This window comes from Taudactylus pleione, unplaced genomic scaffold (assembly GCF_031769625.1).
Source record: "Taudactylus pleione unplaced genomic scaffold, aTauple2 ptg000018l, whole genome shotgun sequence".
NCBI classification, from domain to species: Eukaryota; Metazoa; Chordata; class Amphibia; order Anura; family Myobatrachidae; genus Taudactylus; species Taudactylus pleione.
This window is the reverse complement of record NW_028284420.1, coordinates 17,096,744-17,168,832: the sequence shown is the minus strand read 5'-3', so window position 1 is coordinate 17,168,832 and position 72,089 is coordinate 17,096,744.

Below are 72,089 nucleotides of genomic sequence, written 5' to 3'. Positions count from 1 at the left end.
CAGGGGGATTCTTGGGTCCTTGCGCCGGCTTCAACACAGCTGTGATACCATTACACAGCAGTAGCTTTGGGTGCCCTCAGATGCTCCCCCTTCCACAGATACACTTTATTGCATGCTACATGGCAGCTCCTACTGCCCAGCTACCTTCCATCAGGACATCTCCTCTCCCCTCAAGGGGATTGCCATTTTATAAACTCTCCCTTTCTCTCCTCCCTGTCGGTCCGGCATGAATCAGTGGCCCAGGGGACCCAGTGGCAACCCACCCACAGGTCCCTCTGCCCTACAACCTGTGGGGCCAATCAATGGGGGGCATTTATCCCGCACAAAAGGGGTTACTGGACAGAGGACAAATTCTTCCCTTAGGTTGCACATGCCCAGTAGGGGTTCAGGGACAGTGGGGTCACTCAGAGTTCAGTGTCCCTGTCTATGTGAATGAGGCTGTATATAACATTATGTCCCTAAGCTGTGGGGACAGTCCGATCTATTTAATAAAAAATAAAAAATTGGAGGACCCCTATTTGGGAACAAACTTGGGGGTACCACAGGTGTTTAGTCGCGAGAACTGGTATTCTCTGACTTAAGTGTCGGCCGCAAGGCTGTTAGTGCCTACCCTGACTGCACGTCCCTGTGTAGTACTGGGTGTTGGCACTGATTCATTTAGGCTCATAAACAACCACCATGCCTCCTTTTTTCTTGGTTTGGTCCTGTATATATGGCAGACAACTGGTCACTCCAAGGGGTAAATTTACTAAGAATCGTGTGTGGTCCGAGATTGCCCGAGTTTAAACACACACAGCATCATAGGAACACGGGTGACTTTTAACAACTGAAACACTAAAAATTTACCAATTGTGTTTTGCTGAATCGTGTATTTCGATGGTGTATGTGATCGTGTTTCCTATCCTTGTTCACTGTGTTCCCCATAGCCCAACACTCCCAAACATGCAGCCTGCACATACCAGTGAGATATGTGCAGGCTGCTTGTGTGTATATTTGAAAAAATGTGTAAAAATCAGAAAAAAAACCCAGTGTGGGTTCCCCCCCCCAAAAGCATAACCAGCCCTGAGCTCTGTGAACCAGTCCTGGTTCTAAAAATATGTGGTACAAAATGTGTAGGGGATACCCGAATTTTATAAACCAGCACTGGGCTCTGTGAAGTGGTCCTTGTTTGAAAAATATGGGGGAAAAATGGCGTTGGGTTCCCTGTGTTTTTAAAACCAGCACAGGGCTCAAACTAGTCGAAGTGTAACGCCACAGCCAGGGGACCCTTTCAATGGGTCCCCCAACCAAAGCATGAACACCTGAAACTAGCTAGCAAAGGCCGGAGACCCCAGGGGAAGTGGTGACCCCCCTCAATAAAGGGATCCCCTCTCCTGAGCAGGCCTGAGCTGAAGTCCAGGGTTCTTCAATGAACCCCTGGTCAGTGGGTGCATGGGTAATAATCATAATAAGAAATGTGTACTATTGTTTTTTACAATGGGACTACAGGTCCCAGTGTGCCTGTTCTTTGGCACTTGTAGAACTACAAGTGTCAGCAGGTGGCCGGTACCCCCATTGTAAAATAAATAGTAAAAGAACCACAGTACATACACACCGTACATAGTAAAAGTTTATTACATACAAACACACACACATTATACTCCCCTTGTCCCTGGTGTTCGGTCCCCTTGTCCAGTAGCATCCTGGTTTTTCCCTAAAAAAACTAAATAATAATACTCACTTACTTCTTTGTGCAGGTCGTCCTTTTCTACAGGAGAGATCCCAGCCATAAAAACAAGTGTTCCCAAAACATTTCGGAGAGAAGAACTATATGTGTTTCCACATACAGCTCTTCCTCGGCAACTGACGAAACCCACGAGGTAGTACAGAGCTCAGAAGGTAATCTATTTAAAACTACTATTTTGTATTGAGTTAACTTATATTACACCCGTGATTATAATCACGATTCTTGGTAAATTCACGTGTTGTATTCCTGTCTATGGAAAGTAGCTGCGAGTTTGGCCGATTGTGTATTTATTTCCATTCCTGTTTTAACACGTGTTTTGCAGAGAGTTTCAAGATTTCTCACCATAATTTGCCTTTAGTAAATTTGTGAGCTGTAAAAAATGCCAAAACACACCCGTGATTGTAATTTCGGACCAACACGGAGCTTAGTAAATTTAACCCTAAGTGTCAAGTGAGTGTTGATTGACACTAATCTAAAAATATAAACAAATATTTGTTATAAAAGGAGGCTGAGCTGTAATATTTTTTCCTTTAATGTTAAAACACCTGTTTACTAGAAGATCTAAATTCACTTTAGTTAATGAAAAAATGTGTCACCGAGTAGCTTCAAACATGCCTACATACCCTATCTATAGCAAATTCAATCATTTGCGCCAGAGAATGGCCTTTTTACCTGAATAAATATGCCCCTCAACATACCTACATTGTATGACCTCTTGGCCAGGTCATACATTATCATTACACCTAAATAGATTCTGGTCTATACATCCAGCATAAAGCACCAAAAAAGTAGACGATACATGGGCAACTGTGCATAACTGAATAATTAAGTAAATATTATAAGGACCCATGAATATATTATATCATCAAAATCCTTAATAAAATAAACTGAATTGCATAGATAGATTCAATCATTCCTTCCTGAATTCTGTTACATTTCACTGGAATAGGATTTCATTATATAAATGATAATTAACTCCTTAATGACCACAGGTAGTTTGCACCTTAATCGCTGGAGTGATTTTTGTGTTTAATTGGAATTCTTTTAATGATTTGGTAATATGAGGAGAGAAGTTGGTGGCCAGAAAGCTGGAGGGGAAAGTTAGTGATATTAGAGATGTCACAGTGGTGGGAGATGGTTAGGTCAAGGGAGTGACTGATGGAAGGGGAGAGGCTCCATAGAGCAGGGGTGGGCTTGGCCAGGGAGCAGGGTGGCATTTGCTTCCCGTGTCGGCACAATGTTGCTGTTTGAAGTTGCATACGCGATGTGAATATGCATAGATCGTGGCAGAGAGACATGCAAAGTGTGCTTTATATTAAATGGTTTTTAGATTCTTTGTTATAGATCATTGAGACTGACACTAGTGCTGAGCGTGGCCACAGGGGGCAAAGTTTCAGGGGCAGAGTTGTTTGGGTCACAGGAAGTCCCTAATCTACAAACTGCTGTCCACCAGGATTATTATGGATCAGGATTATTATGGTCAGCTCCTTTTAGCCATTACTGTACAGTGACTGAACCCTTCCCTGGGGCCAGCTGCCAGACTGGCCCCTTTTCTCCTGTCTACCATCCTTATCCCTTATCTATCCCATTCCTCTCCCAGTATTCATCCTACCTCCTGTCTTTTCTCCTCTACCCTTCCTCACTGTGCTCATGGCTGCCTTTATTAGCAGAAAAATATATGTTTATGTACTTTAAAAAAGTTAGTGTGTACTTATGTATGTGTGTATGTATATACATACTGTATATATTACATTATTTTTGCAGTGTTGCAGGACGCATTATCCTGCCGAAATGGCATGACTCAAAGTTTACTACTTGATACATGCTGGCAGTATTATCACATACTGCAGTGCAATTTTGGGTGCTAATACGGTGCCCAGATTGCATTGAGAATGTGATTATTGATAAATGGGCCCCTTGTGAGAGAAGCCAGTATGAATACTCTCATGGAGCGGGCAGCCTATCGTAACTCAGTAACCTGGAGATGCAATCTGCTTGGGAGAGATGGCATAAAGATGAATGTGATGCCAATACTGCTTCTCTTGGTGGCTGCTATGAAGCTGAAATATCAGTTGTAAGCTCCCGGTAAACTGGATCTAGCTGTATGCATTGTGCCCCGATGTAGGGAAAGCTGCAGTTGCTCATGGTACAGACAGAAGCCCGCAGGTGGTATTTCTAACGCCAGTGGTGATACCGAGGTCACCGGAAGTCTGTCGCCGGCAGGCGGGAAGTCTGATGGTAGCACTGTTAAACAGTGGACAGAGAGTCGCAGCTGGCTGTAACAATAGGACCCCAGAAGTTAGTGTGCCCCAGCGTGGTGTTAATACTCACTGGGACACACCTCTGACAAAATTGCCAGGTGCGAAGAAACGCATTAGGCGTCCCTTGGTCTCCCCAAGGACCCGTTACCTGGACTCCTGGTTGCCTTACAGAATTCCATCAGCTGCACTTATTACTGTTAATCTATATCCACACTTGTTTTCTACGATTATCAGTCAACTTTGGAATACGGTACCTAGATCATGTCCTAGCCCTGTGCTGCAATCAATGATGCAGAGTAATGCCCAGCTGAAACAGAATCCATATATTAAACTGCTAAGGTCTATCCAGATCAACACTGCTATGTAGGATACTGAATTATAACCATGCATCATTTTTTATCTTTGTTACCGTGATACAGGTGTCTAATTTGTTCATATAACTAATAGCTGTAGACATAGGAAAAAATTATCATTGTAATTAATTCCTTGATTCCGGTTTCTAATACTGTATCTTATTCTGTATGCAAATACTGGTCTTGTATGTACTGTACCTAGAGCATATGATCATCATCCATAGACTAATAGTGGAATATATTTCTATCCTATGTCTCTCACTTTATTCGTGTTTAATTTCACTGTTGACAACTTTTCAAATAGTTCAGCAGGACTGTGACCTAATGTAACCAGGGGCGTAGAGAGCCACGCCGGGGCCCGGTAAAGAGGGGGTGTGGCCTAATTGCGGAAGGCGTGACCACGCCCCCTTGAAGAAAAAAACAAGAACATTGTTTTGCAGTGCCGCGCGCCGAGGAGGGGGCACTGTGAGCCCCTCAGCCTGGCGCAAAGCCAGAGGGGGGCGTGATCAGTGTGATCGCTCCCCCTTTCAGGCATAGGCGATTGCTGTGGCTGCTGATTAGCATCCGCAAGCAATCTCCCACTGCAGCCCAGCACACGCTGTGTGCTGGGCTGCTGCAGAAGGAGGGAGGAGGGAGGAAGTGAGGGGGAGCAGCGCCGGACCCGGGCCCCCGCCGGGCCACTCTGGAAGCCCGGGTCCGGGCAAACTGTACCCGCTCCCCCCGTCTAGGCGCCCCGCCATGTAACCAGACAGCAGGGTAAGTAACTATTAGCTATCTTTTTCAGTTTCTGTTTTAAGTCAGAACTGTGATAATAGGGCATACCTCTCTTACTTCTCTACCTGACCTAGTAGAAACTGTATCATACCTTCTAAAAGTGGACCAGTGGACAAATGGAGAAGATGCCCATAGCAACCAGTCAGCTCCTAGCTAGCATTTATTAAGTACATTCTATAAAACTAGGGAATCCCAGCAGTAACCACTTATGCTGGGTACACATGGGACGATCTGTTCAGCAAACGATATCGCTGAACGATCTCCCTTGAAATTCCTGGTGTGCTGGATGAACGATATGGTACATCCACACACCAAAGATATCATGAACGACCGACAACCAACGGTCGTTCTCCCATATGGAAAATGAACAATATCATCCAGGTTGGCCTGCATGCATCGACGATGGTCGATATCGTTATCGTCCAGCGGGAGCACTCATCGTTGATCATTCATTACATACACACAGAACAATATGAACGATATATCGTTGAACGATATCGTTATCGTTCATATCGTTCAAAGGTATCGTCTTGCGTGTATGCATCCTATAGTTATGGAGGATATTCTAGATATTAGTTACTGAGGATATTATGGAGATAATGAGTCCGTAATTTGAGGGTGTCATAAAGATTTCTGCTAAATATGGTGGAACAACCCCATTGGGCAACAAAACCTTTCCATTGTGACGGCAGTCTGAAACCATACACACATCTCTGAATCAGGCCCTGTAGCAGTACAGCAGATGGAGCTCTGCATTTGGGTATAAATGATTTTGTCTGCAGACTTCTTGGAGATAAGTAAGAATGAAAGCTGAATATGGAGGGGACGTCCTGTAATAGAAATTTGATGTGACTTTCTGCAAGCTCAGTGTCATATCTTCCAATTTTGTGTTAATAAATAAACTGTCAGTCTTGAAGTGTCTGTTTGGGGGCAGAACAGAGGAAAATCACACCAGGCTCACAACCTCCCATCGTGTTTTTCTTTCATGTCAGTATGTTATGTTTATTCTATGTTTTTATTTGTCATTTTCATCTTAACCAGGTTCTTTATCAGTTTTGGGCCCCATCTTTTTTTCTATTGTATCTTTTGCCCCTAATTATGCACACACATGGAACGAGATTTCATTTTTTGAAAATAAATATTTAAATGACATTTAAGGCACATTTTGGGGGTCAGCACATCTTTAGCAGGTGCCACAGAGCAATTTTTTCAAAAGTATCTGATTTTTATTTATTCTCTGAGATAGAAACCAAACCTCAAATTGCCCTTTCAGCCAAATGCCTTTTGTACCTCCTGTAACGATTCCAGGAGGGTATCACAAAGGTTATGTAGAGTTACTGAAGACAACCTTGAGGGCTGGAATGTATAGTACTAGTCGTAGCCAAGGGTTAAGGATTTGGTTGCTGTTGATGCCGCTCGGGGCTGGTTTACTTTGATTAGTCATGGCCGAGGGCAGGAGGTGTGATGCAGCCTTTGGGCTGTTGGAGCAGCCTTGGGGCTGATTGCAGCCTTTATAGTCGAGGCCAAGGGACTGATGGTGTGACGCAGCCTTTGGGCTGTTGGAGCAGCCTTGGGGGCTGTTTGTGGTCTTTATAGTCATGGCCAAGGGACTGATGATGTGAAGCAGCCTTTGGGCTGTTGCAGTAGCCTTGAGGGCTGATAGTGACCTGGGCCCCAGGACCGGTGCAGCCTTTGGGCTGATGAGACTCAGGAGAGGTATGCAACAGAATGTGTGGCTGCTACCAGTGTCATAAGGGGCACTACTGGGGGCAATGTAGACGAGGCACTATAAATTTAGCACTACTGGGGGCACTGTATAAGTGGCACTACTGGGGGCTCTATATATTGGGCACTGCATAAGGAGCACTGCTTAAGGGGCATTAATGGGGGCACTGCATAATGGGCACTACAACAGGGGGCATTGCATAAGGGGCACTGCATAATGTGCACTACAACAGGGGACATTGCCTAAGGGGCACTGCTGCTGGGGATGTTGATTAAGAGGCACTACTACAGTGGGCATTGCATGAGGGGCAATACTACTGGGGCATTGCATAAGGGGCACTACTACTGGGGGCATTAAGGTGCATATGGAATGGAAAGGAATGTTCCCAGAGTGACGAGAAACAGTGGTGTGTCATGTTGACACGCCCCCATTTGTTTCAGTGGCCACACCCCTTGTGGCCACGTTCACTTTTCGGTGTTTGCTCCTTCAGCGCACGCACATGGGGTGGGGGCTCCATTTTTCATCTTGCCCTGGGCTCCAAATACCCTGGTTACACCACTGAGTACAATTTAGGTTTTCCTACAGTAGTAACTCACGTATGTTCACAACCTTATGCTTAAATTATTCTGCCTCTAATTGAATGAAAGGTGTCGTGCTAGAGTGCTAGGAAGTTGTACGCTTTTATTTTCTGCCATGTGCATTTCAGGCCTGCAAACCCAACAAAATTTGCACAGAGCACTTTATCGGAACTGTTACAACACCTGTAGAGGAAGGGAATGCTCCTTGTTATGTGTAAGGCATACGATTAGATTTGCACAAATAGAGATGTATTGCAGGTGCCAACATATTTATGCTGTTAGTAAATAACCTCTAGTCTCTACACCCCTGCTTCACTTCTTTTTATGTGTTGCTGTGTTTTAAAATGCAGATACCGAACATAATTAATTTAGTGCTGCGGTGAGACCCTGGAACAATGAATCAGATAAAGCCATCAGTGCATACAAGCAACAAATCTTCCTAGTGCTTTCCCTGCAGTTCCCCTGATGGATCCCTCTCCTCCTTCATTTACTTTCCATCATCTGGTCACTCAGCGAATGGCCGAATGCACATTCTATTCTGCCTTATTTTTGCACCAGCTGTGAAAAGGTTAAATCTGATGTAGTAACATTATCCGTTTCCTTAGAAGAATAAATGTCCATTACATTTCTATAGTTTGTCAAATCAGTTATCACAATTTCTCAGATCCCTGTGTTTGTCAATACAGAATGAACAGATCTGTATTCCTTATGTGCCCTAGTGCACATGTAAGAGGTATGAGATGGCCCATTGTTTTCCCCTTTCTGTACAGATTGTTGGCTCCCATGCAATTTACGGGTTTAACATCTATATTTGTAAAGTGCTTTCCATGTCTGGTACACATTGGCTCAGGGAGGCTAGATCCTGTTGTGGCTGCAGCCAGCCCAGAACCCCTTCTGCTCTCAAGCAGCCCTACAATTGAAAGGGTTTTTTTTATTTTATCTGTTTGCGACTTTACCCTTGGAGTGCCCTGATTATACAGAACATTGATTTTACAATGCATCCTTCCATTGATCATAGTACTTTGCTCCTCCCACAGGAAACTGCCATCAGCACTTTCTGATTGTGAACCAGTATTCCCTCAGGTGACGCAGCTCAATTTAACAACACACCACATCCTGACAATGGATGGTAAACTTTCAATCTCATCTTGATAATTTTTCCAATATGTATTCTTCACAAATACAAGTTATCCATACCTTTATTGAGCTTGCCCACTAGTATAATGTTTTCCCAACCTTTGTTCTCAAGAACCACTATAATGCACCCTCTGATATCTTGACTCTTACTGTTGCACATTCCAACATTTCTAATTCAAGTTATGTAAAAGTTGATGTTGCAGGTTTTATCATTTTTTGGGTATATGCATTCCTTCTGGCTATCCTAATTTATACGAGGCAGTACCAATTTTGCAGGTTTTGACAGACATTTACCTGCTGTATCGCCAACCCGGGGTATGGCCGGGATAGCACCATTCACACCGGAGCCAGGTCTGCAGTGGCCCGGCTCTTCCGGCGTTGCAGTGGACTCTTGGAGATTATGTAATCTCTTAGTGCCTCTGAAGCCACCCAATCGGGTGGCATGAAGCACAATCTGGGTCATCGTGACCCAGACCGCGCCGTTTACACGGCAGGGTGGCAAGGGAATGACCCGTGGTCAATCCTGTAAGCTACCCGAGTTGGATCCACATGCCCTGTTCACGTGCATCAACCCGGGATTTTCAAGTCGGTGCAAAAGGGGTATTACAGTCCAGGTTTTAAGGATAGCAATACTTGTTCACAGGTGACTTAATTAGTACCTTAGTTATTTTGATTTAACCATATGTACTCAAGCATGGATATCACTAAAACCAGGACTGTCAATGTGCCTTGAGGACCGAGGTTGGGAATCACTAGTGTACCACATGGGGCTTTGGGTGGCACTGTCTCATGAAAAGTCGGCATGACTTTTCATGAGGAAAGGGGGGCATGATTTGGCGCAGTATGTCTGAATCATACTTGTGAACCCTTCCGAAAATTTGCCGCTCCCGGCCCACCGAAAAGGCAGGGAAGCTTCTTGGTGGCCGTCAATCCATCCAGTCACCCCCCCCCGCAGTTACAATAAAACCCCCGCAGGGGGGGGGGCCCTGACACAATTAGTGCTGAATCACAATGTCATGGGCCCGTCCCCTGCTTCACAATGCCGAAAAGTTTGGCATTGTGTAGCAGGGGTGGGGCCAAAATTACGCAATTCTGTGTCCACACCCCCCGCTCTGCCCCCATTGCCAGGTAGTAGCCGCACACCCCTCTACTGCTCCACAGCCCCCTGCTTGTCCGATCTGGCTGCCCTCTCCCGGAGGGGACTACCAGAATGTCAGCAAGCCTAGTCTGATTGGATACAGGGTTTGCATGAGTTTGCATAAAACAAATGTGAAAATTATTGTCTCAATTTTGAGCACATTGACACAATAACTCACCTGATACATCTCTATATATATATAAAACTAAAGTTGAAGCTGAAGTACCTGGTGTTGCCGTGGGTTTAAATCTTCAAGTTATTAAGTTTTATTATGTGATGTTGTCCAAATCCATCCAGTGGAAGGCCCAGAACAGGCCCCCTTGGTCAAAGTTCTGCCCATCGGCACTGTGCCGTGAGTTCCAACTGGGACCCCAACCACTCCATTAGGCATCCCAGACCAATTGCCACCCCTCTGTGAAGTTTTCATCCCAATCCATCAAGTGGAAGGCTCAGAACAGGCTCCCGGGTCAAAGTTCTGCCCAGCGTACACCAACTGAAGGTCCGACCTGGACCACAACCCCCTAGTATGTCTTCTGGGGTCCAGTGTTACCACTTTTCGTCCAAATTATGTGATGTAATCGAAATCCATCCAATGGAAGGCCCAGATAGGCTGCCTGGGTCAATGTTATGCCCGGCGCACTCAGCTGTGAGGTCCAACCGAGACCCCAGCCACTCAAATAGGCATCCCAGACCGATTGTCACCCCTCTGTGAAGTTTTCATCCAAATCCATCCAATGGAAGTACCAGAACAAAGTTACCTGGAACAAAGTTTTGCCCAGCATCCCCGGGTCAAAGGTCTGCCTAGCGTACACCAATGGGAGGTCCGACCAAGACCTCAACCCTCTATTATTTCTTCTGGGATCCAATGTTACCACTCTGTGAAGTTTTCATCCAAATCCCTCCAGTGGAAGGATCAGAACAGGCTCCTTGGGTCAAAGTTCTGCCCAGTGTACACCAACGGGAGGTCCGACAGGAACCCTAACCCCCCTAAAACCTGGCCAGGATCCAACTGGACCACCTTGCATTGGTTTCATCCCAATCGATGCAGGGGTGTTTGAATGCATAACCGGACAGCCTAACAGACAAACAAACAAACAGACCAATGAATTTTATATATAAGTTGACAATACAAAATTCAGGGTTTAACCAGTACATAAATGTTGCTCCCAATGAGGGACTACTATATCCCAATGGAAGTGAAAAACAATATAATATACATATATGGCGGGATGTTGGACCTCATTCAGAGTCGGTCGAATCGGCCGCACGGTCGTACGCCACCGATGTTCGCTATATACTGTGCATGCGTAAAGTTCGCAATGCGCATGCGCAAACTAGCCACTACGATCAGAAATTTCTCTCTCCTTGAACACAGCCAGGTCGGTAGTTTGAGTGACAGATGGAGGCGTTTGTGGGTGGTAACAGGGGAAGGTGCTTGAAAACGGGGGAGTGGAGATCCGAACGCTGGCGTGCCTCATTATGTGAACAGCGTTTTATGGGAGTGCATACGGATTATGGGAGTGCATAATTAACAAAGTAGCGTCATGGCACATGTGACATGGGAGGTCTTTACATTGACATGATCGTAGAGCTTAAGAGAGGGTATGGTCAACCTTAAGCTCTACGACCAGTGCCGATGGTTCCCGATGGTCTCGATTAATCCTTATATGCCCGGAGATGACATGCAAAGCGTACGAGAAGGGGGCGTATTTTTTTGGCTTCCGACCGCTTCCTCCCCTTGGTCGGCCAACTACCGATCCGAACTTAGGGACGCAACTTGCGAGGGAATCATTTGAATATCCGGCCCCTTTTTCTGTACGACCGTGCGACCGCTTCGACCGACTCTGAATGAGGTCCGTTGTCCTCAAACCACTGGCACTGGCAGTCTTCTCTTCTGCCCACTCTGACCAATGACAGATTTTACATTTTAGGCTGTAGGCCTTTGGCTGCTGGTGCATAATATTTATAAGTGCATAATTTAAAAGTGCATTTTACATTTCTAACCAAATTTCAGCATTATACCGGCATCGACAGCCGCCCCGTTTTGCTGCGAGCCCTGAGCGAGTGAAGTTCTCACTTGCTCCAGGGCTCGCGCACGCACTGCTCGGCCATTGACCCGATTGCGAGTGCTACGCGCTCACGAGCGGGTCTGACTCAGGTCCTCTGTTTGCCCACTTTAAAACTTAACACTTTACTTGCTAATATTTGTGCTGGCTCTCTGGTTTCACAAACACCTCAAAGCATACTGTATTCTGTGCCAATTTCAGTTTATCTCTTAGTAAGAATGTCTTCCACTTTCCCCTTCACTCAGGTCTACTTAATCCTCTGCTCTTCCCCCTTTTTCCACCTTTATCATTCCCCCCTTGTCTCCTCCAGCTCCTCCTTCATTTATCTCCCTTCCTCCCTCTCCTCTCCCATTACTCCACTTTCATTCTCTTCTCCCCCTTCTGGGTCCTACTACCCCACCGCTAATCCCTCCTCCAAACCTCCTCTCCATATCACCCCACCCCACCTCCATCCACATCTCATTAAACTCCATCCCTGCTGACCACCTACAGGTTTCCTTCCCAGCGTTGGTGCCACTCAATCTCTCCACTACATTCATCTCGGTCACCCAAATTAATCTCACCTTCTCGTTACAGCAACCCTGATAATCACATTCCCATGTCTCCCACAAACACTGTCCCTCTATCCTGTGCCCTCTGGAATGCCAGAGCAGTCCGTAATAAACTCGTTCCCACCCATGACCTTTTTATCTCCATACAATTGCATCTCCTAGCCATTACTGAAACCTGGTTTTCACCCTCTGACACCACTTCCCTGCTGCTCACTCCTCTGGGGGCCTCACCTTCTCTCACAGCCCTCGGTTCGGGGGTCGCCATGGTGTTGGTGTGGGGATCCTTCTATCCCCAGGTTACTCCTATCAACGCCCTACCCTGCGAGTAGCTGTCATTTACCATCCCCCTGGCCCTCCCTCCAAATTTCTTGACAACTTTGCTTCCTGAGTGCCTCACTTTCTCTCCTCTGACCTTCCCTCCATTATCCTAGGTGACTTCAATATTCCAATTGATATCCCCACAGAATCCTCTGCCTCCAAACTCCTTATCCTCACATCTTCATTTGGTCTCTCCCAATGGACCTCCTCACCCTCCCATGTGAGTGGGCATTTGCTTCACCTGGACTTCACTCACCGTTGTAATATTTCTGATTACTCCAATTCCCCAATCCCCTTCTCTGACCATCACCTTCTTTCTTTTAACCTATCCCTCTCACCTTCCCTTCCTCTACCTCCTAAGGCCACCATCACTAAGCGTAACATTGAGGCTATTGCCTCTCTCCTGCCCAGAACAAGCAGCTTCCCTATACAATTCCTCCTTCACATCTACTCTGGACTCTGGCCCTCATTCAGAGCCACTCGCTATTTGCGGTCGTTCGTTCTAAAACAAGGGGTGGCTATTCAAATGAACCGTTCGCTGTTTGCGGTCTGTTCACGCCTCTAGGTCTGAACGAGCGAGCAAAACTTGCGTTCGTTTTTTGGAAAAATACGCCCCCTGGCCGCTCGCATCCTACGTCATGTCCGCTATTTATTAGATTAATCGAGTACATCGACAAGGGTATGAACTGCTCGCTATTCTTGTGGTTGGTGTTTGCTACCACAATTTTGCGAGCAGTTCTGACTCTAAAATAACCCAGTGACGTGGTCAATGACGCTGCTGTTTTAAATATGCACACCCATAAAACGCCCGTTTTGACCTTTAAGCACGCCTGCGTTCTGATTTCCACTCCCCATTTTCAAGCACCTTCCCCTGTTACCACCCACATACGCCTCTTTCTGTAACTCAAAATAGCAGGCATTCGCTATTTTGCGAGCACATGAATTTCGGCCGCACTGACTGGTTAGCGCATGCGTATAACGATCCGTACGCATGCGCAGTTGGGCTAACATCGCTCGGAACGAACAAGCGGCCGCTTATGAGCGGCTCTGAATCAGGCCCTCTGTTGCTCCAGTGATCACTACTCACCCTCGCAGATCCACACCTCAACCCTGGCATTCCAAATGCACCAGATAGGTGCAAAAGTGTTCACGAACTGCTGAGCGATAGTGGAGAAGATCACTCTATAAGCCAGATTTTCTCCATTTCAAATTTATGCTCTCATCCTACAGTGCTACCCTTCCCCTCTCTAAACAGTCTTATTTCAAGAACCTCATCTCCTCCCAGTCCTCAAATCCCCAGCGTCTCTTCACCACCTTCTAATCCCTACACCTCGCTCTCTGCCCTTGTCTTTGCTACCTACTTTACATCTAAAATTGATTCCATACATCAGGACATCATATCCCACCAGTCCCACAGCTCTCCAACTCCTCCTTTCCCAAATCACCCCTCCCCATCCATTTTACTGACTCTGACATCCTTCTCCCCTGTATCTGGAGTGGAAGTTATGGTCCTCATCCGGTCCACCCCCCCTTCCACCTCCCCCCTTGACTTTATCCCTTCACATCTCCTCCACAACCTCTCTCCTTGTGCTTGTTCCCATCTTGCCCACCTCCTCAATCTCTCCCTCTCACCTGGCACTGTTTCTTCTGCATTCAAACATGCCCTTGTCTCCCCATTCTTAAAAAACTTACCCTTGATCCTAACACTCTCTCCAACTACCGTCCCACTTCTCTCCTCCCTTTTGCCTCCAAGCTCCTTGAGCGTGTTGTTTACAACTGCCTTACCACCTTTCTTTCCTCCCACTCCCTCCTTGACCCTTTTCAGTCTGGCTTCCATTCTCTCTACTCTATTGAAACTGCCGTCACAAAAGTCAGCAATGACCTCCTTGCTGCTAAATCCAAGGGCCTCTACTTTCTGCTCATTCTCCTTGACCTCTATGCTGCTTTTGACACTGTGGACCACCCTCTCTTGCTGCAAATCCTTCTCTCCCTTGGTCTACATGACACTGCCCTCTCCTGGCTATCCTCCTACCTCTCTGACCAATCCTTCTCTGTCTCCTCTCATGACTCCTCTTCCACCCCACAGCCTCTTACAGTAGGTGTTCCCCAAGGTTCTGTTCTTGGACCTCTCCAATTCTCCCTCTACATGTCCTCTCTAGGTGAACTCATCAGCTCTTCTGACCTCCATTATCATCTCTATGCTGATGATACTCAGATCTACTTTTCCTCCCCTGACCTCTCTCCCTCTCTCCTCACTCGTATCTCCAACTGTCTTTCTGCTATCTTTTCCTGGATGTCCCAGCGATTTCTTAAACTTAATATGTCTAAGACTGAGCTGATAATTTTCCCACACTCCAACATAACCGCACTTCCCTCAATTTCTTTATTACTTGATTAAACAACTATCTCCTCTAGCCCAAAAGTACGCTGTCTTGGAGTTATCCTGGACTCCTCCCTCTCCTTCAAACCACATATTCAGAACCTCTCACAGTCCTGTTGTTTCCATCTTAAAAATATTTCTGTCAGGATGTGACCTGGGATCATCCGCTACTAACCTCTGTGCCGGCATACTTGGGCTTAGGTGTTCAGTTGCTGGGGGTAGAGGTGAGTGGTGGCTGAGTATTCTCCCCGGGGTCTGCTAGGACTTCCGTGCGTGCGTCCTGGTTCCCGTGGTGGCGGGCTTGGGCGCAGCCATGTTGGTCCATATCACCTGACTAGTTTCTCCCTATGGTAGTCCTGCGGTCACTCAGCTGATCCTCTGATCCAATGACCAGCTACCTAAGGGTATTTAATCTGACTCCAGGGAGAGGAAGCTGCTGTTCAACTTCGCTTCTCAAGTGACTGTGTTTACTAGCTGTTGCAGCTTTCCAAGTTCCACGCTCTTTCCTACCAGTGTTATTTCCCAGCGTCTGGAGTGGCTCCTAGCTTTATTCTGTTTTTTACCAGTAATTCTTCTAGCGTTTCTCAGGATCAGACTTCTCCAGTGATTTCTTCTATACTTGTCCCAGTGCTGAAACTCCAGCACTAATCAGTATCTAATTCTCCTGTGTACATGTCAGCACCTGTCTTTGTGTGGAAACACCAGTTTAACTATTTCAGCACAAATCAGCATCTACTGTCCTGTGTACTGTATATGTCAGCATCTGGCTCTGTGCTGAAACTCCAATTTTACCTCAAGGTTGCTTCAGTTAATCCTCTTGTGTTTACCCAGATCTGGCTCAATTACCAAGTTTCCTGTGTCTCCTCCTGTACCATTCTCAAGCACTAATTTCAGTTCTCTGCCTCTGGATTCACGAAGCACCTTCCGTTATTCCCATGATTCTTTCTACAGTGTATCATGTTCACTCACCAGCATCTGAGTTCCCTGCACTTATTGTCCTCCGTGCTTGTTTCTACAGTGTATCAAGTTCACTCACCTGCGTCTGAGTTAATTGTGTTCCGTGTTTGGATCTACAATACACCCGTGTCTACATTCCCTGTGTTACTCAGAGCAAGTCTGCGTCTGGATCTCCAGTATTTTTCAGTGCACCCCTGTATCTACTTTACTTGTGTTTCTCGGAGCAAGCCTACATCTGAATCATCTCCAGTAACCATCTAATTTTTAGTACTTCCCAGTGTCAATACATTTCTAGGGTTCCCAGTGCTAACTCATTCTAGTATAGTTTTCGGTCTTCCTGCCACTCCCAGGTACCTAGCCAGAGGGCTGCGACCTGCTCACTTTGTGCAGCGAAACCCAAATCCCAACTGGAGGGGTCACTGGTGAAGACCACCAAGTGGGTTAGACTCTGCGCCTCTGGGCAGGTCTAGCCAAACCTGGGTTTGGCCACAATAGGAAGAATTAGTCACTGTCATTCAGCTAATTGTTCCTTAGCCACCCTAACCCCCTGGCTTTTTGTCCTCATCCGAGAAACTGCCTGCGATGGATCATAACAATTTCCAAGATAAGACCCTTTCTCACCGAGGATGCCACTTAAACCCTCATACACTCACTGATCATCTCCAGATTGGACTACTGTAACCTCCTCCTTTCTGGCCTCCCCAACTCCCATCTCTCTCCTCTCCAGTCTATCCTCAATGCTGCTGCTCGGCTTATCTTCCTCTCCAAACACTATACATCTGCCTCCCCTCTCCTACAAGCCCTCCACTGGCTCCCTTTCCCTTTCAGAACCCAATTCAAGGTTCTCACACTCGCTTACAAAGCCCTCACCCATTCGTCTCCTATTTACATCTCTGACCTCATCTCATTTCACTCTCCTGTCTGCCCTCTTCGTTCAACAAATGCACGCCGCCTCTCATGCCAACTGATTACTTCCTCCCACTCCCGCCTCTAAGATTTTGCCCATGCTGCTCCTCACCTTTGGAACTCTCTCCCTCTTCCCATCAGACTCTCCACCTCTCTACAATCCTTCAAATGGATTCTCAAGACCCACTACTTCATCAAAGCCTTCCAGCTCTCATCCTAACCGCTGCTACTTGCTCCTTTCTCCCTGTCTACCCCATCTGTGTCGCACCTGTTTGTCTGCCGATCCCCTTTGGAATGTTAGCTCTTACGAGCAGGGCCCTCTACCCTCTTGTGCTTCCCCTTACTTTACTTTCATCTACTTCTTACTCCCCACTGGGGCACCTAACACTTGGTTGCTTATGTTCTGTTGCTTATCTGGGTGTTATGGTCGCTAATGTAGCAATATATATTATCCATATCCTTGTCCTGTATTGTATTGTACTGTAAGTCACTGGTCAACCTATTTGTTCATGTACTTTGTAAGGCGCTGCGGTACACTTATGGCACCATATAAATAAATTATAATAATAATAATGCACTAAGTATCGCATCCGCGATGCGGTACATCCCGCTTCTCTTCGAGTACATACCACGGTTGATTACAGCAGTATGTAGCTAGAATATCACAAAGGACAGCTCTCCCGATAAGAGCGCATACACAGAATGCCGCGGGCCGTGGTGGGTGCATCGCATTCTAGTGCTTTATACATATGGGGAATGTGGTAAATTTTCCCCTTTAGTACATCCCGCCCCTATATTGCTAGAGGGAGGTGTGTACTACAAATCAACTAAAATGCAACTGCATCAATGTGTTAAACTCGTAAACACAAAAAAATAGCACTGTGCTTATGGATACATTTAATACAAGTTAAATACGAATTTAGGAAGGCAACATCTACTTACTAATATATATTTATTAATTAGGAAAGCAATATATATCCATTTTAGTATAAATGTAGCCATATAGGAGGATGCAGCCTCAGAGAGCTGTGGGCGCTAAGCATTTTCTATGCAAAAACATTTATCATTTATTATTTGTGCTGCCCAGCACCTTTTTGGAGTTTTGTTTCAATATTGTTCCTACAGATCAGCAGAACTTAATACCCCTTTCACACCAAGCATTTGACCCGGGAACACGTTATGTGTGCCAGGTCCATGACCCCGGTCACTACCAGGCTTAATTCCGGGACCAATCCGGACATGCTGCGATGTAAATTGGGCGACCCGGGTTATTCTACCCGGGTTATGTTTACAAGCTGCTCATTGATTTATTGAAAGCACTAACTTTTCAAGACTCATTTTTGTGATCTCACTGTGCATAGTTGTAACCAGACTGATAAACATTAATTTTTCATTTCAGTGAGATTGAAGCTACAACAGGCCACCCATGGATCCATTAGTCCCAGACCATTCTTTTAGTAGCCTAAATTCAATTGGATATCTTCAAGTTTGTGAATTCCTATTTCACTTGTGCTCAGAACCAGACTCTTTGTACTTCTCTGATGGGTCTGCATCATCCCCTCTCTGTACATCCATGACCTTGGAATCCAACTCCATTTTAACGTTGAATTTCTCAGTTTTGAGGAAATACCACTATTGTTGTAGATTGTCTTTCTAAAATGGGTAATTTAATTGGCAAGGATTGTTTCATCTCCATGGGATCCCACATTTTGTTTTATTTCCTGATCAAGTTTAGTTGGTTTCAAAGTTCGGGAGAAGTTTTCTTGTTCTTTATTAAAGCTTTATTGCTTTATTTATGACTAAAATTGATCACATTAGTGAGAGGCTATCAGGACTATCTTTATTACATGTGTCACTTTGTGTGTGTGATCGGTTGGGAACTTTTAACACTTTATAACCAGTGAAAGTAAGATATAAGTGAGTACAGACACACAGAATCAGTTTTTAATGTAATATAAACAAACAGCAGTTTATCAGTTAACAAACTATAACAGATATACTATGTACATAGGCATCTGAACGGGAGGGGGGCAAGGGGCGGCCCGCACCCCCCCAAACATTTGAAAGGTGCCAGTGGAGCGGAGGCCGTGGATGATCAGGGATCAGCCTATTACTATAATGTACAGCCCCTGACCGTCCGCAGCCGCTGCTCCAGTCCCTGCCTCCTGCTGCTCTGCCTCCGGTGCCTACGCACCCAGCAACAGTGGAAAGGAGGGAGTGGGTGGGGGACAGAGGGGGTTCACCAAAATTAAATTATATATTGCCCCCCCCCCATAAAATCGTTCAGGCGCCCCTGACTATGTAAATATATATGTAATAGATATACCACTCTAGAGTGTGCAGCCGCACTCTGATATACACACACCTCCGTGTGTGTTTAACCACCCAAGGCATGCGTATATCAGAGCGCGATCCCACACACAAGAGTGGTATATCTATCTTATAAAATGGTCCCTTTTGTGACAAAATAGATCTACGTGGAGATGATGTAGGGTGAAAGAGATACAGAATAGGAGATAAAAATAGTTCGGAATAGGTTGTTTAATTTTAATTATTGTTTTATCAATAAACATTTACCTAGATAACAGTGTAAAGCTGTGTACCACTACACGATAGTCCGATGCATCGGAACGACAAATCGTTAATATCGTGCAGTGTTTATGCACTACATCGTGTAGTGCGCGCTCCTGTGGGGTCATCAGCTGCATCACCTGATCTTTTGTACATGCAGTGAAATCAGGCGATGCTGCTGACAATCCCATGCAGAGCTATGCAGCGGGGGCTGGCATATCGGGCGGTCAGGCACCTGATCGCCCTATATGTCTGCCCGTCGGGAGCCAGGTCGCGTGTCGCATCGCTGGGTACACGCGTCGTTTAGTTTACACGACAGTCTGTGAAGATTTACACACCCTCTCTGTTGTATCTGCAGAGCTCCAGGAGCAGAGAGCTCCAGGGCACCACAGCCCTGTGTCTCCAGACACCACACTGTCTCCTGCTCCAACTCTCCTGCTCATGCTCATGAGGAGGTCCCATCCAGGCTCCACAGCACTGCTCTGAGTAGGGGGTGGAGACGTGGAAGAAACAGGGGGAGAAAGGACACCAAAGAAAGGCTGAGGGGGGACGGGACACAGCAGCAGGGGGAGAAGAGATGACACAGGCGGGAAGGGGGGGTAGGACAGAGCAGACACCGTCGAAAGCATGCGGGAGAATGTGTCACAGCAGCAGGGAAAGGAGAGATAGCACAGAGGACACCTGGGGAGGGAGGAGGACAGAGTTGACACCAGGGAAATGATGCGTGGGGGACAGGATACAGCCGCAGGGGTAGGCAAGAGGACACTGAGGAGAGGATGGGGGAAGGGGGTGGGCACAGCAGCACTGAAGAGTTGATGTGGGGGGTTACACACAGCAGTGGGGTTAGCGGGAAGCACAGGTGGCTGCGGAGTGGGGGTTGCAATTGTGGGCAGGGGGACACTGACACCGGCGGCTGTGGGGAAACACATAGGGACACGGCAGGTGTACGGGTATCACTTTTCCGAAAAGCTGACTCGGCAAAAAGATCAGCTTTTAGGAAGTGATACTTACATTAATGAGGCATGATGAAGGCCTCCAAACTGTTTTTTAAACTCGCACCAAGTTTAAAACATAATTATCGCAGGTGATAATTATGTAATTATGAATAGACCCCTCAGACGTCATCTTTTGTTTTTACTAAATGATAAATGTCCTGAGGGGCGACTGACCTTTAAATTCACCTCTGCTTAAGGGGCTTATTTAATAAAGTATATTTGTGGCATATCCCTCTATATCACCAGTTTTTGGGGGATACCTACTAATAGTAAGTATTCCCAAGTTGGAACAGGGAGAGACTGCAGCAGATATCTCAGTTATCAGTTGCAGTCCCTCCGTTTCCAACAGCAGCCGCAGCCCCATAGGTTTCTATGGGGGCTGCTGTGCTTCGCATTCAGGAGCTTGGCCTCGGCTGCTGACATCCAGATGGCGTTAGCCTATAGTAGCCTAGGGTCTACCCTTTGCAGTTTCTATTGGGAGAGGGAGCTGAAGGATCCTGTCTCTGTGGCTCCGGCTGGAGGATGTGCCGATGTCCATAGGCCCAGGGAGAAAAGCAGGAGGTATATGTGATCACAATGTGTACATCCTTGCCAATAAAGATTCCTTATTGCCGCAAATTGCTGCGATAAGGAATCATTCTTTTCAAAGGCAGACGACAAATAATATTAAGTACGCCTCTAAGCCATTTAATTTATAGCTTCTTAATCATTGCTAACCACCCTTAATCCCAGCTAACTTCTGCTAACTACTATATCCCTACAACTAGCCTCCCCTTCCTGCTATCATGGGTTTTTTTGTGCAAAAACGTAGATTTTCTGCTTCGTGTTTTTTTAAATATGCATACTAAACAAGACAGATATTTCCTATTCTTTATTTATAGTGAAATAAGCCAGTTTCAAAGTCTGTCATAAAAAATGATTAATGGATAAAAGTCTATGTACACTATTAAAATGTTTTCTCTTATCCTATCACTTTATAATATGTGGGCGAGTTCAGTGTGGTTACAGTGATAAATGATTTGTTCAGAATGGCAGTGTTCAGCGGCATCATACAACACATGCCCTTGCTATTTGAATGGGCTAACTGTTCATTATAGATTGGAGGATGCATCTTGATGGACAGGGGTCTCCAGGCATCACCTCCTCCTTGCACTTATGGTGAGGAGATTTTCCAGCACTGCAGTGACATCAGCTGTTATCTGGGCATGCTTACAGGAAAGAGGGTGGTCGCAGTACCTGGAGAAAGATTCTCACAGCTTGTCTGTCATCACCAGGCCAGACTCTGGCTCCAGACTGCCTGCACCCTGATAAAACAGACAGGCACAAAACTTGGTGCATGGGAGAATGGAGAGCAGGGAGGGGAGTGTATGGAACACAAGGCATGACCGCCTTGAACTGCAGTCAGAGTGACTCTCATAGGCCCTTATCTGCTCTTCCAGTCCTTCACAGTGAGGTGGAAACTAGTGTGCCATGTCCTGTGATATATTACCATAACATTCCTTATTAAATGTCCTTGCAACTGATTACAGTGAAAAACACATTGATCAGTACTTTATAAATGTATGCATTAATACAAGAGACAATAATCATTACAGTGCCTTAAGTATGGACAGCTCACACCAATACAGAGGAGGATACACAAGTATGTGCAATGCTTTATAACACATACAGTACTTGTGTATCCTCCTCTGTATTGTTGTGTACTGTCCATACTTAAAGAACTGTAACAAGATCTTTATCTGCTACTTTTCTATTGTCTGAAAGCTTTGGTTTGAGCTCTCAATCTTTAGCATCTTGCAAACGTTCATAACAGTTTATGAGATCAGCAGGAGTTTGGTTATATACATACAAATTCATATCTTCCCTGTAAAAACAAACTATCTGATCCTTTTTATTTAATGGGCTTTAAAAGCCTAATCAAAGGCATGTCCAGTTTATACAAAGCTGGTGTCTGTAATGACATTATTCACCAGAAGACTGTCTGATAGACATCATTCCCACCTTATGTCTGTGTTGGCTTTGATCTAGGGAAAGATATGCAGTCCATTTCATTGGAAAAGATGCTTCTGGCTCCCAGGCTCCCTCTGTGACATAATTGGTAGCTTCTTTAAGACTCTGCAGCTTTAAAACAGCTGTAAATCTGATGTAACTGGTCTTTGAACAGCAACATCGGAAACCTCGGGATGTGTAAAAATCCTTTTGCCTAAGATTATGTTTGTATTCCAGATGCTTATGCTAAGAGCAGGATTCTACACAGCAGTCTTGCAGCATACAGCAACAAGGGGGTCTTAATAGGAATACAGGTTGTCAACTGAATTAAATGCATGCCTTCTTTTATAGGAATAAAAGGTATGTGTGACTTGATGCAGCCATTTGACATCAAATAGGCGCGGCATATGATAATGCCATGAATCTCTTTTGTCTTTTCCCTTTTTGTCTCAAATCAATTATAAATGGTGTATTAGGTAGAGGATTCTGAAACTATATCGGAATTCTTGTTTGCCCATTCAAAACTAAGTAACAGAAAGGAAATATTTGCTGAGGACAGCAGGGCTTATGCTGCCCATCCACTAGACGAGCTGAAAACGACTGCATGATTACGACAGTGTAATCGTGCAGTCGTTTGTCAGTCTGTGATGAGCCTGCACTGAACGAGCCATTGTTCAGTGCAGGCTCATCAATCACCTGCAAACATGCTCAACCTGACGTTATCATCAAGTTCACCAGCTTGTTTGCACAATCATAGATGTTGGAAACGACCAGCGTGTGTGGTCGTTTCCAACATAAATGTGCACGATGCATGCACGATTTGCAAACGATTGCACGATAACGACGTCGTTATCGTGCAATCGCTTGCAAATACCGCTATGTGGATGGGCACCTTTAGTGGCAGATTTTCATGCAGGTAAAATCCCTGGCGGGCGGCTTGTCTGCTTTCCCGGAGTTCAGGGGGTCTGTATCAGGATACAAGTGGTCTCAGTAGAATATATGACAAGGAAGTAAATATAGTTAACTACAGTACCAATAATTAAAACTAGTTTTTAGTTTGCTATAAATGTAGCTAATAAGAGAATCATTGATTAGATAAAAATCTTCCATTCAGACTTATTAAAACAACAGTGTTCTGCCTTATACTGGCTTCAGTTTGTGAGTATGGATCCAGTGTGCTGGTGATTTAAAGTATATCTGTCAAATACAGTCAGGTCCATAAATATTGGGACATTGACAGAATTTTCATATTTTGGCCTCTATTCACCACCACAATGGCTTTGAAATGAAACAAACAAGATGTGATTTAACTGCAGACTTTCAGATTTCATTTGAGGGTAATTACATCCAAATCAGGTGAATGGTGTAGGAATTACAGCGGTTTCTATATGTGCCTCCCACGTTTTAAGGGGCCAAAAGTAATGGGACAAACTAAACAATCCTAAATCTAACTTTCACTTTTTAATACTTTGTTGCAAATCCTTTGCAGGCAATTACAGCCTGAAGTCTGGAACGCATAGGCATCACCAGACGCTGGGTTTCATCCCTGGTGATGCTCTGCCAGGCCTCTACTGCAAATGTCTTCAGTTCCTGCTTGTTCCTAGGGCATTTTCCCTTCAGTTTTGTCTTCATCAAGTGAAATGCATGCTCAATCGGATTCAGGTCAGGGGATTGACTTGGCCATTGCATAACATTCCACTTTTTAGCCTTAAAAAACTCTTTGGTTGCTTATGCAGTATGCTTCGGGTCATTGTCCATCTGCACTGTGAAGCGCCGTCCAATGAGTTCTGAAGCATTTGACTGAATATGAGCATATAATATTGCCCGAAACACTTCAGAATTCATTCTGCTGCTTTTGTCAGCAGTCAAGTCATCAATAAATACAAGGGAACCAGTTCCATTGGCAGCCATACATGCCCACGCCATGACACTACCACCACCATGCTTCACTGATATGGTGGTATGTTTTGGATCATGAGCAGTTCCTTTCCTTCTCTTCCCATCACTCTGGTACAAGTTGATCTTTGTCTCATCTGTCCATAGGATGTTGTTCCAGAACTGTAATGGCTTTTTTAGATGTTGTTTGGCAAACTAATCTGGTCTTCCTGTTTTTGTGGCTCACCAATGGTTTGCATCTTGTGGTGAACCCTCTATATTCACTCTTGTGAAGTCTTCTCTTGATTGTTGACTTTGACACATATACATCTACCTCCTGGAGAGTGTTCTTGATTTGGCCAATGTTGTGAAGGGGTTTTTCTTCACCAGGGAAATAATTCTTTTGTCATCCACCACAGTTGTTTTCCGTGGTCTTCCGGGTCTTTTGGTGTTGCTGAGCTCTCTGGTGCATTCTTTCTTTTTAAGAATGTTCCAAACAGTTGATTTGGCCACATTTAATGTTTTTGCTATCTCTCTGATGGGTTTGTTTTGATTTTTCAGCCTAATGATGGCTTGCTTCACTGATAGTGACAGCTCTTTGGATCTCATATTGAGAGTTGACAGCAACTGATTCCAAATGCAAATGTCACACCCTGGAATCAACTCCAGACCTTTTACCTGCTTAATTGATAATGAAATAACGAGGGAATAGCCCACACCTGTCCATGAAATAGCTTTTGAGTTGATAGTCCCATTACTTTTGACCCCTTAAAAAGTGGGAGGCACATTTTGAAACTGTTGTAATTCCTACACCGTTCACCCGATTTGTATGTAATTACCCTCAAATTAAATCTGAAAGTCTGCAATTAAAGCACATCTTGTTTGTTTCATTTCAAAACCATTGTGGTGGTGAAAAGAGGCCAAAATCTGAAAATTCTGTCAATGTCCCAATATTTATGGACCTGACTGTACATACAGTAAAGGCAGCCTATCAATTCAATAGGAACTAATGATGTTACCTGTGGTGTGTATCTGATCCTGTCATTTAGTGCTCTAATTATCAATCTTTTATTCACTAAAATAATGTGTAAAAATGTGTTTTCCGCCCTTTCCTCATTATTTTAGTTTCACTGATACATATTAAAGAGCTTTTGGAGCAGTTTTCGTGAAAAACTACTCCAAGTCCTTTTATTCGCATTTCTTTAGCAAGCAGATCGCACTTCCCATACTTGTAATGAGGCGATCTGCTTGAAATTTACTACGGGGGAATTGTGAAAAAATACCAGGTGGGAGCCCTGCTATAACAACGCCACCTGGAGATGGCGCTAAGCAGGGTTCCCCCTAGTTCCCTGACTCCTGCTGTTCTGACAGGCAGAGCAGAGCAGAGCCAGCAGCCGGCCCCCTGTTATCAGCTTTGTCGGCTAAATAGACCACAAGCTGATTACTGTAAAAAAACAAAGCTCAAACACTTACCTGCAGCAGGGGTATGCTGATCGGTAATCTGTGAGCTCTCTCCCCTGGTCAGCTGGTCACCGGGGCTCATGCACTGTGACCCCGGTCTCCTGTGCTGTAAACCAGAATTTCAGTTTACAGCATGGCTGACTGGGGTCACAGACCAGGAGCCCGGAGACCTGCTGACTGGAGGAGAGAGCTCACAGTAACCGAGGTCAGCTGCGGGGGATGGGGGAGTCACGCAGTGGGGGGAGTGCTCTCCGGTGTTGGTGCATGTGCAGAAGCACAGCACTGAACTGTGCTGTGATGATTCGCATGTAAGAACTTTCTCGCAAACTCTGTCCCTGCTTGAAAATATTGATACATTCTCGTGATAATTCCTAAATTCGCAATGTGAAGTTAGGAGAAATTATTACACTACAATCCGCATTTGAAATACTGATTGTAGTAATTACGGACCTTAGTCTAGTTGAGTTTACCGTGCGGGAAAATGCTCCGGGTTCCACGTCTGGAGCGATTCAATTATTCTGCATTTTCCCTGTGTTGTTAAACCCTTGTGCAACACACGTAAAATGTAAAATATGGAATCTATTGGTTTCCCTGTGCTTTAAATCCAAGAGGGCACACTTTACCACTGAGTTTTCCTTGTAGCACTCAAGGCTTAACAAGTGGGGGATACAGGTTTGAGCCGACAAATAGTGGCTAATAGCATATGCCCCTAAGCACGTGAGTGGATTTTCACAGCTATAAATTTTTAGGGGGGTTACGTACATCATTTACATATTTACTGAAGGACATACTAATTTAAAAAAAAAATCATATAGAACAGTGGTTCTCAAGATCAGTCCTCAGGATCCCAAATACTTCATGTTTTCCAGGTCACCTAGCAGTTGCACAGATGTACTTATTACAGACAAATTTGAAAAGACCTACAGGTGGTGCTAATTATTTCACTTGTGATTCTGTGAGGAGGGATGGAAAACATGAACTGTCCTGAGGGCTGAGTTTGAGAACTTATGGTATACAACAATACGTTAAATACGTAACAATACGCACCAGAGCCGTAACTAGACTTTTTGGTGCCCTGTGACAGAGACAGCATTTTAAATAGGGACATATGATAGTGCACCTGAAAAAGGGCCATGGCCTCATTGGGAAGAGATAGGGGAGGCCGGGAGATGCTGGGGATAAAAGAAGAGGAAGCTACAAGTGAGAATGATAATAAACAGGAAAATTGACAGGCCCAAACATCGGCCAATGCCCTGCGATGCCCTGTGCCATGGCACAGGTCGCACTACCCTAGTTACGGCCCTGATATGCACTACTCACAGTGGGCCTGATTCAGAGCTGAACGCTCTGACCAGAGCGCTCGCTCTGAATCAGGGCCCTCCTACCTAAAAATGGAGCGGCCTCTTGGACGCTCGCATAGCTGTGGGTTACCACCCACAGCTTATGCGAGCGTCCATGATGATGGTCGTGATGGTCAAGACCATCGCGACCATCGGGCTTGCGACGAGACCCTGCGGTAGGGTCTCGCTGCCGCAAGCCCAGGAGTGATTTTGGCTCTATCAGAGCCAAAATCACTCCCACTGACATCACTAGTGCTGTCAGTGGGGCCGGACTCAGACAGTAGGCGTTCCCATGGGAACGCCTCCATCTGACAGCCACGCCCCTGGCACGCCCACCAAAGGGGGCGTGCTGTCAGTCACCATCGACAGCACACCCCCTTTGGTGCGAGACCCCGAGCGACATATTTCTCGACGCTCGCCGGGTCTTACGCATGCGCACGACGGAGCTCCCTCCGTCATGCGCATGCGCATTCGCCCAACATCGACCCGCTTGCGAGCGACCTTCGCTCGCGAGCGGGTCTGAATGACTCCCAGTGTCCTCTCTCTCTGCACAAAATGGAGCCCCCTCCAAACAGCTTGACACTGCTCCACTCATGGCCATGCTGCCGATGTACCGCCTCCCGCTGTGATTTTTATGGCTATGTCTGCAGTCCATGCCCCTTCTGCCCAAAGTAAAGGCCCCTTCAAACATCCCCACACCGCTCTGGCCATGGCCACGCCCCATCCGCGCGCCCGCTGCCTTCCACCTTTTCAGTCATGAATCTGCCCACTCCTAATAAATATATAACACCTCCCTTACACTGTAGTATACGTGTGAAGGAGAGCGGACAAAAGGGTTGGCTGTGAGCCAGGGCTTTAGCAAAACAGCAGTTTGTGCATTGAGAAAGACAGTTATATTGTGTTGTAAATTGTAATACATTAAGCCTACTTGCAAATTTTACCACATAAAACTATATTACATTGTGGTAATTCACCCAGACAATTAATTAGTTCAAAATATACAGACTTTAATTAATCTTTTGAGTTAAATATTTAAAAAAAAATACTTAGAATAAAAAATAAATGACATTACATAAAATTCTAATTTAATTATAAATAGTATTATTACTTAAAAATATACTCCAGTCACACTATCCTCAAGCAGCAAAATGTTTATTTTATTGGTGTTTTGGAGTATATGCAACCTACTCAAATATAAAAAATAAAAAAAAAATAAAAAAAAAAGGCCCAACTTGCAGCAATCACTGGGAAGGATTCAGAGATGGATGCAAATGCCATCGCAGCTGCGATCTCTCACAGATCACAATAGCGAAAATATGCTGATGACTCACTCGCCATCAGTGCATGGAGACGCCCACTGAAAGCATCTCACATCTGCCTCTCATGCACAATACCGGAAACATCAAACGCAGATCAGGCGGCCATCAGCTGTTGCAGACATAGCGGGTCTATAGACACGCAGAGAGCTCTTCTGCTGAAAGCAAGAACACAGTGGCTATGTTACGGATGCCCAGAAAATAGTGTTTACACAGTTCGACACATCTGCATTTTTCTAGCCACCACTGGTTACCTTCTCCAAACGCTGACTACCTGTCACTCACTTTGTGCAAGTGTATTCGCAATTCAATCGCTGCTCGTGCGCAGTGTGGCTTAAACGCATGCACAATGGCAAACAATCGCTCAATCTGAGTAAATATCGGCATTGCATCCATCTCCGAATCAGGCCCACTGATTACACTCACAAATCTCTCCTGCAAAGCACTATTTCCTTACTCCTAATAAGTCCCTCACAATGTGCTCTGGTGTGTTCCAGCATTTTTATAATACGTTTATGATGTTTAAATTGCATGTGGTATGGTTTGACCAACTGGAATGCATAAGGAAGTGTTTGTCAATTTTTATTTGTTTTTTAAGTCAGTTTTATAGGTGATTTTCAGTTCGATTTTGAAGTGGAGATCCAAAACCGACAAAGTTTACACTATTAAAAATCGACTCACATTGAGGTCGGTTTTGAAAACCGACTGATAGAAAATGTGTGATCTGCCCAACGCAGTGATGATTTGATGAAGTTTGAAATCAACTTGGAAATTGACCTTTAGTAAATATACCCCGAGATGTTGGATAAAACTGCAATAAAATATGTATAGTGAATATAGTTTGATCTGTGTGAAACAGAAATAAAAACATCAAAAAATAACAATGCCAGGCGTTTTTGATCTTATAGCATAATGCTGGTTATTTAAAGCCCCTAAAAGAATACAGTGATTCACAAATGTTGAAGCTTGATTAAAGCATATAATGCTACCATTACTGATGAGATCACAACCTCCAAAGCAAAACTGTCAGGGGCGTTTTAAGAAATAAGGAGGCCCGTGGGCCAGTTATATGCGTGGGCCCTTTCCCATCTGGAAATATGGAATACATGACAAGATTCTATCCCCATACACTGCATATAACTATCTCCTCTAGCCCTCAAGTGTGCTGTCTTGGAGTTATCCTTGACTCTTCCCTCTCCTTCAAACCACACATTCAGTACCTCTCCCAGTCCTGCCGTTTCCATCACAAAAATATTTCCAGGATCAGACCCTTTCTCACCCTGGAGGCAACTAAGACCCTCAACCACTCACTGGTTATCTTCAGTTTGGACTATTGTAACCTCCTCTTATCTGGCCTCCCTGACTCCCACCTCTTTCCACTCCAATCTGTCCTCAATGCTACTGCTCGGCTCATCTTCCTCTCCAAATGCTCTAAATCTGCCTCCCCTCTACTGCAAACCCTACACTGGCTCCCCTTCCCCTTCAGACCCAATTAAAGGTTCTTACACTCACTTACAAAGCCATTACCCAATCCTCTCCCATTTACATCTCGGATCTCATCTCACTTCACACTCCTGCCTGCCCACTTTGCTCAACAAATGCAGGCTTCCTCTCATGCCAACTGATTACTTCCTGCTACTTCCGCCTCCAAGATTTTGCCCGTGCGTCTCCTTACCTCTGGAACTCTCTCTCCCTCTCCCTATCAGACTCTCCACCTCTCTATATATCTTCAAACAGGCTCTCAAGACCCACTACTTCATTAAAGCCTTCCAGCTCTCATCTTAACCCACTGCTCCAGGCTTCTTCCTCACTGTCTATCCCATCTTTGTCACCCCTGTCTGCCTGCCCCTCCCCTTTAGAATGTAAGCTCTCATGAGCAGGATCCTCTTCCCTCATGTGCTTCTCCTTCCCTCACTCACTCATATGATCGTCTACTCCTAACTCCCCACAAGGGCACCTAACGGTTGCTGACTCCCTGCTTATATAAGTATTTTGATCGCTATTGCAGCAATGTCTATAACTATGTACTTATCCTACATTGCATTGTTTTGTTACTGTAAGTCAATATTTTCTTATTTGCTCATTTGTTTATGTACTTTGTAAGGTGCTGTGGAACCCTCATGGCGCCATATCAATAAAGGATAATAATAATAATAATCTAAGGTCTAACCTCCCCTTGCAGATATGGAAACAGTATTGACACACTGGGACAGTGCTCCACTGCTTTTAACTTCACCATGCAGTGTTTAGCCCCACACCTCAGCTTCTCTCCCACTCACTCCCAGGCAGCTGCTCCAGTGTTTGCATTTTCCTCAGCATACTGACACCGGGCAAGTCAGAGGACACGCACCAGCAGCCTGTGTCTGTGAGAAAGACATCATCTTTGGGAGACATTTCATGGCTTCTTACTCTTTAATTCTTCTCCACCTTGTTCTGATGAGGCATGGCTTTTATGCCAGGGGCTATGAGACCCTGCTTTGGATGCAAGGTACAATGACCCTGTGTGCCCTGCACATACTACATGCATTGTAGTAGATAAGCCACTGAAAACTGTATGATCAAATAGCAGGAGTACAAAAAATATAGCCTAGGATGGACATCATAAAGCTTTGAATGAAATGGCATTAGGGAAGGGGCTGTAGTTTTGAAGCCAACGGTCTAAATCCTGACCGCCGGCTTCCAGACGTTCTAATCCTGGCATGGTACTAATGATAGGCATCTAAATCTAGATGCCTGTCATTAACCAGACGCCGGAAGACCGTCGCCCGGCATCCCGATCGAAGTGATGCCGGGCGCAGAAAGCCGTGCGGGGGGGGGAGGGGGAGGGTTAGGTTTAGGGCTCCCAGGGGGACTTAGGGTTAGGCAGCACCCCCCCGGGAGGTTAGGGCTAGGCTAGGGGAAGGGAGGGTTTGGGTTAGGCACCCCCGGGGGGAGGTAAGGGTTAGGCACCCCCCAGGGAACAGGTTTAGGCGGCGGGGAAGGGGGGGTTAGGTTTAGGCACTTAGAGGAGGGATTAGGGTTAGGCACTTGGGGGGGGGGAGGTTAGGGTTAGGCACCCTAAGGGAGGGTTAGGGGGGGAATTAGGTTAGCAATACTTGCCTTAGGGACGATCAGAATTTTCACCCTTGCCGGGCTGCCGCTGGGGTTAGAACTGCCAGAATGCGTCCGGCGGTAATATCTACTACACTAGGGAAGCAGCCTCGACATTTAGGCTCATTTATGGCACATTCCAATCAACAGTATAATGAATAAGGAAACCTGCAAGACAAAATTAATCATGGAAATGAAAGTGGAGTGCTGGTTAAATCAGGTGACCACACTATTAAATGTAAAAAGTTTAATAAAAAATATTAAATGACTAATAAAGATGAATGCATAAACCACATCAGTGAGATTAACCAATGAACATCAATGCAAATAATTATGGACCATGAAACATGTCTCTTATGCGTAGTAATTCATCAAAGTGACTTAGAATATCCACTCCTGAATAGCAATATTTCCTCTATAATGCTGTGAGCCGTATGATACATGCACATTGGTGCGCCCACAATGAGGAGATAATTAATCACCTGTGAGCTGCAGTCCAGATATATCACTGTATAGCAGAAGAAAGTCCACTACCTTTTAAAACACCGGGATCCGTTCCCGACGGGGACCTGGCATTGTACACTTGCTGGGCTTACTTCAGCAGTGTATGGAGTACCACAGCGATTGTTGATCGCGGCTATGGATGATAGCCGTCAGGTGCACGACCTGTGTAGTCTCCGTGTGGGGTTGCGTCCTAACTGGCAATGAGAAAACCGGGGTGTGGAAAGAGGCTGGTGGAGGCCGTGATGTAATAGGCGGCTAGTGCACCTCCCGTGCTGCAATGTGCAGGAGCAGTGAAACAAATAGTCCGTGGCATAGAATGTCTTAGCAATAGACCTCTTGATGCGTTTCTCCAGGCTGATAGTGTTCCTGGTTTCCTCAGAAGGTAAGTGATCTCCATGATGTTATATTGGGTTTATATACCCCCTTGATTATCTTAATTGATCAAATTTGGTTCAGCCTGGTAAAATAATTTCTTAAGAGAAGAGGCAGCAATTTCACATAATGAACCCTTAGTATGCCTGTTGATGCAACACCAATTGATGTCCATGACAAAGTGGATTGTGTATGATAAATAAATAAATAACCATTATAATATATTGAAGTAAACAATATTAAATTAAATAAAAATTAAGATAACAGTAATACATTTCTAGCATAGTTTATAACCCAAAATGGTTATAGTATAGTTAGTGATATACATCATATAAAATATTTAAACTATATGCTACACTAATCTATATATGGTAGTTTGAGAGTATAGAATACTCCAAAGTAGTGTATAGATACAGTATATATCTATTATATTTTGTTAGAATAGACTACAACTACTTTCAGTTTGACTGTAATAGAGATATAAAAATATAGAGATATATAAATATATAGATTAATACAAATGGAATGATAGGATCTTTATACTAATATATGATTATAGTCATATAGAATAACCAAAAACTAGGTGCATAGATAATGAGATTAATGCATTCAGAATTAATATGACTATTATTTAAACTCATAAAAACAGAAAATAAGTTTAAATTCAAAGGAAGAGAAAAGAAATATAGGCTGACCAACTGAAATAATATGATGTAACTGTTTGATACAATAAAACATTATCTATAAACAAAAGAAGGCATAGTTGCTGGGCAGGTACAGAATTAACTAGTTATCTCAAAAATCAAGCTCAATTGTTTCATTTAATCCATCGGGAAATAGTGTATGTAGTGCATGTATCCAATATGATTCTCTAATGCATCATTTTTTTATCTGTCTCCACCTCATTTTAAATTTGCGGTAGTCCGCCCTACATACTGGGTTTTACAAGAGCAGAATAACATATATATATATATATATATATATATATATATATATATATATATGACAAAATCAGTTTCACAATTCACAAATGAATTTATCAGAAACACCCTCCCAGAGATCTCCGAACAGAAGTTCTTTTGTCTGTTTTCAATGTGTTTACATGTAATACACCTCCCATGATTGCATTTATAGCAACATGTGGGTCTGGAAGACCAGGGGAGTGTGTTGGTCTTCTTTGGTCCTGTAGTGTTTCGGAAATGACTAGACACCAGTTTTTGTCTTAAATTGTCTGCTTTTTTAAAGACTATGGGGTAATTTTACTAAGATGGGAGTTCTATTAAGAAGTAATGTTGCCCATAGCAACCAATCAGATTCTACTTCTCATTTATCTAGCACCATCTAGAAGATAATACCTGGAATCTGATTGGTTGCTATGGGCAACATCACTTCTTAATAGAACTCCCATCTTAGTAAATTTACCCCTGTTACTGGTGTCTCAGGGAGTTCATTTTTAAGGACAGGGTCAAATAATAGGAAATTTCCTCTTAATAATATTCTTAACTTTGTGTTAACAACTATTTTGTTTAGAAATAAAGGCATTTGAACTATTATATCTATTAGGATCATTCTTTTTGTCTTTCTTGTTGTCCTGTAATAGGGATGTTCTATTTAGATCTATGGTTTCTTTCCTGGCATTATCTAATAGTTCTGTAGGGTAGTTTTTTTTCTTTGAAAGTATCCAACAACAGTGAAGCTTGTTCAAGGAACCGGGATCCCTATGAACAGTTTCTTCTTAGTCGGCGTAGTTGTCCCTTGGGGATATTATTTAACCAATTTTTTTGATGGTTGCTATCAAAGCTCAATAGGCTATTACAGTCAATTTCCTTTTGAAACGTGGATGTCTTTATGTCATTATCGACAATATCTATTTTAATATCTAAAAAAGTGATAGTGGCAGGGTGGTGTGTGTCAGTAAATGACAAATTAAAATGAAAAATTCCAAATAAAAACCAAGTCATCAATATACCTCGTGTAGAGGACTAGGTTCACACTGAATGGGCCATTCCATATGTACTCCTCCTCAAATGCGCCCATGTAGATATTCGCATAACTCGGCGTGAACCTAGTCCCCATTGCAGTGCCAAGAACTTGAAGATAAAACATGTGAGCAAAAATAAAATAATTGTGCGTCAAAATAAAATGGATGCAAGAAAGTATAAATTCACGCTGTTCCGCTAAGATCCCACCATCACTCTCCAAACTTTGTTTAATCATTTGAATACCAAAGTCATGTGGTATATTGGTATAGAGTGATGTGACAAATTAAACATGGTCTGATTTGGAGTGCGACACAAAGTGCTAACATATGCGACTGCCAGATTCACTATATTATGCTAATGCAGAGCCGGCCCTAGGCATAGGCATACTAAGCAAATGCCTAGGGCATCAGAATGCCTAGGGGCATTCCATGGCTCTGCAGTTCTCCCCCGCCGCTACCACGATCAGTACTCAGCTCCGATCGGGTAGCGCAGTAGTTAGACAGAATGAGCTTCTGAACAGAAGCTCAATCTGACTACAGGGGACAAGGAAAATAGCCGCGGCTGCAGGAGGGCATACTGCGCATGCTCAGCCGCAGCCACTCCTCCCATGGTCCTTTGTGGAGCAGAGCTGTGAGTGACTCACGGCTCCGCCTCCGCATTTGCCGCCCGCCACCAAGCGCTCACCGCCGGACCAAGACACCTCAGTACAGCACAGCCCGAGTGGCTCGAGCCCCGAACTCAGCATGGTCCCACCGACTCTCACTCCAGCCATGCTGACCACCTACAGTAACAAGAGTCAGTCTTCTCAAGGTAAATTAGTTTAGGTTGCACTCACTAAGCAGAGAGTGGTGCAGGCTATGTGTATATATAGATATATATATTATATATATACTGTTAATATGTGTATATATATATGTATATCTGTATATGTATATATATATGTGTGTGTATATATGTATATTAATGTATGTATATACATGTGTATATATATATATGTATATATGTGTGTGTGTGTTTATATATATATATATATATATATATAAATGTATGTATATAAATGTGTGTGTATATTGTGATAGGATCACTGGTAAAGTGGTCTGTGGCAGGTACATTTGGCCCAGATTCCTGTCTTATGTGTTCTAAACCCCCAGGAGAAAGTCTGCAGTGTAGCAGGCTTGAGTCTCAGCTTTTTGAAAAGCCTGTTTGGGACCTGGGGGTTGTGGGTGAGAGGAGAGGGAGGGCTCCACCCACGGCCACTCCAGGTTTTGGTTCTCGCAGCCTGGTAACAGGCTTGTTAGGGTTCTTACCTGAGAGTGGCCAATATAAGCCTTGTGTGTTTAGGGCTGAGTGTCTCACCTGGGAGAGCAGGCAGGGAGTTTGCTCAGAGACACTCGAAAACCTAACTGTGAGTGTTGTGCTGTGCCTTTGTTGCTGGTGAGGGCATTAGGCCCTGCCAGGTTCTGGTAGTGAGGGAACCACCTGTGAAGTTAGTGCCCCGACAGGGCTAGGATTTATGTTTATGTTTTCTTTATGTTATTTCTGTTTTGCACAATAAAGACTGGCGCCGACCAGCTTGTACTCGAATCCAGTCTGGCGTACTGTTTCCCAGCTGCTGTGTGTGTAAGGAAGGAGTCCTCTACCCAGGAGAGGGACCCCTAATCTGACTGTGCCACAATATGGTGGAGAATGCGGGCAACCACACACACTGAAGTTGCAGCGAGAGGAAAACTTTCCGTTTAAAAATTAAAGGGACAGACACCCAATTTGTGAGTGTGGAAATAACACTGTGTCCTTGGAGTCCCATAGAGGAGGCGTCAGCCAATGCTCAGAGAGGCAAGGTTCAGCTTCTAACCTACACCCCAGGACAAAATGGAGGACATTATTAAGGCCTTGCTCCAAGCTACAACAGCTCAGCAGGAATCTACCAGAGCTCAGCAGGAGATGAACAAACTTCAGCAGGAATCTACCTGGGCTCAGCAGAAATCCACCAGGGTGCAACTGTTGGCCTTGGAGACAGCCCAGAGGCAACAACAGGTCGCCATTGAGGAAACCCGCCAGGCCTTAGCGGAAAACAGCCAGGCCTTAGCGGAAAACAGCCAGGCCATAAAAGAGGTGGTACAGCACCTGGTCGCCCAGCCCAGAGATGTTACTACTGGTCCTCCCACCACCACTCACTCCATACGAGCCAGTCACTTCCTCCAAAAGATGACTTCGGGCGATGATGTGGAAGCCTATCTCACCGCATTTGAAAGAACGGCCGAAAGGGAGAGTTGGCCCAAGGAGCAGTGGGCAAGTCTGGTGGCACCTTTTCTGTCTGGGGAGCCACAAAAGGCCTATTTCGACTTATGCCTGGCTGATGCCAAGGACTATAAAAAACTAAAACAGGAGATCCTAACTCGCTTGGGAGTCACCACCTTTGTTCGTGCCCAACGGGTCCACCGCTGGGAGTTCCATATGGACAAGCCTCCACATTCACAGATGCATGACCTCGTCCATCTGTCCTCAAAATGGCTACAGCCCGAGATGCTGACGGGACCACAGATCGTGGAAAGGGTCGTGATGGACCGGTACCTGCGATCATTACCTGTGACTCTGCACAAGTGGGTGAGACATGCAGACCCTAAGTCCGCGGACTAGTTGGTCGAGCTGGTGGAGAGGTACGTGGCGGCTGAGGAGCTGATGAGTATGCCTCACCGAGCCCCGATGGCGCACCAGCGAACTCCCACAGACACTGGTAAGACTGTTCCAGGGGAGAAGGGTGCTGGGCGGTGGAATGTACCTAAGACTGAGGGTGTAGAACCTGGAGACAGGCCTGCCAGGCCAGGAAGGTTCTTGCCCCGTAAACGACTAGACATTAATATGACTCAGTGTTTCCGATGTGGTGGCTTCGGCCATATTGCCGCTAATTGTTCACTTACAACTGAACCTATGCAATGTGATACTGCTCATGTCTACCGCAGGGGGTCTTTCTTTGCACAGAAAGCCTGTACGGCTGACCGGCAGGCTGAGACTGATAAGCATATGTGTGTACTCACTGTAGATGGCAACCGAGTAGAGGCACTGTTAGACTCTGTTACTTGGTGACACTGATGAAAGCTGAGCTGGTGAACCCCTTGAGGCGTAAGGGGAAAACTGTTGGTGTGACCTGCATACATGGGAATACTCGATATTATGTTACTGCCGAGGTGAACATCGAGACACCATGTGGTTCTGCTATAGTTTCTGTGGGTTTGGTGCATGGTCTGGTGTACGATGCAATATTGGGGAGAGACTTTGCTCACTTCTGGAAGTTGTGGGAAAGCCGTTTTGTTCCAGAAGTGAACAACCCCGACCCATTTGAGAAGGTTGTCGATGTAGTGGAAGAGGGAGTTTCTTCTGAGGCAGAGTTATTCCCTTTTTCTACTATGATTGGCGAACTAGACAGTGCGGAGCGTGACGGTGGCCCGCCAACTGATGTGCCTCCCATTGAGGTGGGAAGTGTTGTTGGGCCAGGTGATCGTCTGCCTGATTTAGAGGTCAGAAGAGAGGTCTTTGCCGTGGAGCAGTTGAATGACCCTACTTTGGTAAAAGCCAGGGAGAATGTAAAAGTAGTTGATGGTAAACCCGTAGACCCTGATAGTCCTTTGTCCTATCCCCACATGGCAATGTGGCAGGATTTGTTATATCAGGTGACTAAGAAGGGGGAAGATGTTGTGGAACAACTAATAGTTCGCCAAGGCGACCAAAAGAACAGTGTTGGATCTGGCCCATGGTCATATAACGGCAGGCCATCTAGGGGTAGAGATAACCACTGAGCGAATAATGCAGAGGTTTTTCTGGCCCGGGCTTCATAAAGAGGTATCTGACTTTTGCGCATCCAGCCCTGAGTGTCAGTATCATGCTCCCAGGCCACATTTTAAGGGTCCACTAGTTCCATTGCCTATTATAGAGGTGCCTTTTGAAAGAATAGCGATGGATTTGGTTGGACCCTTAATGAAGTCTGCCAGGGGACACCAGTATATTCTGGTCATAATGGATTACACTACCAGGTACCCGGAAGCGATCCCGTTGCGCAATACGTCAACCAAGACCATTTGCAGAGAGCTAGTTCATGTCTTTAGCAGGCTGGGTATACCTAAGGAGATACTAACTGACCAGGGTACACCGTTTATGTCAAAAGTCATGAAAGAGTTATGCCGCCTGTTCAAAATCGAACAGTTAAGAACTTCGGTTTATCACCACCAAACCGATGGGCTGGTCGAGAGGTTTAACAAGACGTTAAAACACATGCTTAGGAAAGTGGTCGACAAGGATGGTAGGGATTGGGATTACTTATTGCCGTATTTATTGTTGGCCATAAGAGAAGTTCCCCAGTCCTCCACCGGGTTTTCACCCTTCGACTTGTTGTATGGGAGACACCCAAGGGGGTTACTAGACATTGCCAAAGAGACATGGGAGGGTCAGTCTAGTCCTTACAAAATGGTGATTGAGTATGTTTCTCAAATGCAGGAGAGAATTGCTGCGGTAGTGCCGATAGTGAGAGAGCACCTGGAACAGGCTCAACAGGCACAGCAGAGGGTATACAACCGCAATGCTCGGTTACGCAGCTTTGCTCCTGGGGACAGAGTGTTAGTATTGGTTCCCACTGTGCAAAATAAACTTTTGGCTAAATGGCAAGGGCCCTTTGAAATCTTAGAAAGAGTGGGGCAGGTCAATTACAAAGTTTACCAGCCGGGGTAAAGAAAGCTGGAACAGATATACCATATAAATCTGTTAAAGCCCTGGAAAGATAGAACAGTACTGTCGGCCGTCCGAGCCCCTCCAGTAAATCCAGGGCCCTTAGTTCCCGAAGTGACAGTGGCAAAAACCCTGTCGGCAATTCAACAACAAGAGGTCAAGGAGTTTCTGATCAGAAATAGGGTGCTGTTCTCTGACGTACCTGGGAAAACCTCGGTCATTAAACATGACATCATCACTGACCCAGGGGTTAAAGTTAATCTAAAGCCTATAGGTTACCAGAAGCACAAAGAGAATCGGTGTCGAAAGAAATTAAAAATATGCTAGAGTTAGGGGTTATTGAAGAATCACATAGTGAATGGTCAAGTCCCATTGTGTTGATTCCAAAGCCCGACGGGAGTGTGCGTTTCTGCAATGACTTCCGAAAGTTGAACAGTGTTTCAAAATTCGATGCCTACCCGATGCCAAGAGTGGATGAACTGACTGAGAGACTAGGGACGGCAAGGTATTTAACCACTCTTGACCTAACCAAAGGGTATTGGCAAGTACCATTAACCGAGAGCGCCAAACAAAAGACAGCTTTTTCAGCGCCAGAGGGCTTATTTCAGTACAAGATGTTGCCCTTCGGGCTACATGGGGCACCTGCTACCTTCCAAAGAATGATGGACAGGATTCTAAGGCCCCATAGATGGTATGCGGCTGCTTATCTGGATGACGTGGTCATTCATAGTCCTGATTGGCAGTCTCACTTACCCAGGGTACAAGCAGTGTTGGACTCCATCTATAAGGCAGCCAACCCAAAAAAGTGTTGTCTAGGCATGGAGGAAGTGAAATATCTGGGGTACACCATTGGCAGAGGCCTGATAAAGCCTCAGCTCAATAAGGTTGATGCCATACAAAACTGGCCACGGCCTCTGAATAAGAAGCAGGTGAGAGCCTTCTTGGGAATTACGGGGTACTACAGGAGGTTTATACCCAACTTTGCCACCATGGCAGTCCCACTGACTGACCTGACCAAAGGCAAACAAAAAGTCATGGTAGAATGGAGTCCTGAGGCAGAAAAAGCTTTTCAGGAGTTGAAAGTAGCGTTGTATTCCCAACCAGTCCTGATGACTCCTAATTTTGAAAGGGAATTCATAGTACAAACCGATGCATCAGAAGTAGGTATAGGAGCGGTCCTGTCCCAGAACAAGGAGGGTGAGGAACACCCTATTTTCGATCTTAGCAGAAAGTTGAATGTACATGAGAGAAACTATGCCACAGTGGAGAAGGAGGCGTTGGCCATAAAGTGGGCGTTAGAGGCTCTCAGGTACTACTTGGTTGGAAGAAAGTTCAAATTGATCACTGACCATGCCCCTTTGAAGTGGATGTCCGAAAATAAGGACAGTAATGCGAGAATTACGAGATGGTTCTTGGCATTACAAACTTTTAAATTTGCAGTGGAACACAGGCCAGGAAGCCAGCTGGCCAATGCAGACGCGTTGTCACGCGTTCATTGTTTGGGGGCTTCAGTTGTTCCGCCCCACAGGTCGAAACAAAGGGGGGGGATATGTGATAGGATCACTGGTAAAGTGGTCTGTGGCAGGTACATTTGTCCCAGATTCCTGTCTTATGTGTTCTAAACCCCCAGGAGAAAGTCTGCAGTGTAGCAGGCTTGAGTCTCGGCTTTTTGAAAAGCCGGTTTGGTACCTTGGGGTTGTGAGTGAGAGGAGAGGGAGGGCTCCACCCATGGCCACTCCAGGTTTTGGTTCTAGCAGCCTGGTAACAGGCTTGTTAGGGTTCCCACCTGAGAGTGGCCAATATAAGCCTTGTGTGTTTAGGGCTGAGTGTCTCACCTGGGAGAACAGGCAGGGAGTTTGCTCAGAGACACTTGAAAACCTAACTGTGAGTGTTGTGCTGTGCCTTTGTTGCTGGTGAGGGCATTAGGCCCTGCCAGGTTCTGGTAGTGAGGGAACCACCTGTGAAGTTAGTGCCCCGACAGGGCTAGGATTTATGTTTATGTTTTCTTTATGTTATTTCTGTTTTGCACAATAAAGACTGGCGCCGACCAGCTTGTACTCGAATCCAGTCTGGCGTACTGTTTCCCGGCTGCTGTGTGTGTAAGGAAGGAGTCCTCTACCCAGGAGAGGGACCCCTAATCTGACTGTGTCACAATATATATATATATATATATATATGTGTGTGTTTGTATATATATATATATATATGTGTGTGTGTATGTATGTATATATATATATATATACACACATTATATCTATATATACATACACACACGGTATATACACAAACACACACACGCACATATATATATATATATATGTATGTGTGTGTGTTTGTGTATATACTGTGTGTGTATGCATATATAGTTATAATATGTGTGTGTATATATATATATATATATATATATATATATATAAAATCAGAAAACCCAGCACTCACCATGTTTAAACACTCACAATGATGTATAAATAAATAAATAATGGGGATTTGGTTCATGGATTGATCAATGCATTTAAGCCCGCAGCCCACATCACTTTTCTGCAGGTCCTACACTATCCGCCACACTGATGGAAACCTGGTAGCTGCTATCACATAGTTTAGACTGAAAAAATGTTACCTGGTTACCCTATATTTATTTATTTATTTATTTATACATCATTGTGAGTGTTTAAACATGGTGAGTGCTGGGTTTTCTGATTTTATTTATTTAAGCAATGTGGTCACAGGCCACTTGCACCCCAGTCCTGGGAATGGCGAGTGCAGGTCTGCACCCCATATCTGGAAGTGGCGAGTGCAGTGGATTTCTGACTTTGTTTATGTGGTTAATTTTTTATTAAACTTTTGTGATCATAGCTTTCCCATGCACCCCATGTGCAAACTCGTTTATATTAACCTGTGTCAGCTGTCTTTTTGGTAGTATGATAGAAGCTATGTTAGTTGAATGCCTTACCTTTAAAAGCCATTAGCTGGCAGGTGAGCTTTAAACCAGGTAACATTTTTTCAGTCTAAACTATGTGATAGCAGCTACCAGGTTTCCATCAGTGTGACGGATAGTGTAGGACCTGCAGAAAAGTGGGGTCCCGTGATGTGGGCTGCGGGCTTGAATGCATTGATCAATCCATGAACCAAATTCCCATTATTTATACATCATTGTGAGTGTTTAAACATGGTGAGTGCTGGGTTTTCTGATTTTATTTATTTAAGCAATGTGGTCACAGGCCACTTGCACCCCAGTCCTGGGAATGGCGAGTGCAGGTCCGCACCCCAAATCTGGGAGTGGCGAGTGCAGTGGATTTCTGACTATATATATATATATATATATATATATATATATACTAGGGGTGAGCAGGTTCGTTTCTACTCGGTTCTGTTCGGTTTTAAAAACCGAATCTTATTGGCTATCCAATACACGTGACAGCTGATAGCCAATAAGATTCGGTTTTTAAATCCGAACGGAACCGAGTAGAACCGAATCCACTCACCCCTAATATATACATACACACGCATATTATATATATATATATATATATATATATATACACACACACACACACACACACGGTATATACACAAACACACATATATATATATAATATATATACATACACACACACACTTGGGGTGAGCGGGTTCGGATTTCTGAAATCCGAACCCCCCCGAGTACCCCCGATCCGAGTCCGATCCGAGTCAACCTCGACTTTTCCCGCCTGACTCGGATTCTGAAATCGAGGCAAAACGTCATCTTCCCGCCTTCCGAGTCTCGCGGGTTTTGGATCCTATATAAGGTACCCACGTCGGCGCCATTTTCTCACTCTGCTGTGGACAGTGAAGAGGGAGTGTGGGAGTTAGGGCTGGCTGGGCTGTGTAGTGTAGTGTAGTGCAGAGTAGTGTTGTGCTGTGCTGTGCTGCGCTGCGCTGCGCTGCTGTTGTCCACTACTTCAAAGTCCATAGGGGCTGGCTGTGTTGTGCTGTGCTGCTGTTGTTAATAGGGGCTGTGTCCACTACTTCAAAGTCCATAGGGGCTGGCTGGACTGTGTTGTGCAGTCAGTTGTCCATAGGGGCTGTGTCCACTCCAAAGTCCTGTGCAGTGTCCCAGTCCTAAAGGGGTGCTGTAGTGTTGTCCAGGGGGTTCTCTGTCCATCAGGGGTGCTCCCCCCAAGTGCTAAAAAAATTATATTTTTTTTGTGAATTGTGTGCGCAGTAGCCGCACGTGCATCAACAAAGTAGTGCCAAGCGTGCAACTGTGTCATAAGTAAAGGGCCGGCTGGCTTGACTGTTAAAGGGTGCTGTAACCCCCAAAGTACACTCCAGTCCAAACCAAAAAAAAAATTATTTTCTGTGTTTGTGAATTGTGTGCGCAGTAGCCGCACGTGCATCAACAAAGTAGTGCCAAGCGTGTGCCTGTGTCATAAGTAAAGGGCCGGCTGGCTTGACCGTTAAAGGGTGCTGTAACCCCCAAAGTACACTCCAGTCCAAACCAAAAAAATATATATTTTCTGTGTTTGTGAATTGTGTGCGCAGTAGCCGCACGTGCATCAACAAAGTAGTGCCAAGCGTGCGCCTGTGTCATAAGTAAAGGGCCGGCTGGCTTGACCGTTAAAGGGTGCTGTAACCCCCAAAGTACACTCCAGTCCAAACCAAAAAAAAAATTATTTTCTGTGTTTGTGAATTGTGTGCGCAGTAGCCGCACGTGCATCAACAAAGTAGTGCCAAGCGTTCGCCTGTGTCATAAGTAAAGGGCCAGCTGGCTTGACCGTTAAAGGGTGCTGTAACCCCCAAAGTACACTCCAAACCAAAAAAATATATATTTTCTGTGTTTGTGACTTGTGTGCACTGTGGCTGCACGTGCATCAACAAAGGAGCAGCGCCAAGCGTGCGCCTGTGTCCCATAAGTAAAGAGCCGGCTGGCTCATTTCTTAAAGGGTGGTGTAACCCACAAAGTGCACTACTCTCCAGCAAAAATAAAAAAATATTTTCTGTGTTTGTGTTTGCGCTTTAGCCGCAGGTATATATCAATATAACATAAATGGAGGACCAAACTTTCTCCGATAAAAATAAAATAGGGAAAGATCAAGAACCACTTCCTCCTAGTGCTATTGCTGCTGCTGGGAGTTGTTCATCATCCCAGAGAGAAAGTAGGAACATCACTACTTTTACTAAACAATTGACCCTCCAACAGTCCCTAGCGATGAGGATGAAGTACGACAGCAGTCATCCTGAAGCAAAACGTATAACTGAGGCCTTGACTGCTATGTTGGTGTTAGACGTGTGTCCGGTATCCGCCATTAGTGCAGTGGGATTTAGACAATTGATGGAGGTAGTGTGTCCCCGGTTCCAAATCCCGTCTAGATTCCACCTGCATCCTCAAAGCAGCAGCGACAAGCGTGCGTCTGTCTGTTAAAGGGTGGTGACACCCTCAAAGTGTGCTACACAAACAATAAAAATATTGTTCTTTTTTTTTCTGTCTTTGTGAATTGTGTGGGCTGTAGCGGCACTTGCATCCTCAAAGCAGCAGCGACAAGCGTGCGTCTGTCTGTTAAAGGGTGGTGACACCATCAAAGTGTGCTACACAAACAATAAAAATATTGTTCTTTTTTTTTCGGTCTTTGTGAAATGTGTGGGCTGTAGCTGCACCTGCATCCTTAAAGCAGCAGCGACAAGCGTGCGTCTGTCTGTTAAAGCTTGGTGACACCCTCAAAGTGTGCTACACAAACAATAAAAATATTGTTCTTTTTTTTTCTGTCTTTGTGAATTGTGTGGGCTGTAGCCGCACTTGCATCCTCAAAGCAGCAGCGACAAGCGTGCGTCTGTCTGTTAAAGGGTGGTGTAACTCTCAAAGTGCTCCAAAAAATAAAAAAACTATTTTTTTAATGTGTTTGTGACTTGTGTGCGATGTAGCCGCACTTGCATCCTCAAAGCAGCAGCGACAAGCGTGCGTCTGTCTGTTAAAGGGTGGTGACACCCTCAAAGTGTGCTACACAAACAATAAAAATATTCTTCTTCTTTTTTCTGTCTTTGTGAATTGTGTGGGCTGTAGCCGCACTTGCATCCTCAAAGCAGCAGCGACAAGCGTGCGTCTGTCTGTTAAAGGGTGGTGTAACCCTCAAAGTGCGCTCCACAAACAATAAAAATATTCTTTTTTTTTTCTGTCTTTGTGAATTGTGTGGGCTGTAGCCGAACTTGCATCCTCAAAGCAGCAGCGACAAGCGTGCGTCTGTCTGTTAAAGGATTACATCGGTGACAGCATCCAAGTAGGCATGTCAGACAGTCCGTACCTGTACTGGCAGGAAAAAGAAGCAATTTGGAGGTCCCTGTACAAACTGGCTCTATTTTACCTGAGTTGCCCCCCCTCCAGTGTGTACTCCGAAAGAGTGTTTAGTGCAGCCGGGAACCTTGTCAGCGAAAGGCGTAGGAGGTTGCTTCCACAAAATGTGGAGATGATGATGTTCATAAAATGAATTATCAACTCTTCCAGGGAGACCAGCCTCCAGAACGTACAGAGGGACCTGTGGTTCCAGCGGGGACGAATTAATACTCTGTGAGGATGAGGATGTACACACTGAAGAGGGTGAGGAATCGGTGGATGAGGAGGATGAGGATGACATCTTGCCTCCGTAGAGCCAGTTTGTGCAGGGACAGATTAATTGCCAGCTTGTTTTGTGGGGGCCCAAACGAACCAATCATTTCAGCCACAGTTGTGTGGCAGACCCTGGCGCTGAAATGATTGGTTTGTTAAAGTGTGCATGTCCTGTTTATACAACATAAGGGTGGGTGGGAGGGCCCAAGGACAATTCCATCTTGCACCTCTTTTTTTTCTTTGCATTATGTACAGTTTGGGGCCTAGTTTTTCAAACTGCCATCCTGTCTGCCACTGCAGTTTCACGCCTAGATGGGTCACGTGTTTGTGCCGCCCACTCGTGTCGCTTAGCATAGTCATCCAGCTACCTCGGTGCAACCTTTTGGACATAAAAACACTATTGTGAGGTGTGAGGTGTTCAGAATAGACTGGAAATGAGTGGAAATTAAGGTTATTGAGGTTAATAATAGCATAGGAGCAGAAAAACCTACAAATTCTGTGATTTTTAGCTGTTTTTATGCTTTTTTTCAAAAAAATACAGATCCAAAACACAAAACCCAGAACCCAAAACACGGAAGGGTGGTTTTGGCAAAACCAATCCAGATCCAAAACACGAAGAAAGATCCAGATCCAAAACCAAAACACAAAACACGAAAAGTGGCCGGTGCACACCCCTAACACACACATATATATATACATATACAAACACACATATACATACACACATATATATATATATACAGATATACATGTATATAAAGTACATTTTATATATATATATATTAGGGGTGTGCACCGGCCACTTTTCGTGTTTTGTGTTTTGGTTTTGGATCTGGATCTTTCTTCGTGTTTTGGATCTGGATTGGTTTTGCCAAAACCACCCTTCCGTGTTTTGGGTTCTGGGTTTTGTGTTTTGGATCTGTATTTTTTTGAAAAAAAGCATAAAAACAGCTAAAATCACAGAATTTGTAGGTTTTTCTGCTCCTATGCTATTATTAACCTCAATAACCTTAATTTCCACTCATTTCCAGTCTATTCTGAACACCTCACACCTCACAATAGTGTTTTTATGTCCAAAAGGTTGCACCGAGGTAGCTGGATGACTATGCTAAGCGACACGAGTGGGCGGCACAAACACGTGACCCATCTAGGAGTGACACTGCAGTGGCAGGCAGGATGGCAGTTAGAAAAACTAGGCCCCAAACTGTACATAATGCAAAGAAAAAAAGAGGTGCAAGATGGAATTGTCCTTGGGCCCTCCCACCCACCCTTATGTTGTATAAACAGGACATGCACACTTTAACAAATCAATCATTTCAGCGCCAGGGTCTGCCACACAACTGTGGCTGAAATGATTGGTTCGTTTGGGCCCCCACAAAACAAGCTGGCAATTAATGTGTCCCTGCACAAACTGGCTCTACGGAGGCAAGATGTCATCCTCATCCTCCTCATCCACCGATTCCTCACCCTCTTCAGTGTGTACATCCTCATCCTCACAAAGTATTAACTCGTCCCCACTTGAATCCACCACCACAGGTCCCTCTGTACGTTCTGGAGGCTGGTCTCCCTGGAAGAGCTGATAATTCATTTTGATGAACATCATCTTCTCCACATTCTGTGGAAGCAACCTCCTACGCCTTTCGCTGACAAGGTTCCCGGCTGCACTAAACACTCTTTCGGAGTACACACTGGAGGGGGGGCAACTCAGGTAAAATAGAGCCAGTTTGTACAGGGGCCTCCAAATTGCCTCTTTTTCCTGCCAATACAGGTATGGACTGTCTGACATGCCTACTTGGATGCTGTCACCGATGTAATCCTCCACCATTCTGTCAATGGTGACAGTATCATATGCAGTGACAGTAGACATGTCAGAAATTGTTGCCAGGTCCTTCAGTCCGGACCAGATGTCCAAACTTGGTCCTGCCTGCCCTGCATCACCGCCAGCGGGTTGCTTAGGATACCTAAGTTTTTTCCTGGCAGCCCCAGTTGCGGGAGAAAATGAAGAAGGAGCCGTTGACGTGTCACGTTCCGCTTCAGCTGACAGTGTGTTCACCAGCAGGTCTTTGCACCTCTGCAGGCTTGTGTCGGCCGGAAAGAGAGACACCACATAGGCTTTAAACCTAGGATCGAGCACGGTGGCCAAAATGTAGTGGTCTGATTTCAACAGATTGACCACCCTGGAATCCTGGCAAAGCGAATGAAGGGCTTCATCCACAAGTCCCACATGCCGAGCGGAATCGCTCCGTCTTAGCTCCTCCTTCACTTTCTCCAGCTGCTTCTGCAAAAGCCTGATGAGGGGAATGACCTGACTCAAGCTGGCAGTGTCTGAACTGACTTCACGTGTGGCAAGTTCGAAGGGCTGAAGAACCTTGCACAACACGGAAATCATTCTCCACTGCGCTTGAGTCAGGTGCATACCCCCTCCTTTGCCTATGTCATAGGTGGATGTATAGGCTTGTATGGCCTTTTGCTGCTCCTCCATCCTCTGAAGCATATAGAGGGTTGAGTTCCACCGCGTCACAACCTCTTGCTTCAGGTGATGGCGGGGCAGGTTCAAGAGTGTTTGCTGGCGCTCCAGTCTTCGGCACGCAGTCGCTGAATGGCGAAAGTGGCCAGAAATTTTTCGGGCCACCCAAAGCGTCTCCTGCACGCCCCTGTCGCTTTTCAGAAAATTCTGCACCACCAAGTTTATTGTGTGAGCAAAACATGGGACGTGCTGGAATTTGCCCAGATGTAATGCCCGCACAATATTGGTGGCGTTGTCAGATATCACAAATCCCCAGGAGAGTCTAAGTGGGGTAAGCCACTGGGCGATGATTTCCCTCAGTTTCTCTAAGAGGTTGTCGGCGGTGTGCCTCTTACTGAAACCGGTGATACACAGCGTAGCCTGCCTTGTAACGAGCTGGCGTTTCTGAGATGCTGCTACTGGTGACGCTGCTGCTGTTGCTGCGTAAGGTGATACATCTACCCAGTGGGCTGTCACAGTCATATAGTCCTTAGTCTGCCCTGTTCCACTTGTCCACATGTCCGTGGTTAAGTGGACATTGTGTACAACGGCATTTTTCAGGACACTGAGGACACTTTTTCTGACGTTTCTGTACAGTCTCGGTATCGCCTGCCTAGTGAAGTGGAATCTAGACGGGATTTGGAACCGGGGACACACTACCTCCATCAATTGTCTAAATCCCACTGCACTAATGGCGGATACCGGACGCACGTCTAACACCAACATAGCAGTCAAGGCCTCAGTTATACGTTTTGCTTCAGGATGACTGCTGTCGTACTTCATCCTCCTCGCTAAGGACTGTTGGAGGGTCAATTGTTTAGTAAAAGTAGTGGTGTTCCTACTTCCTCTCTGGGATGATGAACGACTCCCAGCAGCAGCAGCAACAGCAGCAGCGGCAGCAGTAGGCGTAGCAATGCAGGATCCTCCGGAGGAATCCCGGATAGGAGAGTCAGTCATGCCAGTGATATGGCCTGCAGGACTACTTCCGATCCTGACTAAGGAGGAAATTGACGAGGAGGGAGTTGACGGTGTGGTTTGCAGGCGCTTGGATACAACAGGACAACGGGATTTAGGTGTCCCTGGACTGCTTACGGTCTGAGCCAAAGTTTCTGAACTTGACAGTAACTTTTTATGAACGCGCTGCAGGTGCCGTATAAGGGAGGATGTTCCTAGGTGGTTGACGTCCCTACCCCTACTTATTTCACCTTTACATATGGTACATATGGCAAGACAGTTGTTGTCCGGATTTGGATAGAAATATTGCCAGACCAAAGAGGTGGAATGTTTGGTCTTCTGCCCAGGCATGACCGTGATGGGCTTTTTCATCCCACGGACAACAACTGTCTCCCCCGGAGCCTGATTTAAACAAACCACATCACCATCAGAATCCTCCTCGCCAACTTCCTCCTCAGCGCCAGCTACACCAGTATCCTCATCCTGTTGTACTTCAACAGTGACATCTTCAATTTGCATATCAGCAAGTGGACTGTGGGTGCTCCTTTCAGCACTTGCAGGGGGCGTGCAAATGGTGGAAAGAGCCACCTCTTCCCGTCCAGTGCTGGGAAGGTCAGGCATCGCAACCACCACCACACTTGGACTCTCCTTGGGGATTTGTGATATCTTCTTAGAAAGCACAGTTCTTCGCTGTGCTTTTGCCAGCTTAACTCTTTTGATTTTTTTAGTGGGAGGAGTGCTTCCATCGTCATGTGAAGCTGAACCACTAGTCATGAACATACTAGGGATCGACCTTAGCCGTTCCTTGCCACTCCGTGTCGTAAATGGCATATTGGCAAGTTTACGTTTCTCTTCAGCTGATTTAAATGTCTTTTTCAAGGTCATTTTCCTGAACTTTGCCATTTGGGATTGTATGTGCCCTCTACTATGACATTGGGCATCGGCCTTGGCAGACGACGTTGATGGCATGTTATCGTCTATGTCATGACTAGTGGCAGCAGCTTCAGCACTAGGAGGAAGTGGTTCTTGATCTTTCTCTATTTTATTTTTATCGGAGAAAGTTTGGTCCTCCATTTATGTTATATCGATTTGATATATACGTGCGGCTAAACACAGAAAATAAATTTTTTTTTGGTTCGGACTGGAGTGTACTTTGTGGGTTACAGCACCCTTTAACGGTCAAGCCAGCCGGCCCTTTACTTATGACACAGGCGCACTCTTGGCACTACTTTGTTGATGCACGTGCGGCTACTGCGCACACAATTCACAAACACAGAAAATAATTTTTTTTTGGTTTGGACTGGAGTGTACTTTGGGGGTTACAGCACCCTTTAACGGTCAAGCCAGCCGGCCCTTTACTTATGACACAGGCGCACGCTTGGCACTACTTTGTTGATGCACGTGCGGCTACTGCGCACACAATTCACAACCACAGAAAATAATTTTTTTTTGGTTTGGACTGGAGTGTACTTTGGGGGTTACAGCACCCTTTAACGGTCAAGCCAGCCGGCCCTTTACTTATGACACAGGCGCACGCTTGGCACTACTTTGTTGATGCACGTGCGGCTACTGCGCACACAATTCACAAACACAGAAAATAATTTTTTTTTGGTTTGGACTGGAGTGTACTTTCGGGGGTTACAGCACCCTTTAACGGTCAAGCCAGCCGGCCCTTTACTTATGACACAGGCGCACGCTTGGCACTACTTTGTTGATGCACGTGCGGCTACTGCGCACACAATTCACAAACACAGAAAATAATTTTTTTTTGGTTTGGACTGGAGTGTACTTTCGGGGGTTACAGCACCCTTTAACGGTCAAGCCAGCCGGCCCTTTACTTATGACACAGGCGCACTCTTGGCACTACTTTGTTGATGCACGTGCGGCTACTGCGCACACAATTCACAAACACAGAAAATAATTTTTTTTTAGGTTTGGACTGGAGTGTACTTTCGGGGGTTACAGCACCCTTAACGGTCAAGCCAGCCGGCCCTTTACTTATGACACAGGCGCACGCTTGGCACTACTTTGTTGATGCACGTGCGGCTACTGCGCACACAATTCACAACCACAGAAAATAATTTTTTTTGGGTTTGGACTGGAGTGTACTTTCGGGGGTTACAGCACCCTTTAACGGTCAAGCCAGCCGGCCCTTTACTTATGACACAGGCGCACGCTTGGCACTACTTTGTTGATGCACGTGCGGCTACTGCGCACACAATTCACAAACACAGAAAATAATTTTTTTTTAGGTTTGGACTGGAGTGTACTTTCGGGGGTTACAGCACCCTTAACGGTCAAGCCAGCCGGCCCTTTACTTATGACACAGGCGCACGCTTGGCACTACTTTGTTGATGCACGTGCGGCTACTGCGCACACAATTCACAAACACAGAAAATAATTTTTTTTTTGGTTTGGACTGGAGTGTACTTTCGGGGGTTACAGCACCCTTAACGGTCAAGCCAGCCGGCCCTTTACTTATGACACAGGCGCACGCTTGGCACTACTTTGTTGATGCACGTGCGGCTACTGCGCACACAATTCACAAACACAGAAAATAATTTTTTTTTTGGTTTGGACTGGAGTGTACTTTCGGGGGTTACAGCACCCTTAACGGTCAAGCCAGCCGGCCCTTTACTTATGACACAGGCGAACGCTTGACACTACTTTGTTGATGCACGTGCGGCTACTGCGCACACAATTCACAAACACAGAAAATAATTTTTTTTTGGTTTGGACTGGAGTGTACTTTCAGGGGTTACAGCACCCTTTAACGGTCAAGCCAGCCGGCCCTTTACTTATGACACAGGCGCACGCTTGGCACTACTTTGTTGATGCACGTGCGGCTACTGCGCACACAATTCACAAACACAGAAAATAATTTTTTTTTGGTTTGGACTGGAGTGTACTTTCGGGGGTTACAGCACCCTTTAACGGTCAAGCCAGCCGGCCCTTTACTTATGACACAGGGGCACTCTTGGCACTACTTTGTTGATGCACGTGCGGCTACTGCGCACACAATTCACAAACACAGAAAATAATTTTTTTTTAGGTTTGGACTGGAGTGTACTTTCGGGGGTTACAGCACCCTTAACGGTCAAGCCAGCCGGCCCTTTACTTATGACACAGGCGCACGCTTGGCACTACTTTGTTGATGCACGTGCGGCTACTGCGCACACAATTCACAAACACAGAAAATAATTTTTTTTTGGTTTGGACTGGAGTGTACTTTCGGGGGTTACAGCACCCTTTAACGGTCAAGCCAGCCGGCCCTTTACTTATGACACAGGCGCACGCTTGGCACTACTTTGTTGATGCACGTGCGGCTACTGCGCACACAATTCACAAACACAGAAAATAATTTTTTTTTAGGTTTGGACTGGAGTGTACTTTCGGGGGTTACAGCACCCTTAACGGTCAAGCCAGCCGGCCCTTTACTTATGACACAGGCGCACGCTTGGCACTACTTTGTTGATGCACGTGCGGCTACTGCGCACACAATTCACAAACACAGAAAATAATTTTTTTTTTGGTTTGGACTGGAGTGTACTTTCGGGGGTTACAGCACCCTTAACGGTCAAGCCAGCCGGCCCTTTACTTATGACACAGGCGAACGCTTGACACTACTTTGTTGATGCACGTGCGGCTACTGCGCACACAATTCACAAACACAGAAAATAATTTTTTTTTGGTTTGGACTGGAGTGTACTTTCAGGGGTTACAGCACCCTTTAACGGTCAAGCCAGCCGGCCCTTTACTTATGACACAGGCGCACGCTTGGCACTACTTTGTTGATGCACGTGCGGCTACTGCGCACACAATTCACAAACACAGAAAATAATTTTTTTTTGGTTTGGACTGGAGTGTACTTTCGGGGGTTACAGCACCCTTTAACGGTCAAGCCAGCCAGCCCTTTACTTATGACACAGGGGCACTCTTGGCACTACTTTGTTGATGCACGTGCGGCTACTGCGCACACAATTCACAAACACAGAAAATAATTTTTTTTTAGGTTTGGACTGGAGTGTACTTTCGGGGGTTACAGCACCCTTAACGGTCAAGCCAGCCGGCCCTTTACTTATGACACAGGCGCACGCTTGGCACTACTTTGTTGATGCACGTGCGGCTACTGCGCACACAATTCACAAACACAGAAAATAATTTTTTTTTGGTTTGGACTGGAGTGTACTTTCGGGGGTTACAGCACCCTTTAACGGTCAAGCCAGCCGGCCCTTTACTTATGACACAGGCGCACGCTTGGCACTACTTTGTTGATGCACGTGCGGCTACTGCGCACACAATTCACAAACACAGAAAATAATTTTTTTTTAGGTTTGGACTGGAGTGTACTTTCGGGGGTTACAGCACCCTTAACGGTCAAGCCAGCCGGCCCTTTACTTATGACACAGGCGCACGCTTGGCACTACTTTGTTGATGCACGTGCGGCTACTGCGCACACAATTCACAAACACAGAAAATAATTTTTTTTTTGGTTTGGACTGGAGTGTACTTTCGGGGGTTACAGCACCCTTAACGGTCAAGCCAGCCGGCCCTTTACTTATGACACAGGCGCACGCTTGGCACTACTTTGTTGATGCACGTGCGGCTACTGCGCACACAATTCACAAACACAGAAAATAATTTTTTTTTTGGTTTGGACTGGAGTGTACTTTCGGGGGTTACAGCACCCTTAACGGTCAAGCCAGCCGGCCCTTTACTTATGACACAGGCGCACGCTTGGCACTACTTTGTTGATGCACGTGCGGCTACTGCGCACACAATTCACAAACACAGAAAATATATTATTTTTTTAGCACTTGGGGGGAGCACCCCTGATGGACAGAGCACCCCCTGGACAACACTACAGCACCCCTTTAGGACTGGGACACTGCACAGGACTTTGGAGTGGACACAGCCCCTATGGAGAACTGACTGCACAACACAGTCCAGCCAGCCCCTATGGACTTTGAAGTAGTGGACACAGCCCCTATTAACAACAGCAGCACAGCACAACACAGCCAGCCCCTATGGACTTTGAAGTAGTGGACAACAGCAGCACTACACTACACTACACTACACAGCACTAACTCCCACCCTCCCTCTTCACTGTCCACAGCCGAGTGAGAAAATGGCGCCGACGCGGGTACCTTATATAGGATCCAAAACCCGCGAGACTCGGAAGGCGGGATGATGACGTTTTGCCTCGATGTCAGATCCGAGTCAGGCGGGAAAAGTCGAGCCTGACTCGGATCGGACTCGGATCGGGGGGGTTCGGATTTCAGAAATCCGAACCCGCTCACCCCTAATATATATATATATATAAAATAGGGATGTGCAGGCTCGGATAGGTTCGAGTTTGCACGTGGAGTTCGGATTTTTCCCTCCAAAAAAACGGAACTCAGAACGAGGCAAAACGTCATCTTACATGGACGAACATCATCATTCCTGGACAAAAGACCAGGAATGATGATGTTCGTCCATGTAAGATGACGTTTTGCCTCGTTCTGAGTTCCGTTTTTTTGGAGGGAAAAATCCGAACTCCACGTGCAAACTCGAACCTATCCGAGCCTGCACATCCCTAATATAAAATGTACTTTATATACATGTGTATATATGTCTCAAATGCTGAGATGCCAAAAATATCCCGTACACACAATATGTCCGTGAACAAAGTTGTTCACAGACATATTGCGTCAGCTGTGCAGCACAGTCGTTGCTGTGTGTAAGGGCGTTCAGCCGATCACCCTTACACTTGCTGCAGTGGCTGGCAGGGAGGGGGTCGCTTTGTGTTGTCCGGCTAGTGGGGCCGCAGATGATGGTTATTCAGTGTGTATGAACAACCATAATCTGCAGATATATATCCGTCAGCTGTGTACCCACTTTAAGATTGGTGGTGGATTATCTTCTAGGGGGCACCAGCCAAAATCTTGCCTAGGGCACCAAATTGGCTAGGGCTGGCCCTCTGCTATTGGCAGTATCCGTCTGACTATGTGTGCACGCTTGCGGCTACATGCGCATGCATCACTCCGTCCGCAACCGTCATCATTAGTATCGCCACTTGCACCCACACTATGCTGGGTGCAAAGGTTCCATCTGGACAGGCGTGCCATCTCCATCCACATGCCTCAAACACAGAATTCTCACTATATATGTCTATGACACGCCCAAAGGATAGATATGTTCCGTACATCCACATGGTAACCGCCCAGAAATGCCTTTCTCACAGTCAGAGAGAAGCAGTCACACACATAGTAAACCATATGCTCTTATATCCCCTGTCAAGGTGCGCATCCATGGTGCTGAGTATGTGCAATCTTCCAATTCATGCTTCAGCTCATGCACAGTCTGCTGATTATTGCAGATGCGCCCACATTTGGACTTGTGTCTAACTCAGAATCAGGCCCATAATAACTAAGCTGCTAATATTATACTAACATTATTGAAGTATTTTTCACATTATGTACCTTACACTAAACAATATCTTAGCTCCCCCTGTAGCGGGTGCCCACCACACAGATGCATTAAACAGTTGCACAAGATTCAGAAGTGTAAATTTTGGTGAGATACCGTCATCAAAAAATTAATATTTTTTCTGTTTGTAGAAAATGGCACAAATAACAGTTATAGAATATGTAGTTATCGAGGACTACAATTGCAAGAGCCTCATAAGAGCACAACATTGCAGCTCTTAAAAGATGGACATATTCTAAAGCTGGCCACACATCTAAAGATTATCTGTCCAACCAGCCAACTTGTTGATTGGTTGGAATGAAAATCTGGTAAGATATGAAAGCAAATGACAATCAGCAATTTGCTCCCAAACGCTGGAAAATAGACAAAAACTGGTGTTTGCACAAATTGTTTAGATCAAACATTTAACAAACTGGTCTGAACGTCCATTTTGATCTGTTTTCTGGCATTTAGGAGCAAATTGCTGATCATCATTTACCCCCATACGTTACCAGATTTTCATTCAAACCAATCAATGGTTGGTGGGCCAAATATGTATAATTAATTTATTCCATATAATGCTATTATTTCATATAAAGGAGGAAAGAGCCGAAATAGAAAAAAAAAATGGAAATATTATCTCGATAGCCTTAAACAGATAAAGATCTTTAGGAAGGTTTATTATTTTAATAACATTCGGTGGAAAGTTCATTCATATCTTTCTTTATTAGTGACCGCTTTTAGAAACATAATCACACATTGCAACATCCCAAAAGAAATATTTAAAGTCAGATACCCATTGTTACTGTATTGTTACTGTATTGATGGATCCTTATTGACTTGATGGGACATAACAAGGATTAAAAAAATGGACTGTATCCATATCACCACGAATATCCCAGATGCATCAACTAAATCAGTTAGGGCTGTAGTGATGCTCCTGGTCCATTCAGGTAAGCCAACGACTCATCTCCATTCAGACATAGGGGCCTATTCATCAACACTAAAATAATGTTTTTAACGACATTTTCCTTAAATAACGTTATTTTGGTATTCATGAACAGACTTAGCACAGGAGATATCACAGATATCTCCTTGCTAAGTTCCCCTGCGTTCATTTCCACACATTAGTATGGGGATGTGGAAATTGTGGTATTCATCAAATTCCGAAAATTATGAATTTTCGGAATTTGATGCAGTTACTATTCGCCACTGTGAGGTGGCGAATAGCAGAATCGACTTACCTGTATCCGCGTGTGCAGGTCCCCCGACGAGTCCCTCCGGCGCTCTGCTCCGTCCTCAGGCTCCGGAGGGGGGTCGGACATGTGTGCTCCCCAGCAGAGCACAAGAAAGTTTAGAAAAAGAAAAAAACATTTTTATTCTTTTTCTAATCTGTCATGTGGTCTGCTGGGAAACCACATGACAGACCAGCAGGACGGAGCCGGAGGCTGCTGCGCGGACAGGTAAGTCGGGGGGGGGGGGGGGAGGTGAGCGGTGGGGGGTGGGGGAGGGTCGGGGGGGTACACAAACTTACCGCATCTGTAGGCAGTGCTGCGCATGCGCTGGTTTTACAGATGTAACAGCGCATGCGCAGCACTGTTTCCAGATGCGATAAGGTAGTGTAGGCAGGGAAAAGTATCTATTTCCCGAAAAGCTGTAATCGCAAAAATGACAGGTTTTCGGAATAGATACTTATGGAGAGGTGGAATGATGAATTCCACCTATAATTAGGTAGAACTCCATGCGAGTTCTAAACCTAATTATCTCCATCGAATTTTTAGGTTTAATGAATAGGCCCCTCAGTGACAATCAATGACCCTGTAATTATCTATTTTACTGCTGCACTCTGCCCAATGAAAGCGTCAGTTTGTCTCCTCTGATGTAATTTCACAATGAATAAACACAATGAAACACTGAATATATAGGTTTTAAAAAAAGATGTGTGTATAAACAATTTAAAATAAATGTAAGATGTGTAGATTTGTTTGATTACTAGAAGTTTTTGCTGTAGTCTTTGTAAGGGGGAAAAATAATTGTTTTGTACCTTTAGGGGTAAATTTACCAAGATTCGTGTTTGGCCATATGTGCATGTATGGGAGTATTTTGTCATTTTTCCAAGCACAGGAATTTACTTAGAAATAACTGAGGTATTTTCTGTATCTTTAGAGTTAATCACAGCCAATTGAAAATACAACTAGAAATGAATACACCATCGTCTGAACACAGCAGTACTTTCTATAGACCAGGAATACAACACGGGAATTTACCAAAGATTGTGATAAGAATGACGGGTGTAATAAAACCAAATACGGGGTAAAATAGAACTTACAAATAGACCCTTTCCTGAGCTGCGTGTCTAGCAGAAACATACACATGTCAATCAACAGCCACGTGAGTCACAGCCAGTCAGCGGCTGCTAACTGTAGAGCGGCCTCTGATTGGCTAGCGGGCCCGGCTACTGACAGAAACCACGTGCTCTCTGTCATTCACCGTAGAGATGCATGTATTAACACATGCATCTCTACATGTCCGATATGGTCCGCTGTACTCGTTTTTTTATTTTAAGAATCCCCGTGGAGCCCTCTGTGTAAGGGGGTAGAGCGACGCCAGTAGGTAGGTGAGTGTTGTAATTTCTACGATGTGTGTGTACAGGTACCAGTCTGCTGACACTTGTAGTTCCACAAGTGCCAAAGGACTGTAGTTCCACTGTAAAAAACAATAGTATAATTCGATTTTTCACACTATTACCCCTGCACCCACCCGCCAGGGGTTCAGGGAAGAGCCCCAGACTTCAGCGTAAAGATGGGGTGCTCAGGAGAGGGGGTACCCCTCTATTGGTGGGGTCCCCATCTCCCTTGAGATCCCCGGCTTGTGCTAACTAGCTTGTAGCTTGGGGTGTTAATGCTTTGGCTGGGGTGACCCGGTGAAAGGGTCCCCTGGCTGTGGCATTACACTCTGGCTAGATTGGAGTCCGGTGCTGGTTTTAAAAATAGGGGGAACCCCACGTCATTTTTTCCTCTATTTTTAAAACATAGCCTGGCTCTGGATCCTAAAATACGGGGGAACCATAAATGTTTTTTCCCCGTATTTTTATAACCAGGTCAGGAGCCCGAGCTGGTTATGTTTTTGGGGGGTGGCCCACGTCAGTTTTTTTTTTTTTAACCAGTTAATAAATAACACACACACACAGAAGCAGCCTGCATGTATTTTACTGATATGTGCAGGCAGCTTGTTTGGGAGGGAAACAGGAATTAAACACTGGTAGAAACGATCACATACACCATCAGGAACACGTTCCTGACAAACACGGGAGCTTGGTAAATTCACAAATTTATTGTAATAAAAACTCCCGATTCTGATCATTCCTACCCATGTTGGAAAATGGACAGACACAGACAGGACACAATTGTTTAGTCATTTACCCCTTACATTGGTCCTTTATCCACAAGTAAAGTGCATGCTAGTTTGATATTCAATAATGTTCCATGCAATATTATTTGCCAGCCAGCAGGTGGAGCTGTTGATTATATGACTATGTATAACTGTTTAGAATATTTCAGTAAAAGATCTACCGTTTGTTTTAAGTAATGAGACATATCTAAAAGTGTCTGCCTGAAAATTAATTGAAAAAAAAAATGTTTGTCTTATTATGAATTTCATAATAAGAAAAGTATTACTTATTTCACCGATCCTCTGACCCAGTCCGTCGCTGATGTGTGGGGGCCTTTAGTTTGATGTTAATCACAATCACTTCCAATTCTAGCAGGTGTTTGCTAATTACCTTTAAACATAATTTTGGATCTCATTGTTTAACTCTGAACACAGCTACAGTCCCATTATGAAAGGGTGTTCACAATTATGCAACCAGGATATTGTAGGATTTGTATGTCACTTCCTTTTTCCTAATAAGATTCTATTTTACGCTTGCATTGGTCCCATTAAAGGTGGGAAAAGGTCTGACGTGATTTATAATGGTTTTAGGCTTTACGCCCCAAAAACCTGCAATTTCAATAAGGGTGTGTAGACTTTTTATATGTAAGTATATATAAGTAAGCACAAGCTCTGTAAAGCGCTGTGGAATATGTGTGTGCTATATAAATAACTGGTAATAAATAAATAATGTTAAGATGGCAGCAAGGGAAGAAAGTTAAATAGATTACTTCTCCAAACAGGAGCTCGACAACTTGGGGCATCCTTAGCAAAATAAAATTTTGCTATGCCAGTCTGCACTGAATTTGTAAATTATTTGTTTTTGAGTTAGGATGATGACTGTCAATTCATTCTGCTATTTGGTTTAGTTGGGGTAGGACTGGGAACCAGTAAAGCCAAATGTTGAAACATGCAACATTTCACAGACTGCAGACTGAGGCGAATATTTAGAGCAGGTTACAAAATGTTGCTGATCTCTGCCATCCTGATTTCACCTTACTTCCTCTATTTACAAAGAGGATGACTCCACCTCTGGAGATTTAATTACCAAAGCAGATTTGTTTATTGTCCTTGCCTTGGAAAAACAAATTTCTGTAAATTGTATCTAATTGTGTGTACACAGTAGATCTTTTATCATATTTAATTCCAACCTAATGTTATGTTGCTGCAAGTAGAATCACATGCCAGGATCGGGGCCCAATCTGGTTGCACATGTATGTCACCCAATTGTATGACACTCATGGAAGCCAACTAAATATGCAGCCTAATAGAGATCATCTATGGTCATCAGCACATTTACCAACATGTCCAATCACACTATTAGCCGATTTAAAGGTCATTATGAGACTACGCGCATTGGGACAGTTTTTTAAATCAGTGCAAATATTGCGCACTACACAAGAGCAATGAAAGCTAGCAAATCTGTCTGTGTTAATAAAATTCTTCAAAGGTGGAGTTCCTCTTTAATGCACTAAACTATTGTATTTAAAGGGGTGTTTCTAAAGCAATAGCAGTAAGTACTTTTAGAAGTGACATTTTTACATAATCTGTTATCACAACTGCAAATGTTCGCTTAGAGGGCAAAATTTACTAAGCGGCGGTTTGACGGTGGTTTCTATTCTATTCTAAACCCCGGGGGTTTGGTGGGGGTTTTGCAGCGGTTTCTAAATGACAGCCCTGTTCTATTCTATTCTAAAATGTGTTTTCATGGCAGTTTTGCAGCGGTTTTGGACTTAGTAAATCTGCAGATAGCAAAACCGCCGACAAAAAGTCAAAACACATTTTAGAATAGAATAGAACAGGGCTGTCATTTAGAAACCGCTGCAAAACCCCCACCAAACCCCCGGGGTTTAGAATAGAATAGAAACCCCCCACCAAACCGCCAGGGTTTAGAATAGAATAGAAACCGCCGTCAAACCACCGCTTAGTAAATTTTGCCCACAGTGATTCTTAACATGGACAAAGGGGGCGTGTCGGTGGGCCGTGGGGTGGGTAACTGCAGAAGGGTGTAGTACACGTGACTCGGATAAATGTAGACGGGGCGATGAGACCTCTGTATGTGTGATGTAGATATAGTGAATATGTTTCTGCATATCTTGAGCTTAGTAAATGACCATTATTGTATATCTGTGGCAGCACATTATTTAGCAAAAGTTGGTGATAAGCATATTCTGGAAAAAAAATAAATGTTCAATTTGCTCTGGAATATATTAAATGACACTACTGCAAACCGAAAAAACATCCACAAATGCCTTGTCAAGTTCTTTTAAAATTGAATCTGGGTCACTTGAAGGTCAGTTTACTTGATTGATTCATGGTTTTAATAAGCCATATTGTAAAACAATATTTTATTACACTAACGATTTTCTCTATCACCTGAAATATGTAAACAATGAAGTAATGCTTGTTACTGGCAATACTGAGCTTAGGCTGAGAATCTTCATGTGTTTTTTCTTATAGGAAGTCATTGCAGGCATTGCGATACGCAGGTCTAACAGAAGAGGGGTCTCCTATCCTTCTCACTGGCAGAATACAGATATTATAACTAAGAAATGTATAAGTGATCTCTATTGGTATTGTATGTGCTTTATAACATCTTTATTAGGTCTCCTATACGTCCTGATTTTACCTACAGTCACTTTCTCAGAATGCTTATATTCTTGTCATTCAGACTCTAGATACACCTAAATATAGAGGATAAATGGGAATGTGTGTCTTTGCACTTTGACCTCATGTGGGTTCCAAACAGAAGATTGGGGTTGATTTAATGGACTAGGAAAACATCCTAATCTTTAGATTTTATTGTTAAATGATATATTGCATTTTATTCCTTTTTATTCATTAACCTGAATGAGAAATTCATTGGGGCGAGGCAACAACATCCTCAGAGCTTGATTAGAACAGGTGGTGCTGGATGAGACGCTTGGAGTATGTCCTAGGACCATTAGATCAGGGGTTCCCAACCACGGTCCTCAAGGCACACTAACGGTCCAGGTTTTAAGGATACCCATAGTTGAGCACAGGTGACTTAATTAGTACCTTAGTTATTTTGATTTAACCATCTGTGCTTAAGCATGGATATCATTAAAACCAGGACTGTTAGTGTGCTTGAGGACCAAGGTTGGGAATCACTGCATTAGATCCATTGGATTCCGTGGTAGATGTCATACAAGGTAAGTGACAGTTTTTTTTATTTTCTACTCAAACTCTACCCAAATTTGTATATTCTGCAGAGTTTTCCTTTTTTGTCGTCACCTTCCTTTTGTTTTTTGTCTGTTTTTTCTCTTATGCATAACTTACAATGTACAGTATTTAAGACACAAATAAAAAATGTGACAAGTATATTTGTAGTGTATGGGAGTAACAAACCTACTTCAAGGTTTAAACATGACAAGATTGTATTCTGATAAACTTTTACCTGTAATGACCAGAGCAGCAGAAAAATCACTAGTTTAGACTCTTGAGTTTAATATTTCCTAAATTTCTGCTCCAAAACCCGCTGCCTCAGTATTGGGACAGTCCTAGAAATACTCATTTATCTCTTCTCGCATCCACCTGTCAAATAATGCACGGTGATCCATGGATTGCCCTGTGGTAAATTATGAAGAGTGGAGCACTCATACATTCAGTAACCAGAGAATGGAAGGAAATCCTGTGGCAATATTTTAATTTCCAGAGGGAAATGCTCTATTATAAGGAGATCAGACCAAGAAGAACTTCCATACACCCTGTCAGAACACAGCAGCTCACACATGCTGATCAGTCTCCTCCTCCTTATATGGTTAATAAGTAAATTATGAAAAATATTTTCTACATTTCAAAAGAGGAACTCCTGCAAAGAAAACCATGTCACAAGAATATATGGGTCAGTATCACATACTGAGAATGGCCTCAAACCCAAGAAATTAATATAAGACACGTCTCCATAGCTCTATCTAGCACTGATGCTGTCAGTTTGCGTCTAACTAGATCATTTGTGTGGAGTTTGTATGTTCTCTATGTGTTTGTGTGGGTTTTCTCTGGATGTTCCAGCTTCCTACAAGAGTACAAAAAGCAAACTGGTAGGTTTATTAAATGCTAAGATGTATTTCAAGGTAGAAAAATCAAATTGTCAGCTAAATTTGTGCGGAATTAATGTGAAAAATGAAATATTTTCAGTTTCATGTCATTGTATATTTGTTTGCATTAGGTTCCCTCAATGTACAGCACTGAGGGCCTGATTCAGAGCCGGACACTATTTGCGCTCGCTTGTTCAGAAAAAGGGGCCGGCTATTTAAATTGAGCGCTCGCTCTTTGCGGTCTGTTGACGCCTCTATGTCTGAGCGAGCGAACGAAACATGCGCTCGCTATTTTGTAAAGACGCCCCCTGGCCGCTCGCATCCTATGTCATCTCCGCTATTTATTAGATTAATCGAGTACATCGAAAGGCGTCTGAACTGCTCGCAGTGCTTGTGGTTGGATTTTCCTACCGCAATCATGCGAACAGTTCAGGCTAAGAAACAACCAAGTGACGTGGTCGATGACGCTGCTTTGTTAATTATGCACACCCTTAAAACGCCCGTTTTGACCGTTTGGCACGCCTGCGTTCGGATCTCCACTCCCCGTTTTCAAGCACCTTCCCCTGTTACCACCCAAAAACGCCTCATCCTGTCCCTCAAATTAGCAGGCACTCGCTATTTTGCGAGCGCTCGATTTCCGACCGCACTGACTGGTTGGCGCATGCTCATTACGACCCATGCGCAGATGTGCGAACATCGCTCGGAGCGAACGAGCGTCCGCTTACGAGCGGCTCTGAATCAGGCCCTGAGTTCTGTGAGACTGATAAAGAGTTGGCAAAATGTGTGTAAATTAGTCTTAAAAAAAAGTGGATGTGTGCGCAGACTGAAACATCGGTAGCTTGCATGCAAAATCCACACTGTGGGCCTGATTCAGTAAGGATCACTATTACATTCGCAGATGCAAATTTGCACGGAAAGTGGCTGCGAAAATTTGCAAACACTTGCAAAAGCACCGTCGACATAAAGACGCCCGCTGCTACTTTCTCACATCCGTCCACTGTTGTTCTTCTGTGCAAACATCGGTACCATCGACGCACAAGGGCCAGTCACGCAGCATTTACACCAGGTCTGACCAGCTGCAGATATTACAAGTCTCTGTGCACGCAGTGGGCTCTAAAGCTGTGTATGCAATCACAGTGGATAATTTATGCACAACCACGCAACGGCGTTCAGATAGGCACACCTGCGTTTTTCCTAACACTCCCCTGTCACCACCCCCCAACGCTCACAGCCTGTCACTAGCTCTGTGATGGATTCCTCTGTGCGTATGCAATCGCTGTGCGATTGCAGCGCACAGTGCGCTTATATATGCATATGCAATGGCTAACAATCATTCGATCTACGTAAGTAGTTGCATTTGCGAACGCTGCTGAGTGTCCACCTCTCAATCAGGCCCAATGTGCTTGCCCCTTTGTTGGTAAACTTCTAAATAAGACAGTAATAATAATATTCTTAGTACACAACTACACACTATGGTGCCACCATATAAACAAACACTAATAAATACATATATTCTAAGACTATACCTGTGTCTTTACTTGCACCATTTACATATAAGTAATCATGTGAAAGTAAGGAAGTATACCTTCCCACTAAGGGGCCTATGTATTAATAATCGCGGTACTGCTGTGATTATTATCAATCCAACTCGCCGTGAATATTTTAATTTTTAATAAAAATATTACACCTACGTACTACCGGGAACTCGCAGGGACAGCGGTTGCGGTAACTGTTGTCCCCACGAGTTATATCCCTGGCATTTCAGAGAAGTCTTTTACTGAAGTGAATCAGGCCCTGCAGTTTCTGCATAATTTTATGTAAAAAATAGATTGATACATAGGCCCCTAAATCTTTAAACTTAATAGAGTAGTATGGAGGCATACCACTTTTGGATATAAATGGGGTTAAACAATTTTTGCTTCACACACATGGCTGTTTCCCTCTACAAAATCTGTATTGTGTTGTACGGGTATAACCATAAAATAGTTATTGATTAGTGCAGAGGTTCCCAAACGGGTCCTCAAGGCACCCTAACAGTCCAGGTTTTAAGGATATCCATGCTTCACCATAGGTGACTTAATTAGTACCTCAGTCAATTTGATTTAACCACCTGTGCTCAAACATGAATATCTCTAAAACCTGAACTGTTGGGGTGCTTTGAGGACTGCGATTGGGAACCTCTGGATTATTGCGAGATGAGGCAGTCAAGCATAATAATGATCTGTGTCACTTCAGGCGCTGAATGCAAGGAGGAGACCCCACAGCATATGACATAAGGCCCGCATACATCAGTGATTGCAGCAATTCTGCAATTTGCAATCGATTGTGTATAAAAATCTTTCCCTTTTTCAATCGATTGCAGAATTGCCACAATCGATTGAAAAAGGGATTTTTATACACAATCGATTGCAAATTGCAGAATTGCTGCAATCAATTGCTGATGTATGGGGGCCTTAACGTGTAGTATGACCCGCAGTCCTTGGAGCTCTCAGTGCCACCATAAAGACCTCTTTACAGCTGTGACTGAGACACGTTTCCTTAAAGCCGGTGTGTCAGTGGCCTGCAATTAGCAGAAGTTGTCACAGTGCGGTTTATTGCCTGAGGTGGAGCACTGTGTAAACAGCTCTGGTGACTAGCAGTACCATGCCGCCGCCCGCCTACCCCCTCCCTCCTCCACCCGCCCGGACTGCTGCAGTCACGCTGGTATCACTGACTGTGTATAATTACTATAAGGTAAACTCTTCCCCCTCTGCCACGTCCCAGCGCAATCCTGCTGCTGCTGTAACATGCTGCTCTAGTGCTCTGTAGCTTACAAAACACCTCTGTGATTTCCCGGCTCCCACGTTCAAAGTCTGAAGACTGTTCATATCCATTCTCACCTTTACTGCTGTTTACTGTGACATGTCAAAGGGGGCTGTTGTTTCTCTTTACAGCCTGCCACAAATGACCCTTCTAATACTGGAAGTTTCACGCACGCTATGTATTGCTAGTTTCTTTGACATTCCTTTACTAACGCTGAGTTATGCACTTAACTACTTAATGATCGTGTTTTGTTTTCTCTATCATATGATTGTGTGTGTGTGTGATCTTATAATGGCAAAAATGTATACAGTTTGGAACAAATGTGGATTAAGTTCAACAGTGAGTAACTACTGAAGTGCCAGGTGCACTGGAAGCTATTATTATTATTATTATTATTATTGTTTATAGCTTTATATAGATTCTGCTGTATGCTCAGTACATTGTAAGAGGAGCAACAGAAAAGAGGACTCATCTAAAACAATTGTTGTAAGGATAAGAGGCCTATTCATTATGTTAATTATTGGGGGGCTGGGCGGCCCCCAAAAATTAAGTATCCAACTCACTGTGAGTAGCAGCAGTGGATACAAAATCACCAGAGCAATTCAACATTGCATCGGGGCAGAGACATCTGATCTGAAATCGTCTGTCTCCGCCATCTCCTTCACTGCTACTTCCGCAGCAATGAAAATTGGCACTGCCGAGTCTGACTCGTCAGTGCTAGTGTGACTGTGGGAATATTTGCCAAACGGACAGGAGCTGATTGGTTGGTACTTTATTTCTCTGCATTTGATCTCCTAGGCTTAATACATCTTCCCCAAAGTACCAACCAATCAACTTCTAATGCTGGGTACACACTTTAAGAACGGACTGGTTAGCAGACCGATATATCTTTCAGATCTGAAGATGGCGAATGTTCCCGCAGTCAAGTACAGAAAGTGGGGTTCATGCAGGCAAAATGCCCTGGCATCCGGCAAAAGGAGCCAGACAGTGGCTGAGGAATCCAAATGGATCCCTTTTGGCAACACAGGATTCCTTCCCATAAGGAAGGAGCGGGGTTGCAGGAGCATATGCCATCTGAAGATGGCAAATATTCCTGCAGTCAAGCTCAGAAAATCTTGTGTTTTTGTAGCTTGATGAATTTGGTCCTCTCCTACCCACCAGCTCCGTCACGGCTCTGTTCTGACCTCCACCCACCACCTACCATACTTACCGTTGGAATGCATGCCCAGGCTTCCACTGCGTGCGCATTGAGGAGACTGGACAGACCTTCTGAAAATATTATATAAATTATCCTGTAATTTCGTATTGACATTATTCACGGTAATAAGAAATCATCTACCACAGATGTATCAAGAATCACATCCTGGAACGGCGGATCAGTCTGCTAACCAGTCCATTGTCACAGTGTGTACCCAGCATTAGAAGCTGATTGGTTGGCATTTTATCTCTCTCCAAAGTTTACATCTAAATCAAATTACCAACCAATCAGCTTCTAACTGTCTTTTTACAGGCTTAGTACATCTCTCACTGTATGTCTGTTTAGTAGTCATTGAGAACTCCTCTCTAGTGCGCACCTGCTAAACAGAATTTAGACTGCTTACATTATAGATATATTATCCTGAAGCAGAGTAATGTATCTTTTTGACAACTTTATTTGAATATAAAATTGTTTCTGCAGAAGAAGGTTACAGAACCACACAACCTGCAGAAGCAGCGGAGAGTTGCTAACAGAAGTTTCTGAGAAACACCGAGGTGCCCCCAAATAGAGTCTTTTTTCTCTTGGATATTTCTAGATCATTGAATTTATGACTCTGGGGTGCACCACTGGAAGACTAGGATTCTGCCCATTATCTGTGGATTCTACATAGGGATTTATCTAGTTTATACAGTAGTTTACAATCACTACCAGTCCATAAAAAAAAGTAAACATTAATCAATTATGTATTTTTATACACTGATATTCTTATACTAACATCTGTGTGGCTAGGCCCCCCCTCCCCCTCTTTTTCACGGTGGACACAGGTAAAGCATAGGATACAAGTGCCAATTGTTTTACCCCTGCACTTGCTGTTTTCAGTCTGTGCATGCAGCTGAGTCTCACTGTTCATGCGTCCTAATGGTTAATGCCATTGCAAGTTTGGACGCTAGATGAATTTGGGGGGGTAAGATGGGAGTGGCTAGCTAGACTCGGGCGTGTCGCAGTCAACGAATGAATCTTAGAATGTAGTTGCATTGATTTAGGAGGCCATGTGTAGATGGAGATTCTGCTCCTCCATAGGGCTGTTGCAATGTTCAATGGTGCATCTTAAAGCGCACAGCGCCGCATTAGCTTCGCATTCGGTGGGCTTCTCTGTATGAATACCATTGGCTGCAGCATTAGTATAAAGATGAAGTCACGCTGCGGCTGCGATAGCGTACCTTTCTGAATCATGCGCTAAACCTTTTCCTTTTCTGCAGTAGCACAAAATCCAAGTACTCTTGCTTGAGTGGAAATTGTCCTTTCAATCAGCAAGAAAAGCCCCTAACCCTAAGCCCTTTATCTCAAAAGTATGCACAATGGTGCGCCTAGCTCCATTCAGTCCACCCAACTCCTTTATAATAACCTGTTTAGATTTCTCTTTAAAAGCCGCATTTTACTGTTAAACCCGAGCACTGCTGTGGAATTAAAGTAGCAGTGGGGCAAATTGATCACGCTTTGCATGCCATATATTAAGCAGATAAACATATATATTTATGAAATAATGCATGTCTAAGATCAAGAACCTTGATAATTTGAAAACATTAATTACTCAATACTGACAAAAGGTACACATTTTTCCCTTTTGTAGTAAAATGGAGCTTTAATTAATTTATTTTTTGTTCCATTGTTACATGCAGCTTTATTAATCGTTAATGTATGCAACCTAAGATGCATCTTGTTCAGCCTTGGAACACATAGGATGACATGATAGAAACCAGAACATGATTGACTGAAACCAGCTGCCGCCTAAAAGGCATATTAAAAAGAGCTGCAACTCTTCGTTGTAGATAACTTGCACATCAATATAGAGCTCCGCTATTGTAGCTGCAAGAATTAGGGGTATATTTACTAAAGTGCGGGTTTTTAGAAGTGGAGATGTTGCCCATAGCAACCAATCAGATTCTAGATAATATCTTCTAGAAGGCGCTAATCTTAAGTAGAATCTGTTTGGTTACTATGGGCAACATCTCCACTTCTAAAAACCCTCACTTTAGTAAAATATACCCCTTAGTGTGCATTATTCATCAACACATTCACTGAATTCATACTTGGTCTTAACTATCTTTTTTTCCAATTGCAAAATTGCACTCAATCGGTGAGATGCAGGAAAGTGAGAAATGCGGTCAAACCCCGAAAATGCGGGTTTAACAGCATTTCTCATATGCACCAAGCCCCGGAGTGCGATGCATTATGGGGCTTGGTTGCGGTGGGTAATGCCATCTTTTTGATGGTGTTACCCTTAGAAACCTATGGGCTTCTATCAAGAGTGAGCTGAGAGAGGGATCCAGTTGGATGCCTCCCAGCACCCCCAGCGGCGCTTGCGTCCTTCTGCGCATGCGCAGAAGGATGCTGGAGGGGCTTCTGGGTCATAGACCCGGAAGACCCTCCGTCGCAAAGGGCCGCTCTTACTGACAGAGCAGTCCTTTGCAGTGATCGTCATGCATGCCGGCATTACCAACATACAAAGATGTACCAACTGACGCAGATCAGTCGTTTATTGAACTTCTGAGTAACCCTATGGTTACTCAGAATGGGCATAAGAACTGAGATGACTGGAGCCTTTGCAACTGCATAGGATTGTATCCACAGGCTGAGACATGCCCTGAAAACAGTCACAACACATCTGCATGTGAGTTGCCACCACTCCCTTTGCTGTCTTCAAACGGTCCCTGCCTGTCAATCACTCTGCAAATGAAGCCTCACTGCGCGCAACAACAGTAATCCATCAAGACGCATGTACCATGTGACTCTGACGCATGCGCAGTTATTAAAACATCGGGCAACTGTAAAAATTTCGGGTTTGCATCCATCTTTGAAACAGGCCCAATGACGGCTAAAATAGTATCATAAATTATGGCTCATCTTGTACTCCATGAATACACCTAAAACCTGCACCATAAAGCAAATCCTTTAATGAACTAAAATGGTGTTGGAGCTTGTGAAGTAGGCTGTCTTTCCCAAATGCAATTCTACATAGGCAAGATATCAGATGTTTGTGGCATTCACAATACCACTTTGAGATACTAGACTTTTTTTTTTCCCCACTGATGGGGAAATTGTGGGGATTAAATTAAATTGCGACACATCATTGGGAACATGTCGGTGTATAGTGCTTGAGCTTACAGAGTGGCATAGGTTTCAGATCTAGCGGAAAGGTAATTTGCACGATGTCCCCATCAATGTAATTTTACAAGTTTTGATACCTGTGTAAGATATTCTGACCCTTATTTCTTTATCATGGTAGTATTGTTTCTTCTTGCAGTACACATTTTGGTTTAATGTTCAAGAGGTAACATTAAACATAAAAATCAATAACCCACTGGAATATGATGAAGAGAAAAACATTTTGCAAGTTTTATGGGAGGAATTCTATATAACATAAAAAGTCATCTTTCCAATGTTCTCTTACATGTTTTGTAGGTCCCGATTCAAAGGTGAACCCAAATCCCATTGTCGCTCTATCTTTGTACACAGCAGAATTGAGAAGATGTTCTAATGCCACAGCCACCGTCTTTTGTAAAGAGATGACCATCGTCGGCACCATAAATTGCCACTTGCATACAAAGACACATCATTGGTCTCACATTGGTTGCACCATCAAAGTTCTGAGCAACCCTATGGTTGCTCAGAATGCCTGTTGGAAGAAAGACAGCAGGTCCAGTACCACTATATACAAGGACGCAGTCGCTGACACCGACATGCCCCCAGGATGGTCACTACACATTTGCGTTTTACTCATCTGTCTGCCGTTACCTCCCACAAATGCTCACTACCTGCCAATCATTCTGTGCCCAAATCCATACTACAACCGCCATCTTACATCCATCGTGACACATGGCCAACTCAGGTACATGCGCAGTAGAAAAAACGTCCAACTGCAAAAACATCAGCATTTCTTCCACCTCTCAAACAGGCCCATAGGGGTCTAGTTACTAAGCCTTGGATGGACATAAAGTGAACGGAGATTAAGTACCAGCCAATCAGCTCCTAACTACCATGTCACAGGCTGTGTTTGAAAAATGACAGGAGCTGGTTGGCTGGTACTTAATCTCCTTTCACTTTATCTCCATCCAATAAATATACCCCATAGTCTTTAACTCTCACAAGCAGGGCCCTCTTCCCTCATGTGCTTTTCCTTCCCTCACCTATACCATCATCGCCTTCCCACCACCAATAAAAGCACCAAACCTTTGGGTTTGGCCATCCCTGCTCATTTGGTTAATATGACTGCTGCTCCAGCAATGTTTATAAACCTTGTCCATGTTCTGCAATGTTTTGTACTGCGAGTCACTTTGTTTTTCTAATTTTGTTCATACTATTTCCGTTTATATACTCTGTAAGGCGCTGCAGACCCCTTGTGGCGCCATATAAATAAAGGATAGCAATACTAGTCATTCTCTATTATCTTTAGATTGGAAAATTTCCTACTTGTGAGAATCTTCCGTAATACCAGACACAGAAGACAAATGGCAGTGCACCAACAAACTGTACGCTCCCTTTCATGTACTGAGCTCAGCACTTTACAAAAGGTTAGTTCAATTAGGTCTTGCATGAACCATACAGCAATAATCAATCAGCCCGATTCTGCATTTTGCCGATTGTTTTGTAAAATCTTAAAATTCCAACATGTTGGAAATCTTAATTCACAGATTCCGGTCATTTTATTGGTCGGAATTGGTGAACCCCATACATTGACGATTTTTTTTTAGCCAAATCATCGGCGAAATGCAGAATTGGGCCACTTGTTTGTTGATGTATGGGCCTCTTTAGAAACCTCACCTGTATGCATCCTTTAAAAGGCTGTCACTCCTACCAATCTTTGCACAAGTAAAGTTGCTGGTGCTTAAGGGAGTCTTGTTTTGCTTGCCTGTTTATAGAGTTTGGTTACATCCCTCATGATCTACCTTCTCCAAACCATACTTGCCGGCTTTGGCAAGTCCCTCCTGGAGATCCATGAAGAGGGAGGTATGGGTGGGTGGAATGAAGGCGGA